This window comes from Adiantum capillus-veneris, chromosome 6 (assembly GCF_014529385.1).
Source record: "Adiantum capillus-veneris isolate H3 chromosome 6, ASM1452938v2, whole genome shotgun sequence".
Lineage (NCBI taxonomy): Eukaryota > Viridiplantae > Streptophyta > Polypodiopsida > Polypodiales > Pteridaceae > Adiantum > Adiantum capillus-veneris.
The window spans coordinates 152,745,372-152,817,460 of NC_140936.1; the positions used below are offsets into that span (position 1 = coordinate 152,745,372).

The 72,089-nt window shown below is 41.0% G+C and overlaps 1 protein-coding gene and 3 pseudogenes across 1 annotated transcript; 3 read left to right on the plus strand and 1 right to left on the minus strand.

The window, feature by feature from the left end:
- Positions 1-2,279: 2,279 nt before the first annotated feature.
- LOC147456501 (uncharacterized) lies at positions 2,280-13,848 on the minus strand (annotated as a pseudogene).
- An 8,827-nt stretch (positions 13,849-22,675) lies between these two features.
- LOC147456502 (pentatricopeptide repeat-containing protein At1g08070, chloroplastic-like) lies at positions 22,676-25,952 on the plus strand. The gene is made up of 2 exons (XM_086514960.1): positions 22,676-24,733; positions 24,831-25,952. Exon 1 carries the CDS (start codon positions 22,701-22,703, stop codon positions 24,588-24,590), a length of 1,890 nt encoding a protein of 629 aa, XP_086371086.1. The 5' UTR covers positions 22,676-22,700; the 3' UTR covers positions 24,591-24,733; positions 24,831-25,952.
- Positions 25,953-26,932: 980 nt separating this feature from the next.
- On the plus strand, positions 26,933-29,325 carry LOC147456503 (putative pre-mRNA-splicing factor ATP-dependent RNA helicase DEAH5 pseudogene; annotated as a pseudogene).
- A 1,649-nt stretch (positions 29,326-30,974) lies between these two features.
- LOC147456504 (uncharacterized) lies at positions 30,975-31,792 on the plus strand (annotated as a pseudogene).
- Positions 31,793-72,089: the final 40,297 nt, after the last annotated feature.

Below are 72,089 nucleotides of genomic sequence, written 5' to 3' on the forward strand. Positions count from 1 at the left end.
TGTCACTCGCAGCAGAACCATAAGAAGTGGTTGCATTGCTATTACCATCCTTTCTTTGAGAAGCAATAAAAGCCTGTTCAACTGCACGCTGCCTAGTCCTATTTTTTTGGAAAGTGACTCTTGTAACAACAATGTGCATAATGCATCAAACTTGACAACTTCTAAATTTCCTTGGGTCATAAGTCTCCAAGTACTAGCAAAGTCTGGTAAGAATCTGGTAAGGCATCAAGAATAGTCTGCACAAGGAAACAGTTTGAAATGACTTCACCTGTAGAAATAAGTTTCTCATTGATATCCTTGACACCAGCAAGGAAAATGTCCATATCATCTTCCTCATGCATAATCTTCTATTCCAGCTCTTTACGAAGCAAAGCAATTTTAGCCTCATTGCGGCTTGCATAAAGGCCTGCTAGAATATCCCAAGCCTGTTTTGCGGATTTCATTGAACGAATGTGAGAAGTAATGGTGAGCTTCACAGACAACACAATAAACACATGAGCCTACGCATCCTTTACATCCCAACGAGCTCTTTCTGATGTAGGCAAAACAACTCTAATAGTAGCAATCCTTGCAGCAAGACCTGCAACATCCTCAGAACCAGGATGTACATCAATGCCCTGCACAATAATCCAGATGCCCTTTGAAACAAGAACATGTTGCATCATGTAAGCCCACATAGGGTAATTGTCCCCATCCAATCTGTCCTCAGCAACAAACATCTTGAACACATTTGTGTTGTTGTCAGTCATGGAAAAGGCCTGCACTTGATGTGAAAACTGCCCGAAATGAGGAGAAATTGAGTGAGACTAGCAAGTGCTATATAGCACAACCCGCAACAGACTGTATGGGACCTGTTATGCAGTAATTGGTGCTGACAAAAATTCTACACAAAATGACGAAATTGCCTATGCAGACCTGGCTGCAGTGGAAACGGAGGTCGAAATGAGCCCGAATCCAAAATCTAAGCAGACTGAGCTCTACGATCCTTCCCAAAAAATTTGTCGACCTGCGTGAATGCTCGCCAAAGCTCACAAAAATCGAAGAAAGTGAGTAGACGTGTGTGCTAGAGATGCTGGCGACTAAGCCCAAGAGGACGCAACCTGCTCTGATACCAATTGTTGGAATTAGGGTTGCAGATAAACGCACACAGCTTGGAGAAGATGAAGGAAGGTCTAGGCACACAACTGACAGTATGTTAGTGTGCAATGGAAAGATAGATAGCCCTAGAGTGATGGGCGTATATGCAATGCATGGGGGGAAAAACCTCCTAAAGAGGGGAAAAATGCCTCGGCGGTCCTAGTTTGTTCACACACATCACTACCACATGTATATGGTAACAGGGGGGAGTCATGCTTTGCGTTCCAACAAAATTTCAAGCCCTAGAAAGTAAAGGCTAGTTTGTTTGAGCAAAACGTCCAACGAATGGAGGGAAAAAAGACAACTGGAACGTCGAGTAAGGTGGACCAACCCGTCGTTCTCTAGGCTCACTAGGATCCCCAAGCGAGAATCTTCCAAGTAAAAAACGATATTCATAAGAAGAAAAACTTCATTGGAGGCGAGTATACGAGAGGTAGGCAGCCCGTTGTGGTATAGGCTACGTGGGTTTCCCGGTAGACACTCCTCTTCTGGCCTTTCGTAGTACGACTCTGTCTGGGGAGGGAAGATACACTAGGTTCCTGCAACCCCCCATATTGTTAAAAAAAGCGAGTTCTTGTAGTATTGGGTACCCCAATACCTTCCTCTGAAATCCGACGAGGTCAGTCGATGGGGGCGTCTGGTGTGCCTCCTTAATGCTCAATGAGATAGCACCTGTCTGCCTAGTCAAGCTGGTCCCATTTAGGCTAGAGTAGAGGATCCATTTGAGGAGGGGCTTAGGGCACTCGTCTCCCCATTTATCCATAACAAAGGACCAAAAAGACCCAGACTGGTAGGCCTCCCACGTATTGTGTGCCTTAGTCTAGCCCATGAGTCCCGCATAGATGCCGAAGTGGCACGCCACCATGTCAATCTTCTCCAAGGTACACTTGTTGGGGAGAACGAGTTGGTCGATTACCCGCCAAATGACCCTCTTAAGGTTGCATTTTAGGTTGGCTAGGGTGGCTGCACTAGAGCCGTTCTTTGGCATGAGTCATGAGTAACTGGGAAGCTCTGCATATGAGGTGGAAAAGAGGTGTTGCACGGGGCATCAATGGTAGAAATATGGGCGATCTCTCCGGCTAAATAAGCGAAAGAGTAGATAACATGTGCTAGTTATAGCCTTGCTCTCCTCATTGAGAAGATTAATGAGCTCTTTGTATCAAGAGGGGGTGGCAGTCAACCTCGATAACCCAGAGCTCAACTGGCCCGATAGAGGATAAGGTACGGCCGACCAAGGTAGTACTAGGCAATAGGGGTGGCAGCCCATAACCTGTTTGCACCGGGGCCTTCTCCGCTTGAAAATAAAGGCCCCCCACGTGTTCCTTTAGGCCCTCCCTTATCTTGATGTGAGAAATTTCCCACTGAACCGTTTGGTCGTCCGTCCATATCTCCTTCCCGCAATAGGCCTCCCAAAGCTCCGGATATTGCTCTAAGAATTTTAGGGTCCTCTCAACTTTGGGGTGTGTTAGATGATTCTCCAAAGGCTCACCCTCATTCACTCCCACAGCCAGTTCTTCTTCTAGGATTGACCCCCCCCCCCCCCCCCCCGGTCATTGGATAGAGGGCACCTTCCACTTTTGGGCACATCATCCTCTCCCTCACGTATTCCCTGCTAGATAAAATCTCAAAACTATCAACACAATCAACACCATCCACGCCTTCAACGTGGTCGAACATCTCACAGCCTCCTCGTTCCCATCCTTCCTTGTCCTCCTTAAACACAGGCCAAGGATCAATTTCCATTAGGTACCGCATCGAACGAGCTATTTTGTTCTTCCTTATGGGTTCCCCATAACCAAGCTTTAGCCCTTGCACTACTCTCCCTGTAGATCTCCTCCTAATAACAATGTCGTGATATCCCTGTGACCGTATAATGTCGTCTAACGCATCCCCAAATTGGTTAAATTGAATCGGTTCTATCCCATTCGCATCTATATGGAGAGTATAATCCTCGTAGAGAGACCCAAGAAGTGCCACCTTCTTTGCTCCTAGTGGGATTTTGGCCCCCGGGTCATACCTCTCTTTTTTTTCTACTCACTCTATCAGCCCTGAGCAGTCCACCCTACCTCTAGTTAACTTGTTAAGGGCTTCTACACTATGACCTATTCGGGTCTTTTCGGGCAGCATTCCCAAGGCCCTGGTCACTAGCCCATTGGCGCATCCCTTCAGCATTTCAATAAGAAAGGGATTGCAGCGTGTCATCGTTCTGGGTGTCTGTATAAAGAGGAAGTGTCTCCTCCCGTCGCTAGATTGGTCCACGTCGGGCCACCTCCAATTGGCCGTAAGTGGGCGTAGGGCTTAACCGACATAGCGGGCCTCCCTTTAGCCTCTATTGTTACCCTCTCATTGGAGAGCAACTTCTTTAATATGCTCGCAGCCGCATTACTTGGTTGTCAAGAAACATTTGGGAAGAGCAGGAAGTTCTTTCCTTCTACAAGTGTCAGCTCAAATCTTATGTCAATTGGTGTGCCACTTGTGTTCATTGTAATGCACAAGTAAGGGTTATGGACACGATTAGAATCAAGATCAGAAGATGGGAATATGTGTTGCTTCCCTTCCTCAACAAGATTAAAGTGGTCAATTCATTTATACTCCGGCTCATAGCCTTCACAACCCCATTGTTCAAATTAGCCAAGTGTAATTGGAGGGACTTCTTGAAATTGGTGAAAATATTCCTATGGAAAAATACACCAAAGACTCAACGATGTGGCAGTTGGACACATGGGAGATGGCCGCAAGGCCAATGGAGCAAAGAGGCATCAGGGTCCTCAATCCTACTATTCATGCAAAGGCCCAAAGTGCCAAGTTCTTATTGTCAATCACTTTGCATGACCAAGCATGGGTCATCATGGCAAAGGACTTAATTGACAAGGCTAAACTAACTTCTAAGGGTAGCCAGTGGAAATTTTAGAGGTGCCTGACAAGATGCTTGCCTCTTGATGGTCCAACTTAAGATTGGGAGGCACAATAGGCGAGATCATATGAAGGTGTTCCAGAGCTTCAAAGGCACTAGAATGGGGAGAGGTGGCAAGGTAATTCCAAAACTCCATCACTCATTTTCCTTGTAGCTATCTAAAGTGGGAAGCATCCAACTTAATCCCTTTTGGAGTGAAATAGCTAGGAAGATAAACAATAAAGGACTCATTCATCTGGGCCATTTTTGGGACAACACTAACAGTACGTGGAAAGGTGCAAACACCCTGGCTACCCAATTCCACCTACTGCTGATCAACAGAGTTTTGGATGGGCTGGACAATTATTGTATGACAGTGTGTGAGCTTATGTTCTTGTTTGATTGGTTATGTCCCCTTAACAATCTTTGGGGAAAGCAATGGTTGGAGGCAAGGTGGGTGGTGGTTACAAATAACATTTGGAAGACACAGTGGCCTTTGCCATTGAAGATATTTCTTTGGAAAGTGTTATGAGGGGGCTTCCCATCAGGAGTGAAGATCTCGGCCGGAGGGACTGGATGTAATAGATGTTTGGGCTACAAAATGTCTAGTGAGGACCTCGCTCACCTCTTCAAGGAGTGCCGAGGGATTGTAGGGAAGACGTGCAAATGGGTGCACAAGTCTTGAAAGATAGGGTTATTCAAGAGCAACCTGCTCCTTGGAGGGATGGTGATGAAAAGCCAAGTGTTACTGATTTGCATGCAAATTGTTAGATTCTGCTACTCCAAGCAAGTATGGAAGGCCAAGAACTGTCGTGTCTTTGAAAATAGTCTCTCTTCCACTAGTCTCTCAAGATTGTGTAAGAAGGCAGGGAACTAATTGTATCAATTGGTAAAAGGACTTGGACGATTGGTATGGGTCCATCAATGTTGTCTTGCTAGGTAAGAGCTAGCCTAAGTATGGGTGGGGCTTCGCCTCTTGGTGAGGTCAGTTAGATTTTCAATGTAATAAAAGTTTCCTCAAGGTTTGTCATGGGCTTGAGGTTATGTTGTACTTTTATGTTGCCAATACATCCACTCACCATTGTGAGTTTGAAAAAAAAAGCTCTCTAACGTGTGAATTTCCAAGCTTTCATTTTTCCAATTGGAAATGACAAATAACCATTGCTATTTTACCTTAATTGTCAAAGCTAATTTTTTCTCACTTTTGGCCACAAATAGAAATTTATAGCTTAAATTTATATGCCCTTTTTGTTAAGGGCCAAGTAAGAGGTTTTTTTTAGCACTACCACCTGCCTGTGTGTGTGTCTCTTTGGCTCTTGGAGGCCATTTTGAGTTTTCACCTTTTTAAAATAGAATTTTAACTCTTGTGACTCTTGAGTGCTCACCTTATTTCCTTCTGAAGGTCATTGTGAGGACTTCAATTTGTTGATTAGGGTAGGTCAATTTCAATGATGGTGTCTCTTAGCAGGCTCTCCTTGGTTGAGGTCATTGAGGGTGAAAATAATAGGGTTAGCAAGGGAGGTGTTAATGAGTTTGAGGTTCATAGTGCAGTTGGTAACAATGAATGTGACTTACAAGCTAAGAGGTGCTCGAAGCTATGAGATTGCAAAGTCCAACTAGAAGTTTAGCTCTCAACAATATAGATTGAGTTGTCAAAACAAGGGTCCATGTGCAACAAAGAGATTTTGGGGAGCCGAGAGAGTAGGGGCTCCCATGGACCCTCTAATTGGGGATAATGCATTCCAAGCCCTTAAAAAAAATGTACGACAAATGATAGAGGTACAAAATGTGTGTACAAAGTCGGTGCATATAATGCTTGCCAAAAGATAGGGAGCGGTATTGACCAGTTCTTCCTTGGTCATTGGATTTATGGGCACAGTGCCTTCTAAAGATGAGCATTGGTTGTGAGGCCTTGTTTTCCTTAATCATGGCAAATTGGTGGACTTTCAATCAACATCTAGCAAAGGGATTCTTTGTAGTACAACTTAACGACCCTGCAATGGCTACAAAGGTCATGGAAAAGAGCCCACAATTCTTCAATTGGTTTGGAATTTTCATACTTCCATGGGATCCCTCATTTGAATCTCCTAGATCCGTCAAGAATCTATGCTCAGTACGGGCTGAATTTGTGAACTTGTTGTTATGGATGTGGGGCAATGTTAAAGATCTTGCAAGTATTTTGAGAATTCCACTATTTGTGACATTCGACGAAAAGTTTGAGAGAACATCATGTAATGTCTACATATGTTGGGATGTACATAAGCCTCCTCTAAATAGTATGGTTGTGAATATTAAAAGTGATCCTACTCGAGTTTCACATTATTTGGAGCATGCTTGAAATGTACTGGATTTGGACACTTTTCTAGGGGCTATCATCTAAATCCCATGAGTTTGGCATAAAGTGTTGTGGCAAAAAATGTGTCATCAGCCCCTTCTATAAAGAAGGCAGTATCTAGCATGGATGTTGAGATTATAAAGCAGGTGTTACCATATACATGTGGTAGTGATGTGTGTGAACACACTAGGACCGCCGGGGCATTTTTTCCCTCTTTAGGAGGTTTTTCCCCCCGTGCATTGTATATACGCCCATCACTCATGGGCTATCTATCTTTCCATTGCACACTAGTAACACACTCTCTATTGTGTGCCTTGAGCTTCCTTCGTCTTCTCCAAGCTGTGTGCGTTTCTCTACAACCCTAATTCCAACAATTGGTATCAGAGCAGGTTGCATCCTCCCGGGCTTAGTCGCCAGCTGCTCCAGCACAAGCCTGCTCACTTTCTCTGATTACAATGAGGTTTGGCGAGCGTTCGCAGGTCGACAAATATTTTGCGGGACTTCGTAGAACTCAGTCTGCTCAGATTTCTGATTCGGGCTCATTTCGGTCTCTGTTTCCACTACAGTGAAGTCTGCACAGGCAATTTCGTCATTTTGTGTACAATTTCTGTCAGTGTCAATTTCTGGATAACAGGTGCCTTACAGTCTTCTACGGTTTGTGCTATATAGCACGTGTTGTTCCCGCTCCGTTTCTCCTATTTTCAGGCAGTTTCCACATCAGGTGCAATATTTACCATGGCTCACAACAACACAGATATCTTCAAGATGTTTGCTGCTGAGGACAGGTTGGATGGGGACAATTACCCTATGTGGGCTTATATGATGCAACACGTTCTTGTGTCAAAGGGCATCTGGAATATTGTGCAGGGCATTGATGTACGTCCTGGTTCTGAGGATGTAGGCGATGTTGAGGATGTTGCAGGTCTTGCTGCAAGGATTGCTGCTATTAGAGTTGTTTTGCCTACGATAGACCAAGCTCGTTGGGATGTAAAGGATGCGCAGGCTCATGCATTAATTGCGTTGTCTGTGAAGCGCACCATTGTTCCTCACATCCGTTCAGCAAAATCTGCAAAACAGGCTTGGGATATATTGGATGGTCTTTATGCAAGTCGCAATGAGGCTAAAATTGCTTTGCTGCATAAAGAGATGGAGTCGAAGATTATGCATGAGGAAGATGATATGGACACTTTCCTTACTAGTGTCAAGGATATCAATGAGCAACTTATTTCTGCAGGTGAAGTTATTTCAGACAGTTTTCTTGTGCAGACTATTCTAGATGCCTTACCAGATTCTTACCAGACTTTTGCTAGTACTTGGTGACTTATGACCCAAGGAAATCCAGAAGTTGTCAAGTTTGATGCATTATGCACATTGCTATTGCAAGAGTCACTTTCCAGAAAAAACAAGACTAGACAGTGTGCAATTGAACAGGCTTTTATTGCTTCTCAAAGACAGGGTGGTAACAGCAATGCAGCCACTTCTTATGGTTTTGCTGCTGCGAGTGGCAAAACTTCTGTTCCTAATGCTTCTGCTAGCAGCACTTCGTCTGGAAATTCTGATGATAAGGGCAAAAAGAAGATGTGTTGCCATTATTGTAAAGCTAATGATCACTTGATCAAGCAGTGTCCTAAGTTGAAGGTCAAAGAGGCTAAGAAGAAAGAGGATGGTTCCACTGCAAATGCTGGTTCCACTACAAATGCAGCCATTGTTGAGTCTTCTGTGAAAGGAGACTGTGTTGCTGATGTTGATGCAGAATGGGCTTTTAGCGTAGAGTGCACTTACAATCCTGTTGCCCATGACGCATGCTTGTCAGTTGCTGCAGATTCACAGGTGTGGTATTTTGACAGTGGTGCTACAAAGCACATTACCTCACATCGTGAATTGTTTACCTCTCTCGAGTCTATCCCTCATGGGAATTCAGTCACTTGTGCCAACAATGCCTCTTATCCGGTTCAGGGAGTTGGAAAGATTGTGCTTACTGCTGCAAATGGCAATTCCTTCACACTTAGTGATACACTTTATGTACCTGGAATCAAGAAGAATCTCTTGTCTGTATCCGCACTTGCAAGACTTGGACTTGTAGTCAAATTTGTGGATGACAGATGTACAGTTCATGATCTTAGTTTTGGTGATGAAATTGTTGCATCTGGCCTTTTGTGCCGTGGGCTGTATAAGCTCACTTTGTATGACAAGTGTGGACAAAATTTTGCAAATGCTATTGCAAATTCAAGGGCTATTTCAGATGCAAAACTTTGGCATGCACGTTTTGGTCATATGAATTTTGCCAGTTTGTTGCGTTTGCAAAAATTTGATATGGTTGCTTCTTGCCGCCTCTTGAAGCACCTGTCAAACATGTTTGTGAAGGCTATATTTTGGGTAAGATGCATCATTCTAAGTTTCCAAAGGATGGTTCAGTTCGGGCCACATGCAGGTTGCAGCTTGTGCATAGTGATGTTTGTGGGCCCATGCAAACTCCGTCCTTGGGCAATTACCTTTACTTCGTGATTTTCATTGATGATTACTCCAGGCATGCATGGGTATTTTTGATTAATCCGAAGTCCAAAATTTTTATGTGCTTCAAACAATTTCTGGCTATGGCTGAAAATGTCTCGAAATGTATTATGGGCACCCTCCGTTCCGATGGAGGGGGGGAGTATATGTCTCATGAATTTAATGCATTTCTGGCTAGTCGTGGGATAAAACACCAATGTACAGTGCCCTATACACCTTAGCAAAATGGTGTTGCTAAGAGGAAAAACAAGTCACTGACGGAAATGGCACGATGTATGGTCAAAAGTCAAGCTTTGCCGCATTCTTTTTGGCTTGAGGCCATCATGTGTGCCACTTATGTACTTAACAGGTGTCCTACAAAAGCTTTGCAGTCTATTACTCCATATGAATCATGGCATGATAGAAAGCCTTCTATTGAGCACATGCGTGTTTTGGTTGTTTGGCACATGCTTTGGTGCCACAAACACAGCGTAGAAAATTGGATGATAAGACTGCCAAATGTATTTTTGTTGGTTATAGTGATGAAAGCAAAGGTTACAGATTATATCATCCACAAACAAAGCGTATTCTCGTTTCATGGGATGTAGTCTTTGTGGAAGATTGTGTTTAGCCCTTGCTGTCATGTACTAGAGACAGTAATGTAAGCTCACATGACATTTATGACACGTTGTTGCCTCTTTTCAGTGGTGGAAATACGAATATAAGTTCCAATGAGTCAAATGTACAGCCTATGGGGGTTTCTGAAAATGTTACAGATCAGCCTATTACTGATGTAGATGTACATGATGTACTTGGTGAGGAAAGGGCTGAAAATGAGCAGGCTAGAGGTATGCCAAAATGGTTGGTGCACACTTTGCGTGACAGTAAATTGGATGCACCTTTGTCTAGTCGTACTCGTTCAGGCTCTCGCCATGCATCTTATGCATCAGATTGTTATGCTTTGGCTGTGTCTAGCTTACATGATGTTGAGGAGCCTCTGTCTTTTGATGAAGCACAGAATTCAGAAAATTGGATGGCTGCCATGCAATCAGAATATGATGCACTTATAGAAAATGACAAATGGACTTTATGTGATTTGCCTCCTGGCAAAAAGGTCATTGGTACGAAGTGGGTTTACAAGTTGAAATGCAAGGCGGATGGTGAGATCGATCGCCATAAGGCTCGACTTGTTGCAAAGGGTTATGCACAACAAAAAGGCATAGATTATGAAGAGACTTTTGCTCCCACTTGTCGTATGACTACTTTGTGTTTTCTATGTGCATTGGCAACTCATTTTGGTTGGGATGTACATCAATCAGACATTGTTACTGCTTTCTTGAATGGTGACATATTTGAGGAAGTTTATGTAACGCAGCCTCGCGGTTTTTTCATAAAAGGACAAGAGGGCAAAGTGTGCATATGTAAGAAGGCTTTGTATGGGTTGAAGCAATCTCCTTGTGCTTGGTATGAGAAAGCTAACACTCATTTGGTCCAACGAGGCTTTCGTAATAACAGTCCAACAGAAAGCACATTGTATGTAAAGCGTGAGGGTGATGTACTTCTCATTGTGGTTCTTTATGTCGATGATTTGCTAATCACTGGACCAAATGAGAGACATATTGCTGAATTTAAGGCTGATTTGAATGCCACTTTCAAGATGAAAGATTTGGGGCGGCTGCATCATTACTTGGGTATACAGTTTAAGCAGTGTGATGGTGGCATTTCCTTGTGTCACAAAAGTTACATAGAGACATTGCTATGTAAGTTTGGACTTGAGGATTGCAAACCTATTGCCACTCCCATGGAAACAGGTTTGAAGTTGAGTCTACATGATGCTGGTGTCACTCTTTATCAAACTGATGTTGGCTGCCTCATTTATGTATGCAACACGAGGCCGGATATTCAGTTTGCAGTCTCACAGGTCAGCAGATTTATGCATAGCCCAGGGTCTAAGCATTGGCAGGCTATCAAGAGGATTTTGCGCTACTTTAGTGGCACTTTACATATTGGCTTGTTTTATCCCAAGGGGGGATCATTGCCGCCAGACTTACATGCTTTTTCGGACTCAGGTTGGGCTGGTTGTTTTGACACTCGAGTGTCCACAAGTGGTTTTTGTTTCATGCTTGGCAGTTCATGTATATCATGGTTGAGCAAGAAGCAACCTACTGTGGCCACTTCAATTTGTGAGGCTGAGTACATGGCAGTCTTCACAGCTATGGTTGAGTGTGTATGGCTCAGACGCCTTATGGCTGATTTGGGTGTTGGACAGAACACTGCCAACACTATCTACACTGACAGTCAGAGCGCATTGGCAGTTGGGAGGAACCTAGTTTTTCATGCTCGCACAAAACACATGGAGGTGCATTACCACTATGTCAAGGAGAGGCTCTTAGCAGGAGAGATCAGCTTGGCTTATGTGCCAATACAGGACAACCTTGCAGATCTTTTCACAAAGGCATTGTCTCGTGAGAAGCTTGAAGCTTTCCGCAAAGCTTTGGGCTTACTCCCCTTTGTGGACTGATCATGTCCTTAGGGCATGGCACTTCCCTTTACTCATGTGCCAGCTCTCGTTCACCGCATCACTCTAGGGGGGATTTGTTACCATATACATGTGGTAGTGATGTGTGTGAACACACTAGGACCGCCGGGGCATTTTTTCCCTCTTTAGGAGGTTTTTCCCCCCGTGCATTGTATATACGCCCATCACTCTAGGGCTATCTATCTTCCCATTGCACACTAAGTAACACACTCTCTATTGTTTGCCTTGAGCTTCCTTCGTCTTCTCGAAGCTGTGTGCGTTTCTCTGCAACCCTAATTCCAACAGCAAGGTGGAGGTGGAACTTATGAATAAAATTCAATGAATACTACTAGAAACTAGTGACTCATAATGAGAACACTCAAGAACACCTTGCATCAATACAAGGAGTAAATAATAAAAACAAAAGGTCACTCCTAGTTTCCAATTTCCTTTTGTTTTGCTTACAAAAACAAAGGAAGCTTTTCAAAGCATCTTCATGTCCCTTGCTCCTAAAAAAGAGGATGATGGTAGGAAAAAAGTTTCTATTACCAAATGAAATCACTTTAAAAAGTAATGCTCACCATTAAAAAAACCCACTTCAGAGTCTGAAAGTTCCTATTGATATGGGGTGCTTCAAGCTAATTATCCATTGGACATGAATACCTGAAATATTTCTCATTCCTAGTCAACTATTGATGTATATTGCATCATAGAGTACAAAATATCTCATCAGAGTGCAATGGAGGAAGACAATAGCAGGGAGAATATGAAGGAATTTTTTCTAGAAGTTGAGGAGTTTGTCTTACGCTCTCAATGATGGAGGGTCTAAATATTCAATCTTGGAATGTGAAAGGAATCAAATTGGAAAAAATGAGCACATTTTTTTGGGAGGAGGCAAGAAATTCAATTACAAACTACTATAAGTGATCCAAGAACATCACTTGGATGGAGCTAGTTATGGCAAAAACAAGCAATAGGAAAAAAGAATGGTGTTCTAAAGCCACATACCGCTTGCTTATACTGAGATACTAATTATTGTAGATAGGGATATATAGGACCACAAGTGGTGTTGAATCGTGCCTGAGGGAGAATCCTAAGCATAAGAAAATTGTGGGTAGAACAATATCTCAGTATTATTAACATATACGGCCGATAAAAATTGTAGGTGGATATGAGCGATATACCTTCGGAGGGAGATTTGTGCATTATGAAAGATATGGTGGAGTCAGTACAAGGTCATCTAGCCTATTGGTAGGTTTAGAAAAAACAAAATGAAAGTCTTTGGGTGAGAGATGGGCACTAATTGACTTATGGACTATTGTTCCATGGAGCAGCTCAATTGGATTAACTTACACTAGCCTCAATTATGGCCTCCCATTTGGATAGGTGCTACTTCTTGCATCAATGGAGTTGAGTGTAGATACCGCATAGAGTCGGATAATTTCTCCCTAAAGTTGAAAATTGCATGGGATAGGGAGGAAGATTGCTATGCATAAGGAAAGAAGGAAACACTTTGTTTGGGGGAGCATCTCTTCAAGGACCACTCTTCAAGTCTTGCTAAGTTGGCACTAAACAAAATGAAAAAAAATGTGAAAGTGGTGGACCCTCGAGCCGAGCCCACACTAGCACATAACATCCAGATGTAAATAAAAAGAATAGGGCCTAGGGTGATGAAAGATCAAAATATCAAAAACAAAATAATTAAAGAAGAATAGGAACAAATCTCAAAGAAAAAAATCGAGAAGGCAATGCTTCAAAGGAGGAACATAAGAGGTGGCTTGAAGCCAAGGATGTGCTTGTTGAATTGCAACTCAAAGAGATAAAAAAGACCATATTGTTGGACTGAGCACTTTCCCTCAAGTTTGAGACTACCAACCAAGCTCACATTTTTAGAGGGAAGTAGCCAAAAAGGTGAATAACAAAGGGATCTCCAAGTTGGCACATTTTTGGGACAATGATAAATTCTCCTAGAAGGATGTAGACCAGTTTGTGGTGCAACATATCTTGAATATAAATGAAATGCTATTGATTTGTAGAGTCTCAAAAATTTTGCACAACACTACATAAGTTGTCGTAATAGAAAATGATTATAGGAAGTTACGTCCAACACTCAATATGAGTTGATGAAAAATAGTACAAAGCTAAATGAAGTTTTAAAGGTCTTTCTCCCATGGCCATCTTCAATAAATGATTTGTGGAGACAAACAATTTTTTTCTACTCTCTTTTGAAAATACCTTGGAGTTAGGTCCCTTGAGTATGCTAGCAAACGAGATGCCTGGCCTGCGAACTGTAGATGCACCTGACGCCTTATTTATGTTCTTACAGATGGGACCTTGAGGAGACCCATCTTTGAGGGTTTTAAACCCTTGAGTTGAGCCCATTTTCTCTCTTGGTTCCTCAAAAGGCGCTTTTCTAGTCGGTACAATTTTTTCATCTTTCATGGTTGAAGTCTTCAGCGAATTGGGGCTCGACATTTGCGCATCATGTAACGGTTTCACAATCGAGCGTCACCTTCATCCATCGGCACTACTAACTCCATTTCGGATAATTTACCCGTCGCTAACATCTCTGCAAATTTTACAATATCTTCTCCTACGACTAACGCGTCGGGTTCCATTATCAAGTGGCACACAAAAATAGAGAGCAATAAACTCCCCTTCCAAAAGGATAATATTCGCTTACACTCCCCACTAGGTGGTGGTGAAAATTCAAGTAGGCTCAAAAATCACTTACTAAAGCTAATAATCGCTAAGGCAGTATATGCAAGAACAATTATTAACACGAAGGGGTGCTTAGACAATAATCGCATAGACAATAATCGCGATTTCATGCTGCAAGAGGGGCAACCGATGGAGCTCTGTGAATACCGCCAATGGCGTATGCAGGCGGGTAGGAGGGAGGCGGGGATGCTCAAGTCCCTATTGCTGGTTGAAAGCTAGCTGCAACAAGGAGATATGTAAGACTGTGACTATTCTCTACCGCAGGGTACAAGGGAAATCTTTGCGATGCGCTTTGATATGCAGGCAGTGGAGACCCTAGTCTGTCCTTCATCCTGCTTTTAGTCTCCTTATCATAAAAATAAAAATCATTATCCTAACCATACAAATTTATTTCGATGCTTTTTTGCAGAGGAAATTTATGGTCATATATAGAAGTCACCTGACCAAAACAATGAATATTTTCAACTTGCAAGAGTTTTACGCTTTCTCTCCTTAGCAATTTTGCCCAGCAACTGGAACACTATTAGAAGATTCTCTAATTGTGCATGTTTAAAAGCACTATAAAAAGAATGGTGTCAGGTAGAACAATGAGACGTTTCTCTAAATGTTGTAGATAGCTGCCAAACAAGTTATTGGGGCATTGGTAAGGCCAAATAGAATAATCAAAACTTAGAATTCTCCAAGTAAGTAGAGAATGTCATCTTAGCTAAATGGGGGTTTTGAGGAGACTACTTGAGGAAGAAGATGAAGGCATTCAATTATGGTGACAATCAAGTCTTTCATAAATATGGATTTGCACACAGGAGCCTTGGGACCTTCAAGCCAGGAAACCCACATGACTACTTGAGGAAGAAGATGAAGGCATTCAATTATGGTCACAATGAAGTCTTTCAAAAATATGGAATTTTGCATACAAGAGCCTTGCTACCTTCAAGGTCAAGGAAACCCAAATAGATACTAGTTAGCTTCTCATGTTGGGAATGCCCAAATTTGAGAGTGGTGTGCATTGATATATGGATTTAGAAATAATCACAAGCAATGAAATGGCTTATGTAAATCAAATTTTGGCATTGTGCTCCTATTTATGTGTGTATCTATTTAGCAACATACACATTTTTTCCTTCGAAAGAGAGTGTTTGGGAAGCGTTTTTCACACAAGATCCTTGGGACCTTCAAGCCTAATCCCAATAGCTCAAGCCAAGACATGCATGCCATGTGCCCGCGGTCCGGGCCGAGCGTGCTTAGCCGCTTGAAGGAAACCTTTAGTAGAGCCACTCGTCCGAACATGGAGTTCAGAGTCCAAAGTACAAACAGAGAGTTTGCAAGCTAAACTTATGAATTTCAAAGCTGACTTGGAGCTAAAAGGGCCTAGGGCACTAGCTCAAAGCATGCCAAAGCACAAAAAAATCACATTTTCTCATAACAGACATCATACGCGTATGATGTTTCACAAGTCATTTTACACATGCACTTCAAGATTTGACTATACAATCTTCATCCCCATAAAACATCATGCATACCAAAATTCAAGTTATTTGGAGCAAGTCATGACATCCTATGGCCAAAAACCGCAAAGTTTGAGCCTATTGGCAAAATTTGGCCATAGACACCTCCAAAGAGCTTCAAGTCAGGTGAAACTTGACTCAAGCATTGTGCATCACATCTATACTATACTCATAAGCTCACAAATACATTTTTACACAACAGACATCATACGCGTATGATGTCTACCCTTGTTATATATGGGCCATAGTCAACTTTTCACATAATGAACATGTTGAGTACATCTCATACAGTCCATATACCAAGTTTGAGCCAATTTGAGCAAGTTTGGGACATTTATTTGAAAATCAAGAGTCTAAAACACCTTTCATGGCTCCAAACACACACTTATCTCCAAATGAAAATATGATATCACCATCATAATACCATCATATGAGGAATCTACAGAGCAGATATGGGCAAAAAATACATACTTAGACATCATACGCGTATGATGTCTCAGGCTGCCAAAATGACATACTATATTCATTCTTCCTATCTTTAAGCTCTTCTTACATTATTACTAGCATGTAGCCCAAGTTTCATCAAGTTGGAAACTTCATACCCAAATAAAGCCAAGTTGGAACTTAGAGTCTACAAGCACAAATCTTGGCTACTGACACATCCATTGACCCTCAAACTTAAATGATCTTATATGAGTCATCATCAAGCCATACACAAGCTATGATATGAGTTTTAGCTGATTTAGACACTAAAGACATCATACGCGTATGGTATCCCAAGGTAACAAATCTGCAATCTGAAGTGATTTTCACCTATCCTATGCTCACGAGTCCATACACCAAGCTTTAATACATTTGAACCACATATACCCAAAATATAGCCATTCTACCATTTTAGAGTCTGAAAAGAGCTTATAAGGCAATATCTTGATCAATTTATGTTAAAATTCAATTCCACGCATATATATGTGATATACATGCTATGAGCTATGCACATGTCAAATTTCACCTTATTTTGAATACATAGACATCATACGTGTATGATGTCCCACAACATAATACCAGCATATCAAAATGCACTTTTGTCACCTTGCATAGCATCCTTAGGCCCTAATTAGCTTGTGATTCAATTTTCTTGGGGGATTCACTATATGTAAACCATCTATACAACGTGCGTTCAAAGGGTATTTAAAAAACTCCTTATCTGTGAATCTTGAACTAATAAAACAACCCCTCTTTCTTTATGAGCTTACGGGTTTTTTTTCAAAGTGCAATAAAAAAACCCCTTATTTAAATATATTTGTGTAAATTTACCCAAAATTTTTGAATTAAAAAACCCTCCTGTTGAACTCTCATGGTATACTTACATACATAGAGGTGGACCCCCCGAGTCAATTTTGAAGTCATTTGGATAGCTAGAAGCTGATCAACTTCCATATTTAGTAAACGACGCTAACTTTTGGACTTGAAGTGCACACAAGATCAATGGAAGTATCTGGTAAACCACCAACAAAGAAAAGAGACTCGCCTTGAAAGACATTATTGCAATGGTGGAGCCCTTTACAATTCCCAATGAAACATTGAAGTCAACAAAAGCATGGATGGATGAAGCGACTCCAGAAGAGGAGGGCATAAAGCGCTGTACCAAGGGACCTTTCGAGATCCACATGGCAATACAGTGGATGTACCAATGATCCCATAGGAACTCACTGGATATACAAACCAAGAAAGCATCATCAATCATCTAGAAAGGGTGGACCTACATGCCGGCAGGTGTTGATTTAAAAAGGGTCTATGAGCTGGCTACTACAATCAAGAAGGATGGCAAGGCAGTCCTCACTACACTTGATGGGGAAAGTAAGGAAGTGACAATTACACCTCATCTCATAGCAGATGCCTTGGGATTACACAATGAGGGCAGCTCAATCATGGAAAGAAGAGAGACTGTAGAAGTATACTCTCAAAAGAAAACTAATACCATCTTTGAAGACATGGTGGATCCAAGAGCGGTCACGATTTGTGAATTGTACAACCAACTCTTCCATGTTTGCAACAAAAGACCACAAAAGTATACTACACATCTTCATGCCATTGCAGCACCTTCACCGGGGCAATGAGAAGCAGTTTGCTAAAGGATGTAAATTACGCGCAATATTTACATGAAGAAGTAGTGGGTTTGGGAATTGATAAACCCAAATATATTGGCGGAGCTGAAATCTTAACAAAAATAGACTATGAAGCAATCAAAGCTAGGGGACAGTGTCCAGACCCACCAATCAGAATGATTGGCTAAAACTTAAAGAGGATGTTAAGATGAACCATTTGGGGCAACGCCCGTGTCGTTAAGGCTCAGAAGGAAGTTAGAGACAGTTCTAGAAGAAAAGACTAAAGAGCCACCGAAAAAGAAAGGAAAGACCATGATGACCAAGGGAGAGAAACTCAAGGAGACAACAAGTCAAAAGGAGGATTGCATTGAAATATTGATCAAGCAATTCAAGGCTGAAAGAGCACTCAAGGGTGACTTTGAAGAGTATTGGATGCCAGATTTAAAGAAAATGGGCGGCAACTCCTCACGACCATTAGAAGACCAGTTCGATCATTACATCTAAGACTATGAAGAGACTGAGAGGGTATTAGAACAAAAAAATCTAGAGCCCTTCACAGCTAAAGAGGTTCAAGATATCAAAAGGAAGCTGCAAGAGCAGCCTGAAGAACATGGAGAGCAGGAAAGAGTGTCCAAGGGGGAGGGAGGTAGAAGAACACCAACGTCATCTCCCATGGAATCCACCCAACAACCTCCAAGCCCAAATCCTTCTACATCTCAACAAAATATTCACAAGAGAAGGAATCAAACTCATGAGCCAACCTTGGAAGATAAGAAAAAGAAAGAAAGGTGCCTTATTAACGACCGACGATGCTTCCGAGGCTGTATATGGCACCTTAAGTCCGCCATGGGCCGAAAAGAAAGAAGAAAAAATGGAGGAGAAACCACAGGAACAAGCTAAGGAAGAAGAGGAAAAAGCAGAGGCCGGAGCCATGAAAGAAGAAGAAAAAGACAAGACCACTTCTAAGATACCAACAGACAGACAACAACAACAAGGCCAAGACACTCAAATAAGGAAGTTGGAAATGAAATTATCACAACAAGGAGTACCAGGATTAGTGTCAGTTCCCCTAGTGCCAAGGTGGAGGCCTTTGGAGAATCCATGGCATCCTCCTCCAATGGGAGTTTTACTTGACAAGGGCCCAACAAATTCCACTGGCTGGGGACCACTGCCCAGGTCAGCTGCAAGAAGTGTGATGGCAAAGAATGAAGAGGGTGTGAGAGAAGCTCACCAAATATTATATAGAATCACGACAAGAAGTTGAAGCGAAAAGAGATACACTCATCCTCTAGATGACTGAGGTATCCAAAAAAAATTGATGAGCAAGAGAAGATGGAAGATGAACTAGAGGTAGCTCGTGACAAGGTAATTGAACTTAAGGGCAAGTTAGAGCTCCAAGAATTGACAATACAGAGGCTAAGAGAAACCCCAAGGGTTGCAAAGAGCAAGTGCGAGAGCAGATGACCAGGCTATACAGGATTTGGAAGCTCAAATCAAAGCACTTCAAAAAGAATTAAAGTTAGAACAGAGGCAAAGAATTCACATTGCAGAAGGATCCTTGGCAACTGAAGGGAGACTCAAAGAAGAGCGGGGAGATAGATCCAAGAAGAGAACGACCAACTGAAGCATCAGTTCAAAATGCGGCAAGAGCTCTTATTTAATAATGCAGAAGAAGCCACCATAAGAGATGAGCTTGAACAACAACAACTGGAAGAAATGAGACAAGAGGTGGAGAGCGAGGACTCAAGACACAGATCCGGGTCCAAGTGACTCAGGAATCAATGCCCCACAGGAGCCGATGGAGATCCTAGACTATTCTAAAGTGCCCATAATGGTGGAGATACCTCCACAGATTCAAGAAGAAGAGCAAGAGCTGCTAGCAGAGGAGGAAGCTCGTCTCCAAAATTTAATTGAACAAGCAACTGAAGAGGGTATCAGGGTTGCCATAGATTGGGATCAAAGGGTGCTGCACTCTGCACATGTGCTAATGTTAGGTACAAATGTAATCAGAGAAGAGTGGATGCAACCATCCCTCCCATACCCATTGCTCAAGTATGAAGTGCTCACCAAAAAGAAAAGAATTCAAGCGCAGGAGATGGCACCACTCTTTGAAGGTGATATCAAAGATCAAGTAGTCTCCAAGAAGATAGTGGAGTCACAACCAAAATGGAGAAAAGGCTGGCTTACAAAGTACCCAACGTACCTAGTATGCGTAGTCGATGCACCAAAGTATATAAAAGATGATGTCTCCTTTTGCCCAGTACCAAGGATTGGGACATCGAAAGACCATGCAAGGATTTTGTAGAAGCACCCAACCTGGATGAACTTTCCTAAGCTCCTACTACCCAAAGAAGGAGAGAGAATAAGTCAGACTTACATGGTGAAAACCCCAAGGGTTCCATTAAGCTCTTCATTGGCTCTCCTGATTTGACATGCCTGATGCTCAGGAAAACTTGCAAGAAGTTTTCAGCATGCATCGAGGTGTTCGCATCGCAGAAAGCTACATACTCAAGTCTACTATCAACAAGCGACACTCTCCTCAAGTTGGCATTTGACCTCTCAACTTAGCATGCATCGAGGTGTTCGCATCGGAGAAAGCTACATACTCAAGTCTACTATCAACAAGCGACACTCTCCTCAAGTTGGCATTTGACCTCTCAACTCAACCTTTGCCACAAGTATTGCAATATTTCTATCAACAGCTGATGTTTTTCCCAGCTTCTACACGCAATCTTTTGAAGAGGCAATCTACACAGGGTTTTTCACATATGATAGTAAGATTTTTGGACCTACATTGAACATTGTCAGCATTAGATACAAATCATACCTAAGATGATCAAGCCACCGGGATATTATTGAGCCCACTCAATAGTTGAAGCAAAGGATCAGACAAAAGACCAAAAGAACACATGGACCAGTCATGTCACGGACGACATGGACTCGAAGGGGGGGAGTGTTGACTGGAGGAACATTGAAATGAAAGACCCATTTTTGTAATATTTAGTTTTGATGGACAAGCAGAACCTATTGCAGTAGATAAGAGATTATTTTTGGTGAGAATGTACCTCTCAAGAGTGAGGTATAAAAGTCAAAGTTTTGTAACCCTAAAGGGGACTTCTAATTAAATCAATCTTTCGCGTCTAGGGTGAGAATGTACCTCTCAAGAGTGAGGTATAAAAGTCAAAGTTTTGTAACCCTAAAGGGGACTTTTAATTAAATCAATCTTTCGCGTCTAGGGTGTGCCACGACTGTGTGTGTGTGTGTGTGTGTGTGTAAGAGGGGGGGGGGGGGAGAGAGAGAGAGAGAGAGAGAGAGAGAGAGAGAGAGATCTTATCTCTTCTTTGCATGCACTACGGAGAAACCATTGCGAAGGCAACACCACCAGTGAGTTAGCAATGGTGAGAGATATACACCAACGCCAAGCTTGCAAGTTTTTGGTTCCGTCGTGAGGCAAGCGCCCACAAGCTTCTGAGTGAGTTATCTTACAAACCGTGTGTCTGATTTGAGATTTCTTCATATCAGTAGGATCATGGCGATAAGAGCTACACATTAGGATCATGTATGTTGAGAATCGATGACCTTTATTAGACTGCTTGCCTTCATATGTGTTTGCTGCACCAAGTGGTTATGGGTAGGATATAGGGTCAGAGTCCATAGGGTAGTGACCTCTTCGTAAGTAGAGGATTCCCTATGAGTTTCGAAGCGATTCGAGGCCATTTGATCTTGATTCTGGTTGCATGAGTGTCTTAGGTTTTATTGCACTCACCAGTACATAGGATGTCTGGATTTTATTTCCTCGAGTAGTGATTGTCATTAGAAGGTCGAGTAGGTGTTTGACAACCATCGGCTTGTTTCCATGCAGCTGTGGGTCGAGCTACGTCCTTGGTCGACATTTGGTATGTTGGTCTAGTTCTTGCTATTCTAGTGTTTGCTTGCGGCATTTCTGCCAACATGCACCTCGATCTCTCAGGCCGACGAGGCTTCAATGTTGTTCCTCCATAAGAATCTTTTAATAGGATTCAAAAACTCCTTCCAGTTATGTTTGGCTATTTTGAGAAGCGGGCTGGTGAAGGCAATATAAGGAAGCATAAATGGATTGATAACTTTGACCCAACTCGGGAAGGGGAGCAACACATACTCCCACCTTCTCATTTTTCTATGGATCTTCTCCATGCCCCACTTCTCCATGCGTAACGCCCACCCCCAAGGGGCGCCTATATATTTTTTACCTTATGGTTTTCTCTCCCTAGGGCTCGAAGGATGTTTATGAAGATGTGAACTTTGCTTCACTGGAGGTAACACAAAGTTCTTAAAGTGAGATCTCTCAAAGAAAAAAAGAGAAAGAGTTCTAAGTTGAATTCAAGCAAGGAGAGTTTTTTACGTTATGGTAGGACTCCAAGGATGTCTACGAGGATGTAAACTTTGCTTCAAAGGGAGGCAATGCCATGTCATCTATAAGATCAGAACCAAGGAGCACAAATGGCATGCACACATAGGTGCATAGATACGATCAGACTAGGATTATATAAGCATGAAACTCCTATAATTTTTGGTGTACTGCTCTAAGCAATGTCCTATGCTATAGATCTCTTCTTGGAGGGTTTTATGGGGGGTGCACGACACCTATATGACAAAAGGAGGGATAGCAAGGGCTTTGTCCAAGATGTTGTAGCTATATTTATTTGTTGCTTTGTGCCATATGCTTTGATGTTCTCTCTTTGCCATTCCAATTTTATCGTGTTTAGTTTAAGAAATGAAAGTGGAGTGTCAATGGGAGTTGGCCTAGCGAAACGACTTTAAGCACACCCGCACAATCCGTAAAACTACCTAGTGTTAATGGAAGTCGGACAGATCTTTGAGGTCTCTTGGGATAGTTTCCCACGACTTGTGTTTCTTCTTACCAATCCCTTAAAACTAGCTCACATTGCACAAAAAAAAAAAAAATGAAAGTGGAGAAAATGATTATAAGCCGCGAGTTCAATTTCCACTCCATTTGATGCAAGCATGCAAAGCTTGGCGAGATCCATCGAAGCATAGCAGCGCCTTCCTCTGGACGAGGAGGAGTTCATTCGCCAACGTGAGAGAGGAGGTAAGAATCTGGGAGTCTCTACCCGCCCTTTTTCGAGAATGCACTCTCAAGAGAGACCTCGCGGCAGTCCAGCACCTGCAACTTCTCCTTGCCTCACATGGGCTGGACATAATATGCTTCTGCGCGGATCACCTTATTCGCCTCTTTGCACTCTCCAACAGCTTGTCCAACGCACAGCAAGCATTCGCGAGGGTTTCCAAGCCATCTCTTTACACATGGAACGCCATCATCTATGCCCATGCCATGCTTGGCACCCCCAACGCCTCCTTCATGTTGTACCAGTCAATGCTGCAATGTTGTCTCCTGCCAGATCGTGTGATGCTTTTGAGCCTTCTCAAGGCTTGTGACATACCTCAAAGCATGCTTCTGCACCATCACATTGTCAGCTATGGGTTTGAATCAGACACTGTCCTTGCTACTGCTCTTGCTAATGTGCATGCAAAGAATGGGGCTTTAACAGAGGCTTACAAATCATTCAAGCAAACAAAGAAGCGGGATGTTGTATCATGGGGTGCACTCATGACAGGACATCTACAGCATGGTTATTTATCGAGTGTGCTTGAATTATTCAAAGAAATGCAGCATGAAGGCATGTGTCCTGATAGAGTGATAATTTTGTGTATCTTGAAAGCATCTAGCCAAGTTGGATCCATGACAATGGGCAGATTTCTGCATGATGAAGTGCTGAGAACTGGACTTGAAACAGATTTAGCTGTTGGAAATACACTTATTGACATGTATGGCAGAAGCGGGAATGTTGACGAGGCTCACAGAATTCTTCAAAGGCTGCCCAATCGAGATGCGGTTTCATGGAATGCCCTCTTTGCAGGCTATGTCGCACATGGTTATGACATCTTGGTTTTCAAACATTTCAGGAAAATGCAACAGGAGGGGATAACAGCAAGCAAAGTGACATACCTTTGCATTCTGAAAGCTTGTATCAACCTTGCAGCCTTAACTCAAGGGTGGTTAGTACACGAACATATCATCAAAAGTGCTTATGACTTGGACTTGGAAGTTGGAAACTCTCTGATTGACTTGTATGCAAAGTGTGGATTGCCAGAGGAGGCTTACAAGGTATTCTGCAGGCTTCCAAAACATGACCTAGTATCATGGGGAGCCTTACTAGCAGGCTATGCGCAGGTAGGTAACCATGAATTTGTATGGAATCTGCTCAGTGAAATGAAGGATCAAGGTTTTGTGCCAAATAACATCATTTTTACGAGTATTTTCTCTGCGTGCGGTCGTACTGGCAGAGTTGAGGAAGCTCAAAAGTACTTTGCAGAGATGACAGTGAGCTACAAAATTATTCCTAGCATTGAGAACTACAGCTGTTTGATTGACCTTTTTGGGCGGGCAGGGAGCTTGGACGAAGCTCAGCAGTTTTTTGAGATTTTGCCACTTCAGCCAGATGCTGTCCCATGGAAGTCCTTGTTAACCAGCTGTCAAACCCACGGTAGCACTCACCTTGGCCAGCATTGTTTTGAAGAGGCTGTTCATTTGGATAGTGAGGATGCGACGAATTATGTACTCATGTCCAGACTTTATGCAGGCACTCATCTATACGAAAATTCCAGCAAACTTCAAGAAATGAGGAGGTCTGCACATGCATGGAAAGTGCCTGGGAGAGGATGGCTTGAGGTCGATGAAGAGTTATATGAGTTCATTATGGGTAGTAGGGAGCATGATGAATGTGGCCAGGTTTCGGGAAAAATTACCAGATTAGGCAAGTTCTTGATGATGGAGGGGCATGTGCCGCACTTAGATGCTACACCACAGATAGAGGATAAGACATGAGAGGCTCTCTTGCAAACTTGATGTACTGACGGCTTTGAAGCAAGCCATATCCTCCACTCAGGCTTGAAAAATTCTTGGAGAAGGGTTTGTTTCAACTTACAAAATGAACCCGACTGCAAGGTTCCTTTTGCGGCCTGAAACAGGTAAAGCTGTGCTACAAATTCTTTGAATATCTTGCCATTGTTTGATAATAGGTACAAAGCGACCATCTTAAAGTGTGGATGTATTAAAATTTCAAAGGTGGACGGCGGGACATTGAGGACTATATGAAGAAGCTAACGAAGACCCGGATGCTTTAGGAGGTCCAGTGCAACCTACCTCTTGGTGTTTTCATTCACATTTCATGCTATCTTCAGCACTGAAGCTGCAGTGATGCAAGCTCTTTTGAAGCGGTAAAACCTGCCTCACATGAGAAGGGAGATAGGCTTATAGGTTTTGTTGATGTTTTTCTACCTGCCAAAGAGTCCCAATAGTGAATGGTCTCATTATTTAATTTGGTATAGTGAATGGCCTCATTTTTTAATCTGGTAATGGCTTTCTCTTGTTCTGGAGGCCCAATGCAAGTCTTCGTCTTGTTCATATAGGACCATTTTCACGCACAGTTTTAAGGGTCGGTATGCTCTCAAGGCGTTCGACCAGTGAGTGAGCATGAGGCTAAGCTGCTAAGTGTTCTAAATAAAAGGAAAACCTGGCACAACTGGCAAAAAACCTACAGGGCAGGTGGATTCCTGCAAACCAAGCCGTGGTGAAGAGAGCTATCCAAAGCCTCTTAAGACAGCACTCAAAAGGGGGCATTCATTGATGTGGCCAAGCTGGAAACAGTTTGTGTTCATTCTTCACTGAGAGGTGATCATTTCAAACGTTTAAGAAAGGTCTTTTGAGACGTGCAAATTGTAGGACTTGATTAAATTCGGAGAAGTGTGTTCATGGTCCGACGAGGTAAAATTCAATGTCTACAAATGGGATATCAACAGATCTTGAATAGCCTAAGGCAAGTTCACAGTTGTCCAGACCCGATAATAGTGTCTAAAAATGGGATATCAATGGATCTTGAAAAGGAAGTACACAATTGTCCTTGTCCACACCCACAACAGTTTGTGAAGTACAAGCACTCATGAGACGTTGTGGATATTATTGAAGTTTCATATACATGTACGTTGTAGTAGCTGAGTCATTCTTCAAAGTTGCCTCTAGCTTCTTTGATTCTAGGAAATTTGACGGACATCATGGCAACTTTAATCGAAGGAGCTTGCACCTTTCTCAATCACTTTTGGAATGTACTTCACCATCGTAAGAGCTAATGAAGATTCAAACGATTTAAGAGGTCCATTGTAATACTCCCCCTTGGGACTTCTCTTTCAAAATTTGTATTCTTTTCAACATTGAAGCCATACCTCTATTTGCCTTATAGAAGGAAGATGGGCTTAAAATTTTTTTACAAATATATTTGTCTAGTTGTTTAGTCAATGGTTGTACATGAAGCTTTTTTCTTCGTTGATGGCCTTGGAGGGCCACACGAGCAAGTCATTCACGAGATTGAACACAATACTCAAGCACGCACCAATTTAATCTACTGCAACATCAAAACCTAGCAGCACAACATGCTGATTTTGTCAAGGCCTTTTGGGTGAATGGGCGTTTGCTATGCTACATGACTTGATGGGTAGATTTTTCCAAAGGAGTAAGCTCTCCAAGGACAACATACTCAAGCAATTGTAGCCTAGTGTGCTTGCCTGGGGCTAGAGATCCACCTATTTGTCTCATTAAATTGCACTAGAATGGCCTAGAATTAGCTTATTATAACAAAGTTGGAGCCTCAAGACCAAAATTGCACTAGAGTGGCCTTGAATTAGCTTATTACAACAAAATTGCATAGGGCTATAGATCCACCTATTTGTCTCATAAAATTGCACTAGAATGGCCTTGACTTAGCTTACTACAACAAAGTTGGCCGCATGTGTTGACGAGAGCAATCCTGCACTATAAGCCATCCATGCCACCATTTTGGCCTCCACATGAACAATGAGATAGACATAAAGATATTATTTAACAATAGCTCCACATGAACAATGAGATAGACATAAAGATATTATCTAACAATAGGTTGTATGACGTGAACCCTTCTATGGGGCCCAAGGGATATTTACTTGGTAAGTCTTAAGGTAGTTTTCCCAAATGAAGGCCGTAGAGTGAGACACATGGATGAATCATCACCGTTAATGGCTTGCTTTGATTGGCACGCTTGCTTTTTTGTTGATCGTCTACGTTGAGAAGCTCTTGTTGGAGATACACCTCGTGCAAAGTAGCTTCATGACTCTGTGCATCACCGCAATTTTGTAGACATGGTGGTAGAAGTTTCACAACAGATGATGATGGCGATTGTAGTAGACACATACAACATGAATCATGATGATGAAGATCACCGCAGAGATGATCGACATGAGGAAAGGTATGAACATCGAAGAGAGGATGATTATAGAAGGGCGCATACGACATGGTGGTAGAAGTTGGAGATTGTAGTAGACACATACAACATGAATCATGATGATGGGGAATCTCTGCCTACAACATGAATCATGATGATGGAGATCACCGCAGAGATGATCGACATGAGGAAAGGTATGAACATCGAAGAGAACATGATAGAGAGGATGATTATAGAAGGGCGCATACACAAGAAGTTTTGGACAAATTCTCACAATAATTCCCACATTGTGACTTACCTGAACATCATGAGCTTTTGTGAGGGAGGCACCGCATACCTAGCTAGGTACGATTGGGGGCGGTGGGAGGGCCGGTGGTCCTCTGCCCCCAATCGTACCTAGCTAGATATGCGGTGCCTCTCGAGCAGAAGCTCGTGATGTTATGCATTGTATGAAAAACCTTGACAAAGACTCCGTTCTCCTACATGAGAAAATTTCTAAATCTTCTTGTGATAGCCACATGAATGGTTATTGAAGGACTCACAAAGAGTATGATTTATTGCAAGGATGGATACAGTGGATATGTTGGCAGTGACAATGATGATGAGCAAGAGGGATAGAGTTTATAGAAACCCTAGCTCTTCAAAAGGATAATCAAGCACATGAGTGTTCAATGTTTACTTAGGTGGGGTTTCACGTGTCACGGATCATGGCTACTTTATGTAGCTTGCAGGCTTTCATGATTGAAAGGAAGGGATTGTGCATATGTTGCAAATTATGACATGTATGAGGTTGTTTCCATGATTGGGAATAAAATTAGCCTTTCCATGAGGGATGTGGACCAAAAGACGGGGCAAGATCTTCTACCAATGGAAACAATCTCTTTGGATGAGGAATCTAATCCCTCCAGTATGAATCAGCCTTTAATAGGTCGCAAAGGGCTTTCTGGGATTATCATCACAAAGGACGAAGAAGATGGCCCTTCTAGGTGATCACTAAAGAGGTTGATTTCACCTAAGAGATGGGAAGCTAAGCAGGTAATAACGTCAGGGGTCTTGACGAAGGCGCTCAAGAGAGCTTGGAATTGAGCTCAATAAAGATGAAAAAACCTTCTTAAGAGGGGCAAACAAGGTACTCCATTGATGTGTCACTTGTGAAAATAGTAAGAAATCCAAATGGCTCACTTCAGAGAGCTGCCATGACACAGTTTGCTTTAGCCAAAGAGAGGAGAGAGTTGCGAGAATAGCAGCGTAGCACCATGCTTATTCCTTCCCAAAGGATCTGAATTGTCCTTGTGAAGATCCAATGCTAGAAACAGGAGTAACATCTTGCTCATGAACCTCTTAGTGGACTCTTTGCATATGACTTGCCAGAGTGGAAGAAGGATGCATTTGGTAAGGCACCCACATTTGGTCGATGGTCAAAGCTATCAATACAAGAGCAAAGACAAATTCTTTCCATTTACAAGCTGAAAAATGAGATGGTTAGAGCAATCCATGAAAACGAGGGTTTAGTTCTGATTGGAGAAACTAGTTCAGGGAAAACTAGGTTACACAAATGAAGCAAGGTACACCACAAAAGGAGAGATTGGTTGTGCAGAACGTCGAGGAGTGGCCGAAATGTTTGTAGCCAAGAGGGTTGTTGAAGAATTTGGTTGTTAGTTTGGTGAAGAGGTTGGTTACGCGATTGAGGATTGCATGAGGCTTGAGACAATAATCAAATATATGACACATGGATTGCTTCTAAGAGAAGTGCTTGTGAATAGCCTGCTCTTAGTGTAATTTTTTATCATGCTTGATGAAGCACATGAAAGAAAAATACACACAAATTTTCTCTTTGGGTTGCTGGAAGACTAGTAAGGCGGCGAAGATTTACATCTTACAGTCACCTCGGCTACACTTATGGCATAGGAGTTTTTGTGTGTACTTTAACATTTTCATTATTACAAGAAGAATGTTTTTTGTAGAGATTTCGTATGCAAAGCAACGAGAGAGTGGCTTTCTAGATGCTCCACTTATTACTGTTATGTAGATACATTTAACTGAGCCAGAAGGTGATATTCTTCTCTTTTTAACATGACAATAAGAAATTGATACAATGTGACAAATCTTGTATGAGAGAATAGAGGGATTGAGTTGAGAACTAATTATAATCTCCTAGTTTATAGTGCCCTTTCTAGTGAAATTCAGACAAGAAATTTTTGACCAGCACCACCAAGAACAAGGAAAGTGATGGTTGCAAGCAACATTGCCGAGGCTTCATTAACCATTGATGGAATCTACTATGTAGTAGATCCAAGTTTTGCTAAGTAGACAATCTATGGTCCCAAGCTTGGGTCACACCCCAAAATACCTCAACGAGAATGCCAACCAAGCATGAGTAGAGTCTCGTAGAGGGATCCTCTTGGTTGATTATATGCCGTTGCATCCTAACTTAGTCATCTCTAAGCCATTGGATCATAGTTGCTCAAAAGCAACGAACAATAGCAGGCTGCAAGTCTATGTAATGAAAATCATTGTGAGATGTGTATCAGGTTGGTTTTTGGATATACAAGCCTGTCAATATGCTTACACACATGGCTATTTTTGAAGTAAGCTTCCATGCTTTAGGACCTAGGAGGATGGGTTAACGTCTAAGATTAGAGTCTCATACTTCTCTAGAGTGTTTTAACACAACATACATTTCGAGTCGATCTTCCTTGTAGAATGACAATTGTGGTGACTTAAGTAATGATTACTATGTATGCTACGATTACATTTAAAATTAGTACTACTCATTTGTGTTTCTTGGCCTCATACCTTGTGTGCCTCAACAAACATATAGTACGTTCACGACATGCTCGGAGAGCAACAACCTCTCCAAAGAGACAAGCAAACCTTTACGTCGATAAGTCATAAAGGTATGTTATTAGCATCCGATTTTCCATGTGTGTGCAATTTCTTGGAGGGCCCACTAGCCTACGATCAGATGTAGGCAATGATATGTTGCAGTGGCCATCAAAGCATTGTAAATCTTGTCAGATTTTATTGGCAACTTTATCTACCCTCTCAAAGAAATGTCGCCCATTTGAATGCATGTAATTGTATACAAATCCGCATCTGCTTTCTACCAAAAATTTGCTAGAACTTTCTATTGCCTCCATCAACTCTTGTTCTACAAAGCAAGTCAATAGGAATGGTAAGACTTTACAACTCCTCTCTTTGGAATTTCTTGCTTGTTGCACTTTAAGAATTTTCTCACTCTAAGTATCTTGTAGATAACATTTCAAAGTCGCACGTCATTATGGACCGTACAAGTACAAACAATGCAATGATTCTTGCATTGACCTCTTGCCTTTTGTGCAACAACAATATACTTTATCTACATTCAAAACAAGCTTTGCAAATTGACAATGCAATAAAGAGAATTTTGTATCAACAAGTCGTAAAGATTTGCTATATGCATCCAAATCTACATTTGGGCACAAAAGCTAATAGGAAGAGGCATTTTACTAGCGCATGAGCACTATGCTACTTATCTATTTGGTCTACATTTTATGGTATGAAAATGAAAGTTTTTTTGTGTTGTTTGAGGCTCCAAATTATCTTTGGAAAATGCCATGAAATGGATTGTATGTTGCTTTGGTGGTGTGCTCCATTGAATGTAAGATTCTTATCCAAGAACTGGACATTGTCCTACATAGAGGCACATGTAGGATTGCAGCCATCTTGTTGATTGACCTAGTATATGCTATTTTGTGGTGGTGGCTTTAGTCAAAATTTAGAATTTTGATTGCTTTTAGATTATCCTATTCAATTTCCAGCCTAATCTTTTGTCTAATTGATTGAGGTCTTTCTTTTCTTTGTGAATGGATTCTTGTGAATTTACATTCTTGAAACATATTCATGCCTTTTAATTTTAAATCAGCCGGATATTTGTGGTATTTGAGTGCAACCCTCAATAAAGGCTTATCATGGTCTCAATGGCTTATAATAAGAACAGATTGTAATGATGGAGCTCTGAGTTCATTGTGCACATGATGAGAACCTTGCATGTTTGCTAGCTGATAGGTTTATGTCTCTACAGGTACCAAGCACCATTGATCGAAAAGAGGGTCCAGCCTCCAACTCATTCTAATTTCAGTGAGAGTGATGGTATGCTTGCAGTGAGATGTGCACGATTCTTTTCGGGGCTATCTAGAATGATATCCATTCAGCAGCAATGCAAATCTTGTTGCTTCCATTAGGCCTGGCTGTAGGAAATGAGGTTTGCCATGCTCAGGTTTAGCAAAGGCAAAAACAAACCAGGTTGCTTCAAATGGTCTTGTTCAGCTACCCCTCTTTCCTCTACCCCTCATTCTCTTTCTAGATACCATAGCTTCTCTTCAGATATTTGAATATCGGTACCGCATGATGATGCACACTCTATTGCAAATAGATTTATGGTTTGGGCTCATCTATGTGGATCCGAAAACCTCAAGCTTGGCAGAAGTTGGATGCGTTGCAAAGGTCATAAAGCATGAGAGGTTGGTGGATGATCGTTTCTTCATCACCTGGAAAAGGGAAGAGAGGCTTAGGATTTTTATAATCGTGAGGAGCAAGCCATATTATCTGGTTGCACAAGTAGAGTGGCTTGAAGACAAGCCTTTGTCATATCAAGAGGATATGGAGATGCTCGCAATGGAAGTGGAAAACGACATGAGATGTCATACGTTTGTCAAACAGATTAAATGGGAAGGTTGAGAAGGAAACCACGGATGACCTTAGAAAAAACCTTTTCCCAACCCCTTTCTCCTTCTAGCTAGCCACAATTCCCTGCAGAGCTGGCTATGGTGATGGCTCGTCTCCGACATTTGTACTATGCCTTCACTGGATCCTTTCTCTCGTATTGTGCCTTTGGATGGGATGCCAATTTTCAATTCCTTGTTCCCATACCCATAGGCTACATCAATATGCTTCTTTTCCGCCGCTACTTCGGATCCATCACTTCTATTGGTGCTTTTGGCTTTCTCATCTGTTGGTATGCAAATTGTACAGTTCATTGCACATATGAACACAATTACATTTGTGGGCACAACCAAAAACTTGAAGAAGCTTGTGCTGCAAATGCTAATGAAGCACTTTTTGTGGAGTCTAAGTTACAGTTTGAAGGGAATTTTGTCAACCAATTTTCCATTGTATTGGCTATCTTTTTGTATAATCAGTTTTGTGGTTACGTGATCATGTGCATATTCACACTTTTAGGGCGCAAAGATCACATATAAACTTAGTATCAGTAAAGGATTTTTGAGGTATTGCATCTTCAATTAAGATGGGTATCTATTTCTTACACCGGCTCGTAAAATCATGCTGAGATTAGATTATCAGCAAGTGAAGGAAATGCTAAGATGCAAGATCAAATGGTTGCTTTGAATTTTCTTTAAAGTTAGAAATTTTCTTTGATGACTTTCCGAGTTAGATTCTGGACTTTGTTGTCAGACAATAGTTGTTTTGATCAAATTGTATTTGTTGATGTCCATGGTCCTGCATTTTTAATTGCGATAACTGTAGGCAATGCCTCCGTCTGCATTGTGACGGACTTGTTAAATCATATGATTAAGCAAATTGATGGTTAATCAGTGCATCGCTTGGGGTTTGAACTTAGCTCCGTCATCACAATGTCAGTCACGTGACGAAACCATCTTGCTTGTGCGACGAGTTTGAACGATGAAGGTGTTGTGGCGTATTTATCAAGTCATCCCTAAAAATAAAAGGTGACTTGTTCGACATGTTATAAGGGCCGGTCGTACTCAGGAGTAGTAGGGGGAGTAATACTCTACAAAAAGTAAAGTTTTCGGCACTTTCCATGAAAATAGAAATCTCACTAGTCCAAGTGAAATTGGAAGGATTATGTAATACTCTACAAAAAGTAAAGCTTCGAGCACTTTCCATGAAAATAGAAACCCCACTGGTCCAAGTGAAATTGGAGGGATTAATAGAATTGTACGTTCAGTCTAATCTCTCCTTACCTCATGGAATGAGAGAGCCAATAGTCTTCTCACCCTTTCTCCATGTTTTTCTCCCACCTCAACCTTTCCTTTTTAATTCAAAGAGTGCGACCTGAATCCTTGCTTTCTCTCCATTAACCCCATTAATCCTTGGCGCGACTCAGCTCTAAAACCTACACGGAAGCATACGAGTTTAATATTTATCAACAATCTAGCCATTTCCTACATTAAACAGAGGCCATGATTGGAAGAAACAGAAGCTAGTGAATCTTTCACGTCCATGTATTCCTATAGTATAAGTGACCGCCTCCTCAACAATGATTGCTTCCCAGATGAATGTGGACATTAGGCCAAAGTCCATTGAGTGGGCATCCAGGTACTCAAGGCGGGAAGAAATGACTTATCATGGCTATTAAGATGAATAGACATTTTAACCAAAATTTTCCTTAACTCCCTTCTCTAGCAACTAATTCCATACATCACAACACGAGGAACGATAAAACAGAGTTTGCAAAGCACAAGGTGACAAAGTATAGCTTGCATGACAACTAGCCTAAGCAAGATTCGAAATGGCGTGGAGACAATCAAGATTTGCAGTGTAGAGAAAAATAGAGAATGAGAATAGGACGATGAAGTACATATATGACAACCAATTTGGATTGGCGAGGAGATTTCATCTGGAGAGAGACCTTCGCACGACATCTTCTTACAACAGCCAAAGCATCCTTGCCACAACCATGCTAGGTGTTGGGCATATATGCAATCATCTTGGTTCGAGGGATGTTAACCCTTACAGACACCCTATCACCTTCGACGAACGCCTTACCACTTAATTGATTCATGGATCGGGCTTGTCGGTCCAATAGGTGTATAGGTGATCACCGATGAGAGGCGCACCACTTATCCCATTTTGAAATGATTTTTACTATGACCGACCACTGTGGGCGCCCATGTGTGAATGGGTCAGATTCTTATAAAAGGTTCATTTTTTACCTAAAATCCTCATTCTTTGAGGTACATGCTAAGAAAGTGCTCTTGCTCTACCTCTATCTTCTTCTCCTTCGTATGCTCACGGGTGTGTGTGTGTGTGTGCGCTTGAGAGAGAGAAAGAGAGAAGAGAGAGAGAGAGAGAGAGAGAGAGAGAGAGAGAGAGAGAGAGAGAGAGAGAGAGAGAGCATTGCAGCGGTGAGATGATTGAGTGTGGCATCGGCGGCTACTTCTTCTTCCTGGCACATGATTCTTCACGACGGAAAGCATTGAGCGGTGAGTGACACACCATTGTCACTTTAAGCTTGCTAGGATAGTCTAGTTGTGTGCTTGCAGCCATTCGTGGCTTGCGCACAATTTTTGGCAAGTTTCCAGCTTTTGACACGTTCGACAAAAGCGCACATTTTTGGTGCCGCTGTCGGGGATTGCCTTGCACTAAGCTTGAAGAGCACTCAATGCTACCTCATGAAGCCATTCACTTCTATCATTTCCTGTTTTTTGAGTTTTGTTAGCCATGTTAAGTGCTGCAATGTGCAGGTTTTAGCAGGATTTGTTAGCTCTATTAAGTGCTGCAATGTAAAGGTTTTGTTAGATATATGGTAAGCTATGTGAGGTGTAGGTTTTAGCAGGTCTGTTAGTTAGTGTAGTTCTGTATTATGCAATAGAGAGTGTGCAGTTTGCTGTGTTAGACAGTGTGTGTGCATTGCTAATTACTGTCAATTAGTATTGTTAGCTGTGTGCACGCAATAGACATCTTTGTGCGCGTGACCTCGACGCCACGCATCAGAATCTTATCTTATCCATAAAAGTTTTTTTTATTCCTTTAAAAAAAAACGCTCGAAAAATCTGAGACCAAAAAGAAAATTAAAGAACAAAAGGAAAAAAAATCTCATTTTAAAAGGAAGGGATCGAGATTGGGATCTTCCCCCAAGCCCAAGCTTTTTCTTTTTTGAAGAGTTCTTTTGTTCCTTTTTTTTAAAAACGCTCGAAAAATCAAAGACCAAAACGAAAATAAAAAAACAAGAGAAAAAAAAAATCTCATTTTAAAAGGAAGGGATCGAGATCTTCCGCCAAGCCCGAGCCGAGGCTTCAGTCCTCAGTCTTATGATATAGTATAGACACTACTATATATAAAGACTAGCCTCTCAAGTGAAGTGAGGGCATGTGGGACAAGTCCAAGTCCTCCACCCTTCCCTTCACACTTACCCCTTGAACTTACTAATTTTAGATTTCTTTCCGATTAGGAAAAGACCATTTTTAGGATTCCGAGGGCTTTAAGTAACCAAATCGGAAGTTGTAAAGCACGGCACGTCCCTCTAACCAAGATGCTCACTTTGAGCTATCACACGCCATATTCCCTGGCTCGATTAGAAAAAAGGATCAAAAAAAATTTTGAGAGTAAATTTGGGTTGCAAAACACCCAAAAAAACTAGGTGAACGACCTTCACGGACACTCACCAACACTTCTAAGGTGTTGAGGTCACATGCACCTACGCTCTGGTCGCCAGTGTGCTAGAGGACAATCACATAGAGAGTGTCTCTGTTTACGTGGACACCCATTATTCCTCCACATTAGGCTCTATGTCCTCAGCGAGAACCCAAGGTAGTACCACTCAAGACCCGCATATTGTATTTAGTCACTCTTTCTTTGACTACAACGTCATGAAGGCTTACCCGACGCCCAATCCCGATAGCTCAAGCCAAGACATGTATGCCATGGGCCCACGGTCCGGGCTGAGCATGTTTAGCTGCTTGAAAGAGACTTTGAGTGGAGCCACTCGCTTCGAACATAGAGCTAACGATGTAAATGAAGGGGGTGGGAAAGTAAATTCACCATTCATGACCAATGTAGACCCCATGCTCCTGGGAGAGTGTGCCTGTGAATACTCCATTCACTGCACTCCCTGACTCTTGAAAGCTATTCCTCTCCGAGGTTATACTACCAGACGGTAAAAGCCTTGCCGAAGTGCAAGAGGTTGAGCGATATATCATTGTGGCTAGGGAAAAGAAAATCAAGAGCTTACACAGGGCAGAGCAATGGAGAGAGTTAAAGGCAAAGGCCCCTATGTCAACATCCATGCTAGTCGAGCAATCGAGTGCTCCTGACTTGGTAACCACTAAGGGTCAACTCATAGAGAGCCACATTGCATCTAGTTCAAAGGACATCCCTAGCACCTCAATCCTAGATGGAGCGTTTCTAAATGAAAACTGGGAGTATGAACTACAAACGGAGACTTTAATCGACCTTTACATAGGTTATACCTATCACCTGGGGTTGGTTAGATGTCCTACAATCCACATCGGGTGCTATTGGCCAAATAGGGTCCTTGTTTGGCCATTTTGTGCACCCTTGTGGCCCCCTTTGTTGAGGGTCCCTAGGGCTTTAAAATGACAAATAGAGGCTTTTTTGAATGCATGGACATGAGATAGAGGTGTAGTGTTTGATGTACTGAAAGCCAGCCCCCCCCCCCCCCCCCCATTTTTGCTATGTGTTCAAAGGTTCGGAGCATTCACTATGTAAATTTTTCTATATCATGTGCGTTCACTAGAATGGATTAAAAGTACCCCTTATAGGCCTTATCTACACATGTTTCTGTAACTTTACAAGAATATAAAATCCCTTCTGTTGAACATATGTGCTATGTTACATATACTTTAGTGAACTCCCCAGGTCAAAGGCTCACAAATCCTGTGCACTAAACATTCCACACTAGAAATTGGCCAAACAAGGAGCCAAATTTTACTTCCTTGTGTCCACATCATGTTCTTGGGAATGTTTTGGTTAAGCCATTTATTTGGTAGTTGAAACCACATGTGACCCCCATTGTTATAGTATCCAACCAAAGGTTTCTTGATTAGCAGTTTACATAGGCTCGAGTGGTACATATCTTCTATGTTAACAATGCATGTATCTATAATTTATATTTACACTCTCTCTATCCAAATGAGCTACATAGTAGAAATCAAATCCGCAATTTAACATCTAAGTTCACAAGGTGATAGCTATTGGTATCATCTTTAGCAATACCAAAGAAATAGCTACCAATAGCTAATGAATAGGAATATTTAAGAAGATTTGATACCAAAAAATTGTCAACGCTACTAAAAAAGGTGGAAACTCAAAGGCTTTACAATATATGTATGTGAAACACGAATCAATAATAAGTCACCCCTATACAACGACACCTCCATCTCAAGTTGTCATTTCTCTAGGTCAAGCTTGGCATAGGCATAGTATGGAAACAATAACATGTTGAAAAGCAAGAATTTAGCTTTCTCAACTTGTGAAACGTTCCTAATGATATATATTCTGTCAGGCCAAGGGTAGGACCAGAGGCAACAGGCTGTCGGGGACTGAGTGGCTCAGTACGGCGAGGAGAAGAGGGCCAGGCATAAGTTAAGGGGTCCTACTTGCAAGGGCCAAGGGCTATAAGTAGGGAGGTTGGGAGGAGAACGTTATGCCAGTCCATACTTTGGCCTTTCACTGGTATCAGAGCTCAGGGGAGGGAAGAGCTATGGAGGAGGGAGGAAGGCTTTGCATGTGCTATCTCTCTCTCTCTCTCTCTCTCTCTCTCTCTCTCTCTCTCTCTCTCTCTCTCTCTCTCTCTCTCTCGGGTCGTGGGCAGGCGTCCTAAGCAGGAGATGGAGGAGCTCTTGGCTATCGTGGGCATGGCCCCTTAAGAGGACGAAGTCGATGCCGGCAAGAAACAGGGCAGTGGGATCGGGGCTTGCAACCAGGGTTCGAGGCATACACAAGCGGGCGGGAACAGCGTCTTGCAAGGAGGGGGCAGCTGGAGCTGACTACGCAAACTCATCAAGCAGGCAACCGGAGCGGGTCGCCATGAGCTGCTGCGCAAAACTCACCTCTGCGTGGAGCTCAACCGAGGCTCACAGCACTCGGTAGGAGCGAATCTCGTTGTCGTCCTGTCGACCAGCCATCGCCATGCGCAGTATACTGCTTGATTTTCACATTTGGGTGCCCTAAGGCCACCCTAGGGGCCTTTTCCATTGTAGGAGCAAACACGTCAAGGAACTATCTGCCCTCCTCTCGCGAGGCGAGACGATGAGTTGCCAATAGTACATGCATTCGGTGAGGCGAGGCAAAGCAAAGCACTATACACTTTGAAAATTACAAAGAAATTTATGAATTTGCAAAAACATCTCAAGTGGTGGATCATCGGCTTCTTTAGGTAAAGCCATGGCACAGAATCTTGGCCAAGACGATGGTCATAGATTCGAATTCAGCAAGTCTAAGGAGTGGAATTTCTAGAGTTGGAGAAACTTTGACAAAGTTGGGGCGAGTACCAAACTCCCACAAGATTCATGCAAGGCATGGAAGGGGTCCCTGAGAACCATTGACATGAAAAGGTTATTGCTCTGTTGCCTTCGACCCAACAATGGATTCCAGAGAAGCACAGTTTTTGGTTATCTGCCATCGCTAAAGATGTGAAGCCATGAACTTCAAGACAATCGCTTCATATTTGATGGAGTTTTTTGATATAGAAGTTTTCAATGGCCATAAAAGCAGGCTTCAAGACCCTGGATTATGGTGGAAGGGGAGCTTGTTCCAAGGGATGTTTGTCAAGGACAAATATCAAAGCGTGAGTATAGCCAACATGACTATTTAGCAGTATGCTCGTAGAGGCAAGACCTCTGGCGTAACCGGTAAAGTTGTGACTTGTATGGTCAAGGAACTTGGTATGGCCAACCATTAACTAAACTTGCACAAAGCTGTCAAGCAATTTTTCTAGGGCATGAGTTATCTGTCCATGATGCACTCAGACATGGATATGACCCACTCATTGTCGGCATGCGTGATCTGATGAGTTTTCTAAGACATCACAGGACTATCATAAGCAAGCCAAGCAGAGATCAATTAAACCAAGCCAAGAAGGCATGTGCGCGACATCAGACAACTCTCAAGTTATTCGCATATATGTCTATGAGCCGGATTTGAGCACACTACCAAAATTCTGCCCACACGTGGGCAACAAGGTTAGTCAATTTCAAGATATGTTTGTTTATGTTTTACATTTCATTTTGAGAAAAATCTCTCTGCTGTGCAAAGCAAAGTGCTTGGGCAGACTCCATAAGCGGCCATTGTACAAAGCACAGTGCTTTGCTGGTCTTCATGTTATGTGCCCAATTGACTTTAGATCACTACTACTGGCACACATCTTTGGCACTATATGGATATAAGCTCACAATTTACGCAACGACGCATTGTGATGTATCCATGCCAGTGTAATCGTGCACGGCACATATACCAAGGGCTCACATGGTTGAGACTATCATTGAAGCCAAGGGCTTATTATTCTATTTTTGGGTTGGTATTCATGGCATATTAGTACGATGGCCGTACAATACCCATCATTGCATACGCTTTCGCTATAACACTACCTACTATGTCAAGAACAAGGTAAGTGACTGATTCTTCAAACATTTTTTATGTTTAATCATAGGCAAAATTTCATACACATGCACCCTAATACAATCACGTTCACGTACACGATAAGTCGGTCAAGATGTGACTTACGGTACCTCTCTCTACGAGGGTGTGGTACAAGTACACCGGTGTACGCTTACAGGATACGCTACACCTCGCCCTACGAGAGCGTGTAGTTGTACGCTTATAGAATAAGCTCAACACAACCATGGTCTGCATGGGTTCATATTCACGGGGCATACAACACAATTGCCTCAGGGGATTTCCTCAGCCCAACATTCTCTCTCTCTCTCTCTCTCTCTCTCTCTCTCTCTCTCTCTCCCCCCCCCCCCCCCCCCCCCCCCCCCCCCCCCTCCCTCCTATGCGGTAAAGGTAAAATTAGGCATGATTTTTCTAAAATCTTTCTATGTCGATATAGTAACAGGAAGGGCTAAGAGCCATCTATTTTTGAAGGGCTAAGAGCCACCTATTTTGAAATGGCTAAGAGCCATCTGTTTGTAATCCATCAATGATTGCTTTCAAGATCGAACGAATCTCTTCAGTTGAGTACCCATTGATTTCAATGTCAAAAGAACATCTTACCATTGCTAATTTTTTGGGTGTTATTTTAGCACTACACACTTTGAGTGTGAAGATCAAGTTGAGCTTTTGAAAGTCTCAAACTTGAAAATGTGTCTCTCTACCAAGGTGTATAGATGAAGCAAGCAATTCAGACAGCACGACTGCTCACAAAACTCCTCGATTATGGATTTTGAGTCTAGACAAGATCTGGTTGTGAATACGATTCCAACTTGAGTGGATCTTCTATTTTATCTACAGCACTAAGAGTGTATGTACGACTCTAGTTTTGGGGTAGGACCCAACTTGTGATTATTAAATCACTTCTTAATTGTGATGGTCAATTATTGGAATCTTCACACCTGCACTTCCAAGGACAGAAATCCATAAGCTACCAAGGGCTCGTGGATAATTTCAGCTTCCAGAGTTGACTTAAGATACTATCGGCTGCTAGTTGAGCAGTTTTCCTGCAACGTTTAACCAAGGGGTTTGACAATGCTGATTTTAACCAAGGGATCTGGTTTGCAAAGGCAACACCCAAGGTTCCATGTGCAATACTGCTTGATTTTCACTAATTTTCAATTAGTGTTCCTAGGCCTTTCCGACGGAAATTTGGCTAGGTGCTTTTCACTCCGCTACAGGTACGCATCTATTTTGGTTTTGTTTCTTTTGGTTTGCTTTTTCTACATTGGATGCATATCCCATTTTTTCTCTTTAGAGAGATGACAAGGTCATGTAAGCGCCAAAGAAATTTGGGCTATAGTGTCCAAAATAAGTTTATCCATTATGCAGTTATAGACCCACTTGTAGGGTTTATTTGGCACATGTTGTCACATGGAATACAACATGGTCTGGGGACTCAAGGAGTTCGGTTTAGTCAGTGTGGAGCAAGGCTAATAAGGGTCCCTCTCACTCCTGTCGTACAGTGTTTGCAATTACCTCCATACACAAGTACATCTTGTACTTGTAGAATGTTCTTTTTTTAGACATCCTTAGTTGAGACATATTCCACATGTGGCAAATATGAGTCTCTGGGACTCACACTGGCACCCACTATTTCAAGTATGTGTCAGGACAAAGTCCCTAGGTGCTGGTCAAATCTGTTTTCTAGACCATTTTCAGCACGACATATTAGGAGCACTTTCAGTGGCCAAAAATTGTTGGATATTTGAATGACTTTTTACGATACAAGTGCTGCTAAACAACATTACAGATGGTTGTTTATACATCTAGCAAGTATATGAGTTGTTAATGCAAAAGTTTCAATGTTTGTACCTAGAAGTGACTTCTGTTTCACCTTCTATTATGGTTCAAATGTTTCAGCAAGGCTTGCAAATGATTGCAGCAGAAAGTATTTAGTTTCTTTTCAAAACTATTTAAATTCCTCTTTAATGTGTGCTAGGAGCATCACATTCTCCATTAGTTTTTGCAAAGCTGATCATGGATATACAGGTTTGGATCTGTTTTTGCTAAATGCATGCACACTAGGTGTTATGGGCCCTAGTGTCTAGCAAAGGTTGATTTGGAGCGGCATGCCTATTCATCACATTACTTGCTTATGAAGCATTTTGCACTCTAAGTGCAGTATCTCTATGAGATTTCTTTTGGGTCTACCAATCACCAATAGAGGTCATGGCTCGGTTTGGGTGTTTGTGGATCTTTCAAGTTAACCACGATGGTTATTCTGGACATTGTTGATTCCTCAGCAATGTTGTCCGATATGGTGATCCCCATTTACCAATCATCTGGGAAAGTGCTTGTAAACCGTGGAGGAAATGCGCCTTAGTACTGTTAGTTATTCAAGGGGATAGGCAAATTACAATGTGTAGTCTTGTGCTAAAGGATATGAAAAGTGCGTACATTAGCATCAAGCAATCCAATTAGTAAGCATTTCTTGCTCTACTTGGAGTTTGCTTACCATCAGTTAAAGCATGTTTGCGACTAGATTTAGTCTCTTCATGTATAAGTCAGGTTCTCAACCTTGAACACTAGTTATGGTGGGGTTATTTACAGATAAAACTTGAGAACAAGTCAAGGACTTACACTTGGCTGATTAGTTATGTCAGCAGGTTACTTTCATGAAAAGTGAAAAGAGGTACTCTTTCGGGTACATCTTTGTTATGATAACTCATTTAGCATGCTCATGTGCATTCTAAATGGAGTCTACCCACTATGATTGGCTAGGAACCGGTAACACAAAATGGTTGCAAATGGACAACAATGTGGAAAATCAAGATGTTACTCTTGGTTTCATTGAACCTCCTACTGAACCGTGTTGCAGCCAAGCAAACAACTGGATCCATGAAGGATGCCACTGTGGAAAACATTAGTGTATCATCACTCCAGGATCACATCATACTAATCTCATCCTTATGTAGAAATTTATCTAAGCGTTTCTTGAGATTTGTGTTCAAGTCCATGCCATGCTCCATCGCTAGTGTGAGACTTGGGATTCAAAACTTCGTTGAGACCACTGTCTCTATAACATAGACCTTTTCAAAAGGTTTCATGCCAGTGGTGACCTTGTAGGAAGTTCTATAAGCCAATAAATTTGTCTAAAGCTTTGCATTCCATTGATGTGGCTCCTTCTAAACTATCTTTGTCAGGATTTTCTTTATCATTTGTTAACTCCTCTCTACCTAGCCATTCATCGAGTCATTTTGGAGGTCCTTTCAAGAAAATACAAATTTTGACGTTCTCTCGCTAGAAAATAGGTGTGGTAAAAGAAAAGGTGTCCTCAATACAACCGTTCAAAAAATGTACTTACTTTCTTGCATTGAGCACTCATGGCTTTCTTTTCTTCCTTGTACTAAGCACTAATGGCCTTCTCCTCCAAACCCACAAAACTCCTGAACAAATGTCCTAAATATCATCTACACATTGACTTGGATCCTCAATATGAGCCATTATGTAAGAAAATCAAAACCACACACAAGTGAGCACTACTGACCTTCTCCTCCACACCCACAAACCTCCTCATCAAAATTTGTAAACGTCATCTACACATTGACTTGGATCCTCAATATGAGCCATTATGTAAACAAAGAAAATCCAACACACAAGTGACGTTACTAGAAAAGGGGAGACTTAGAGCAGACATTAGGAAGAGGATGGGGTGTAGGAGGGCCTCTTTATTTTTCATGAGCTGATGGAGGTGATTAACATTTTGACGAATAGGTGTACGCCATGTGTGCAAGAATGGTGGGTGTGTAAGAGTGGTCAAAGGATGCACTTTTCCCCCAAAAAAAGGTGGTGGACAATTTTATGATTTTTTTGGCCTTGAATAACTCCCACATATGATATCCCATCTGAGCAGAGATCATAGATCTGCAATCTACGCGTCGAGCTCTTTCCATAGATATGCTACATGATATGGTTTTACTCACTAGATTTTAAATTCCTTTTTGGGCGAAAACTTTGAATTCAAATAAACTAGCCGTTTGCCTATTTGAATTTAAAAGCTGTCCTTTGATTACTTTCTTAATACTAAAGGTTTGCCTTCCTTAAAATGCCAAATAAAGAGGCCCTCCTAGATCCCATTCTCTTCCTAATGGGGAGAAAAAGGGAGAAAAACATGTAGACACTTGGACACATGGTTTTCTCTATAGCTTTAATCCTAAGACTAAATCCCCTCTTGCATTTGAAAGTCCTATTGCTTTATTGACCTTTGCTAGTAAGGGAGAAAATGGCTTGCTTGGCTACTACAAAGCTCTAGCTGGCCAAGTTGAAAATTATTAATTCATACTTCATCCACAATTAAAAGAGATTCTCAGACTCTCTTATTAGGATTTAATGACCAAAAAACCATATTGTAGCACACACAAGAATTACAGGTCTCGTGAAGAAAACGTACATACTTGACAAAAGAAATATACGATATTAGGTGCTCAAGTACAAAAGAATAAACTATGAAATCTTGAAACCTTGAAGTTTGGATCTGGTGGTCTTGAGAAAAGACTCCAAGCATTGAGGTGGCGAGTTCAATCTTTCTTAACTATTCAACTAGACTAATTGGTTTCTTTTATTTATGTATTGCTTTCTTTGTAGACATGCTATCTAAGAGGACATTGAATCCATAGTCAATGTAGGGAATCAGTTGAAGCCCTTGATAAGCAGTAGTCTTGCAAAAGATATAATCCATGACAAAAAGTTTAAGGTTTTGCAATGGGATGTAGTGGACCATTTTATTTCAAAGAATACAATGCCTACCGTAGAGATACATGGCACACTTGAATCATTTGGAGTGAGCAAGAGAGGGTATTCTGCTATTCAACAATCTATTTGTGAAGAAGGGAATAAAGTCTAAGATACTATCAACAACAACAAGTGTTTGGAAAGAGAGACTTCATGTAATGTACCCAACAGTTTTCAATAAAAGTATTTTATGTACTTTGTAAATATTTAAGGTTCGCATTTTTAAAAAAGTTATAATGTATTCAAACGATACGATCAGATTGAAAATCGGACGCTAGAACTACTTATTATGACCTTATTCACTTCAAAACTATAGGTTGATGGGAAAATTAAGCCTCAAGACTATATCTAAAGATAAGAGTTTATCTTTTAGGAAAGACAGAACAATTTTAAGAAAGGAAGAGTATTTTTAGGAAAGAAAGAGGAGGGAGTTAAGTTTAGAATTCTTGGCTTGGAAGCTAAGCTTCTTTTAAAATTGGAGAACTGAAATTGCGCATCAAAATCCGTGTCCCAAAAAAAAAAACAGCCGCAAATGTACGCGAACTTAGCTCTTTTTGCTTTCCTCTATTCTTAGCTGGCCTTGAGAGCCTATATAAAGACCCCTCTCCCCTCACTTTCAAAGACACAGACACACACTCTCAGAAGCCGAATCTCTCTTGCCTTGACATCGGAGTTACCTTCTCTCCCTCGAGCTCTTACCTTCAAGCCTTCTCCATCTCCAAGTATTTCTCTACCATCGTCGTGCTGCCCTTGGAAATCTTGAGTTCTCTTTTTCTCTTTCCCTCTTCTCTACATCGATCCGATGGCCCTGAAGCGAGTGGCTCGACGCTCAAAAGACACTCATGTTGCTCCACCTCCAAGGAAGGTGCAGAGGAAGGAATCAACTACTCTAAACATTGCCCAAGCGAAGGTATTGGTTGAGAAAGAACTCGAAGTTGTCCAGTCTGAAACACGGAAGGTAATCGAACATATCGCTAATCCGGTAAGACAAATTTATAATTATGCATTGCTATTCATGTTTGACTTGGGAAGCTAAGCATATGGAACCCCTTAAACCGTCCAAGAAACGTGATTCTATAAAAAGAAACAAGCATATGTTTTCAAAGATTAGTGAAAGAACTGTTTGATAAATTGTCATTGTTTGTTGAATTGTTATTGCTTAATAAATTGTTATTGTTTGATAAGTGGATTCTGATTGATATGGAGAATTGGTTGATCATGTTTGAAGATTTATTTAAAGAGAAGAATTGTTGAAAGAATTTTTTTTCCGTGATTAGTGAAATGATTCCGTGATTACGGAGATTAAGCTGAGGTTATCGGCTATCTTTTGTGCCTCACGGGTAGCGGGATATCTTGCGGTTAGCAAGATGCTAGCGGTTAGCAGGATGCCTCGCGGATAGCAGGATGCCTCGCGGTTAGCAAGATGGGAAGGTTGCACAATTCGCGGTTAGCGAATAAATCCTTTGCAAAGGCTCTCTTGGTTAGACAGAGGAAGTATGCGGGTAGCGGCAAACTCATAAGAAATTGAAAAAGTTATTTTTGTTGAGATATAGAACTGTTTTCATTAGGCCTTGTTTGAATTGTTTTGGTATTGTTTGAAGGGATGTATAAAAGAACTTGTGCCTGTAATTAATTAAGGAACAATGTTTGTATATGCAAAACAGTGTGGTAGTAATTAGAAAACAAGCTAAAAGTGTGAGTGTGGGGTAGAAAGTGGGGGCTAGCTAAGGTTGCTAGTCAAGGATGGGTGGTCTCAATTAGTCAAGAAACTTTACACTCCCTTTTATTAAGAGAAGTGAAATTAGAGACTCATTGTGCCAAGAATCGAGATGTCTCAAATCTACGTGTCCACAAGATTACTAGTTAGTTTAGACTAAGTCTCAAATCATATTTATGGTTTATGGATGGCAGCCATGCCTCTTAAATGTAGGAAAAAAGATGTTATTTATGGATTCTAAATATGTCAATGGGATTTCATCTTTACGTTAGGAAACAACTTCATTAGAATCCTAGATTTATCGACCTGGCTTGTGATGTATGACCCTTATAACCACGTAAACGATGGATAGAGGACTTCCTCTCTTCTGTTGCTCATATCTCTACTTTGTGAAAACAGAGTAGGGTGTCGTAAATGGAAAAGGAGAATCAAGGAAGGCCCCCTATCAAGTCGTCCCAATCTTCTCGGGGTTGGGGACCTCACAATTGGTATAAGAGATTAGGTTAAAAAGATTTAATTGACTACTTTAAACTTCCTCATGTGCATGGTTTTCTATATCCATTATCCGACTTGTAGAGATATTACGCTATGTCGATTGATGTGTACCATAGTTATGGTTGAAACCTCTATTATGTTTTTTTCATGGAGAGATCTTTTGTAGACGCCTATATGACATTTTGATGATTGAGTTGTTTTTCTACAAAGAAATTTTTTGATTGGTTAAGTCATGAAGTGAGTTTTTTTGGTGGATTGAATGAGCCATGATTGGTTAAGTCATGTGATTGGATAACCCATGACTGGTTAAGTCAGGTGATTGAGATAATCATGACTGGTTAAGTCATGTGACTAAGTTTTGATAGACTGGTTAGGTCATGTGATTGAGTTTTAATGATTCAAATAAGTAAGGATAGATTAAGTCTTACGATTGATCTTTTAGTGGACTGGATAAGTCTAAGTTGGCAAGTACCCTATTGATTTAAGTTATTACAAACATTGATGTACACTCAGGGGAATTCTCAAATCACTTCTATGTTGGAAAACCCTCAGATTGATGCTATCTATATGGAGATTCAGGAGAAGAAGTTGTTGCTCAAACAAATGCAACCACCTTCTTTTAAAGGGGAGGGTGATGATGTTGAAAAAGATGCAGAAGTATGGATTGAAGCTATGGATGATTACTTCTCTGTTGCAAGGACCACACATGCAAATCAAGTGATGTTAGGGATGTTTTGTCCCTCAGGAGAAGCGAAATTATGGTGGAAACGACATTGTCGTGACATGGGAGTGTTGGAGAACTCTTAGAGTTGGTGGGAAATCAAACAAGCAGTAAAGGAAAGATACTTACCCCCTGTCCATGAAGCTATAAAGATGAATGAGTTCTTTATCTTGAAACAATACAGTTGATCTTTAAAAGAGTACTACTCAAAGTTTGTAAGGCTTACGCGTTACGCACCGTCAATGACCATAGAGCAGGAGGTAGCTCGCTTTTGTCAAGGTTTAAGAGAACCAATTAGCTCACGATTGGAAGCCGTGAAGACTACCACTGTACAAGATACTTTACTACAAACTAAACCGTTGATAAAGGAACAAGGGATTACAAGAAGAATTGAATGGAATCAAAGCTTCAGAGATATTCAGCCACAGAGAGTTTATGCCACTAATGCCCAAGATTCTCGATGCTTGAATGTTCGATGCTTTGAATGTGGAGAGTTGGGCCAAATCGAAACTCTTGTCCACAATTGACTAATGGAACAACAGTAGCAAGTTAAGAAGCAGACTAAGGACATTACTCTTTTAGAGATAATGATGGTCGCTAGTAATTAAAGTAGGAGTATTCTCACTTTTTCTCGAGATGAGGACATCTCGAATCCCTAAGTTGGGGAGATCGTAATGTACCCAACATTTTTTAATAAAAGTATTATATTCACTTTGTAAATAATTAAGGTTCGCATTTTTTAAAAGTCATAATGCGTTCAAACGAAACGATCAGATTGAAAATGGGACGCTAGAACTACTTATTATGACCCTTATTCACTTCAAAACTATAGGTTGATGGGAAATTTGCCTCAAGACTGTATCTAAAGATAAGAGTTGATCTTTTAGGAAAGAGAGAGCAATTTTAGGAAAGGAAGAGTATTTTTAGGAAAGAAAGAGGAGGGAGTTAAGTTTAGAGTTCTTGGCTTGGAAGCCAAGCTTCTTTTAAAATTTGAGAACCAAAATCCCGCATCGGAATCCGTGTCCCAAAAATAAAAAACTAAAAAAAATAGAGAGCCGCGAATGTACGCGAACTTAGCTCTCTTTGCTTTCCTCTATTCTTAGCTGGCCTTGAGAGCCTATATAAAGAACCCTCTCCCCTCACTTTCAAAGACACAGACACACACTCTTAGATGTAGAAGCTCTCTTGCTTTGACGTCGGAGTTACCTTCTCTCCCTTGAGCTCTTACCTTCAAGCCATCTCCACCTCCAAGTCTTTCTCTACCATCGTCGTGTTTCCCTTAGAAATCTTGAGTTCTCTTTCCCTCTTCTCTACATCGATCCAATGGCCCCAAAGCGAGTGACTCGAACCTCAAAGGACGCTCATGTTGCTCCACCTCCAAGGAAGGTACAGAGGAAGGAATCAACTACTCCAAACAATGCTTAAGCGAAGGTATTGGTTGCAAAAGAAGTCAAAGTCGTCCAGCCTCAAACACGGAAAGTAATCAAACATATTGCTAATCCGGTAAGACAAATTTATAATTATGTATTGCTATTCATGTATGACTTGGGAAGCTAAACATAGGGAACCCCTTAAACCGTCCAAGAAACGTGATTCTATCACAAGAAACAATCATACGTTTTCATAGATTAGTGAAAGAACTGTTTGATAAATTGTCATTGCTTGTTGAATTGTTATTGCTTAATAAATTGTTATTGTTTGATAAGTAGATTCTGATTGATATGTAGAATTTGTTGATCATGTTTGAAGATTCGTTTAAAGAGAAAGAATAGTTGAAAGAATATATTTTATTCTCGCGATTAGAGGAGATTAAGCTGAGGTTATCGGCTATCTTTTGTGCCTCGCAGTTATTGGGTTGCCTCACGGGTAGCGGGATGCCTGGCGGTTAGTAAGATGCCTGGCGGTTAGCGGGATGTTTGGCGGCTAGCGAGATGGGAAGGTTGCGCAATTCCCCGTTAGCAAATAAATCCTTTGCAAAGGCTCTATTGGTTAGATAGAGGAAGTCTGCGGGTAGCGGCAAACTCATGAGAATTTGGAAAAGGTTTTTTAGTTGAAATATAGGGCTGTCTTCATTAGGCCTTGTTTGAATTGTTTTGGTATTTTTTGAAGAGGTTCATAAAAGAACTTGTGCCTGGAATTAATTGAGGAACAATGTTTGTATATGTAAAATAGTGTGGTAGTAATTCGAAAACAAGCTATAAGTGTGAGTGTGGGGTGGAAAGTGGGGACTGGCTATGGTTGCCAGTCAAGGATGGGTGGTCTTGATTAGTCGAGAAACTCTCCACTCCCTCTTATTAAGAGAGGTGAAATTAGAGACTCAATGTGCCAAGAGTCACGATGTCTCAAATCTACGTTCCCACAAGATTACTAGTTAGTTTAGACTAAGTTTCATATCATATTTATGGTTTATGGATGGCCACCGTGCCTCTTAAACGTGGAGAAAAAGGCGTTGTTAATGGATTCTAAATATGTCAATGGGATTTCATCTTTATGTTAGGAAACAACTTCATTAGAATCCTAGATTTATCGAACTGGCTTGTGGCGTATGACCCTTATAACCACGTAAATGATGGAAAGAGGACTTCCTCTCTTCTATTGCTCGTATCTCTACTTTGTGGAAACATAGTAGGTCAATGGAAAAGGAGAATAAAGGAAGGCCACCTAGCAAGTCGCCCCAATCTTCGCGAGGTTGGGGACCTCACACTTCAGCTCAACCAGGCATAGAATGGCATCCTTGGATATCCCTTTCATATTTAAGGTACTTATTACAAAGGTCAAGGAATATCTATTACTTATGATGAGTACAACAATATCTTCATCGACCTTACTTTGTTACAAACTAAAATGGTAGAGCTCTACAATGTCACATTTGAAAATGTTGGTTGTGTGCTACATTTTGTCTTGAATCTAGATGAGTATGATATTCTTAAAGAAAGAATCTAGAGTGAGTGACAATCACATTAATGAATAATACACTTTCAAAATGTCCCATTGTTAATCCTTTTTACTTGAGTGTGCAATAAAAAACAAACATATGGTGGCTCGATGTTTTTTAGGTAATTCATTTTACTCTAAAAGAATACATTTCATTTCACATTGGGATTAATCTTTCAAGCAGCAAGAAAGGACCATGAAAATTTATTTTGGGTCTTTCATCAAACCCCTATTCCAGACATATTTGCCCGACAAATGAATCAAGGAGAGGTATTGGATGTGGATGGGAGGGGATACTTTCAAGTCCAATGAAATCTTGCAATTTACATCAAAACACTGATGTGTTTGTATAATTTTGAAATGGGTACCATGGAAAAATCTCCATGCTTATTCTACATGGAGTTTGCAAAGGTGATGGACCCAAAGTAGTGGAGAAAGGCTCATACTCGTCACTATGAAGACCCTAACTTCTGCGCAATTCTGGCTATTTAACCTGTTAATGTCCACACTTTTACAATGCATTCTCTTTGTAGAATTATGGAGAAGATAGTATATCTCTAAATTGGGTTTTCTTGGAAAATCAAGAAGTTAGGTGGGGACTAGTAGTAACTAAGTGTTAGATGGCTCTAGAGGACCTTGAACTAGTATTGTCAAATACAAGTTTCCATGGGGGCAATGTCAAAATACATCGGGACAAACAAAAGGTAAAACAATGAGAAGGAGGTTACTTTCAAACCGTCCATTAGAGGGGTCAAGGCATACAAGTTTTTATATAAACCGCTAGGCATAAACGATGTGAAGCTGACAATACATGGGAGGATATATCACTCCACGTATGTTAGCAAAGGTGAGTATTCGCAATGGAACAAATTTCATATGACCATGAAGGACCACGAGCCGACCACGAGCCAGCTTGAAAGGGCGGTGGTAATGCGTGTGCTAGTCTCCACCTAACCGTGCTATCTTATAGCCTCTCCCTAGCGTACACACTATCCGATCGTGCCGATGGCCTTGCCTGTAGGACCCATGTCCTTACACAGCTACTCACAATGCCAAGGTCAATGTATGGCATTCCCTAGATACTCTCTTTTTCATGTGTGAAAAAGATGATTTAAAACTTTACAAAGAACCTTTAGCTACTAAAGACATCATCTAGACAACATGGATCGACATTCACATTACTCATTACAAGGTACTCTTCAAACATTCTTGTGATTAGAAACATTACGTTAGTGTTTTGTTTGCTTAACATTTTTTCTTCATTTGCAACACAACATTTCAATCATTTACCATAATTTATTTAAAATTACAGAAGCCTCTTTCACATACCATCCTTGACCAAGAAGCTCATCACAAAAGGAAGAATCGAGACATTTACATACTAGCATAGTCTTAGCAACATGTACAAGGCATGTGTGAAAAAGATTGAAAAATATACTAATAGGACAAAAATTTGCAAGCTTTACCAATTTGGATGGTATAGAGTTTTGAAGTGACCTTTGCACATCCCCATATAGCTTACTCAGTGATGACTCACTCACTTTTGTGATTGGTAGTGTCTAGTCCACGGAGTTTGAATTGGTTGGTAGAGGAACCATATCCAATGTTCCTTTTCTATTCCTTTGGTTGAGTTGGTAGAAATGGTCATACAAGAATATTCCCTAATCTAGAAGGCTCTTGATCTCTTTTTCATCATATTTTAAAATACCAATGTGATCATGGGCTACAAATATGAGGCCTATAATGCACTCCACTAGCTCCTATTCCTCATATGAAGGAGGATAAACATTTGTAATACCTAAATATAAGATTAAAAAAAGGGTTTAAATCAAAGAGAATAAAAACAAGGATAAGAAACCACTTCTAGTTGCATCGTGGCTGATGTACCATTGCGACATTAACGCCATGAGTAATCACATCACAGTGAGTAAAAACATGCTTAACTAAACCTTTGCTAAAGTCCTCTTACCAATATTCACTTTAAAATTAAACACTTATGCTTCCAAAAGGATTTTTTGTAGAGGACCTTTTTCTCCTTCTTGTCTACATGATGAGAACCAAATAACCTTTTCATATTCTCTTCTCTTGCCATTGATTATCTGCAGTGATGGTGTTTGAGATACACATAAAGCTTATGCTAGTACTTTGACTCATTGGTAGACTCATGGTGAGGTTAGTTGGGAAGAGAGTAGAGCAACCCCCAGAGATTTTAGGGTGGGAAGAAGAAGAAGAATAAGAAGCCATAGTTCTGAGTGTAAGAAGAAACATAGCTTAATTGTAATGGAGGGAGGGTGACTTTTTAAATATTTATTAACAAAAGGAAATATTTTGGTATCAAGAGTATGATAGCTTTTCAGTCACTATCTTTCAATAGCTTGATGGTTATTAAAGTCCCTTACCAGTGGGTCCACATATTGATACCACCAACCCTATAAATAAAAGATGTTACCTTACAAATAATTTTAGATTGTTCCCATATTGGAACATTTTATCCTATTTTTCATGTGTTTTCTATGTTATGTTGCCTTGTTGCTCATTGGACATGCTTTATTTTTTCCCTCTTCAATATGACCCTCTAAAAGACCTCTAAAATCTCCTAATGGCACCTAGGTTAGTATGGCGTGAATTTTTGGTACTTACCTAGAAATATCTTAGTCAATCTCAGTATCATTTCCTTCTTGAAGTGTGTACCCTGATTCGACACTATCTGAATGGGACATCCATATCTACAAATGATGTTCTCATAAAGAATATTGTTATCAATTTTGTAGTGTTTTCTCGTAATGCCTTGTATTTGATCCATTTAATCACATAGCAAGTAGACATTATGATGTACATTTTCAAAGGAGAAGGAGGTGGTGAAGGAGGCAACCTTAATGTGTGATTTCTTGAATTGAATAAGGTCTTTGTAGACAAACTTGCCGATGTTGCTCAATTTTTTGGAGCTGACATCTATGGATTTGGGGTGAGCCAAATTCCTGACTGGTCAAGAGTTGCATCTTGGCCTTGGTACCAAGATGAGTCTTGGTTCACATTTTTTATGTGAGTAAGATCTGCTAGAGTGTTGAATGAAGGGTGCTAGAATCGTATATTTTGAGAGGGGCATATATTTGCTGACAATAATATTATTGCAAGGATTATTTTTATGCTTAGAATTTAAAAAAATCCATTTTAGAAACTAAACACATAAGATCTTGGATGCAGTTTGCACCATGATGAGAATGAGAAGCCTATCTAGGCCAAGAAAGAAGAGACTCTTGTCCCCAAAATCCATACAAACCTCGTCTCTTTGGAATGAGAAAGGCCGAGAAAAGGTCTTACACTGTACTAGTTAAAACTCATGGGAGGTCTCCCAAATTCCCAATATTATGACTGAAATTTTTTCATCCCTATAACTATTGACCAATTTTAATGACCTTTCAATTACAATTAATGCTATTACTATTACCAAAACACTCTCACCAAAAATTAACCCACAAGGGGCCACACTAGGGAAACAACCTCTCCACTAGGAGTTTCTGTGATTGAAATGATAAAAAACATGGCCATAGTCTTCGTGGACGAATCTGAGATTGATTCTTTCAAGTCGAGATCCACCCCCCCACCCCCCCCCCCCCCTCCCACCCTCAATTATGAGGTAGACATAAACTTTAAATTCATGGAGGTTGACTTCTCCATCAATCCTCCATAGAGAATCCTCGTTTTAAACGGACGATGGTCCTTGCTTCATCGAGCCCCTAGTCTACGAGCACAAATTGGACTCTTGCTTTCACTATGGACTTCAAGCTCATCTCCTCATCAAAGATTGTCCACAAAGGAACGGTAAAGCTTAGTCCTGCCTTGGACGAGAAGAGCCATCTCCTCAAGATATGATCCCATGTCCCCCTGAACCATCGAAGGATCCCCTAGGAGGTGGCCCACCTAAGTGACCTCCCCATTTCAAGACCTCTTCAAACAAAGATAAGAAGATGGCCACATGTTTTCTTCTTGATTCGGTAGGAATTTTGGAAGAGGAGAAGGTTCTACACTAGAGTCTAGAAGAGCGAAATTGGCCCACCCCAATGGAAGCGCAAGAAGACAATAAGAGAGATCTCGAGACTCCCCAAACCAACACTGGAGAATCCAAGACAAAGAAGTTGTCAAAGAACAAACCGAAGAGGTAGATTTAAGGATGTCCCATTGTATTTTTTCTCGGGCCATTGTGTCGTGTATCTTTTCCCTTTCTAAGATTCCTTGCTTTTCTAATATCTCATGCATTGTTATGGAAAAGAAAAATTAGCCCACCAGTGTTCACAAAAAATAATTTTTGTAATCGTGTCTACAGTTGTGGTGCAACAGATGACAGATTTGCATATACTCTACTTTTCGAGTCAAAACGTTTGCATGCAATCATCTACTAGGGCACCTCAGCACACTTGGAATTGTTCTTGTATCGTTCAACCATAACAACCCACATTGGTACACATGTGCATCAATACTCGCTAGCTCTCACCAACTACCTCTTGTACATTCCACCTGAAATCTACCGCCTTTATATTGACACCCTCTCCCAAAACCTTTACTGCCCTTAGTGACCTTTCCCAACAATAAATATTGCTCCTTCCAATGGCTTTCAACCTCCTCGCCGCTCGAGATGTAGTCACAATATTACCAAGAAAGGTTACTAAGGGACCTACACGATCCACAAACCACTTTTATGGATTTTCCAAGAGGAAATTTGAGCTAATTCCTTAATATTTTACACTTAGAGAAAATCTATAAGGGCATCGATAGAACCCACATCCCTCATCAACAAACTGGGAATATGGTGCACAAAGTAGAAAAAGCATGAGTTCAAGCATGAACACCACAAGCGGAGGTAGAACACCTTGTTTCTTAACTTTGCCAAAATTGGTAGTGGAGGGCTTGAGTCTTTGTTTGTTGATACAGGCATGTGGAGGTAGAACGCTACCCATGCAAAGATTCCATAATTCCCCCCAAAGCTAGACAAAATTATTCCTTTTCCTCTTCCTCAACAAACATGTTTAAATTTCCCTCGTTTATCGTGCTTGACCCCATTTCACCTTACATGTGCTTAGATGATCCAAAACCTAGACTTCCACTTGTATGCTTAAACCTAGGTTTCTCATATTATACACGTTCAACGAAACAAGGTGAAGAGGCACAAAGGCCCGCTAAGTTAACGGGGACTAGGGAGAGTAAGGTCAAATAAGTGCCTACAATCACTTATTGTATTATATTTTTTGATAAAGTGTCTCCTATTGGATCACCTAAAATAAAATACATTAATTGAAATATGCTTTCAAGATTCCTTCTTCCCTCATCACCTAACCCTCACCTCTTGTTGGTGTCTCCAAAACCTTTCCTCACCTACGTAGTGCCCTTCTCTACCTCTCAATGTGTCCTTGAGAGCCTATAAATCCGCCTTCCTCCCTATGAGATTTCACCTAAGCTTCCCCCGTCATTCATGGACTTTCATCTATAGAGAAGTACCCCCATGTCATACCCACTATGTTTGTATCGAGAAAGGACACAAGAGCTAGATAGAGAGAATGGGGGGGGGGGGGGGGGGGGATTCTATTTTCCTTTGCCTTATGAAGCATTCCTGTCGGTGCTCTGTGGAGAGAGAGAGAGAGAGAAAGAGAGAGAGAGAGAGAGAGAGAGAGAGAGAGAGAGAGAGAGAGAGAGAGAGAGAGAGAGAGAGAGAGAGAGAGAGAGAGAGTTCATTTTCCTATTCCTTATGAAGCATCCCTACCTCTTATATTGTGTGACCAGAGAGAGAGAGAGAGAGAGAGAGAGAGAGAGAGAGAGAGAGAGAGGGAAGGGGACATTTTATTCTCCTATGACTTATTAAGCATTCCTACTTCTGCTCTGGGAGGGGGGGGGGGGAGAGAGAGAGAGAGAGAGAGAGAGAGAGAGAGAGAGAGAGAGAGAGTAGGAGAAGAAGAAGAGATTCTATTTGCCTATAGGAAGTCTCACTACCTCTGCTTTGGGACATGTGAGAGAGAGAGAGAGAGAGAGAGAGAGAGAGAGAGAGAGAGAGATCCCAAATTGGGAGGCATGGCCTCCACATGGCCTGCCTCCTCCTTCTCACTCCTCTACCTCTAAATCTCCTCAGGCATCGTTTTGCCATCTCCAATTATGGACCATTTTTTTTATGGTCCATTTCGATAGTCAACGAGTTAGACAACATTTTGATAGTCGGACGAGTTGTGCACTAATGGTCCATTATAGTTCTTTGCACTTCTCATGACTACTTCAATGACATGTTCAATATGAATTTCTTTAATTACATTAATCAAGACCTCACCAATGTATTTGTCACTTTTAATAGCACCAAAATTTCCATTTAATTACTTTGATGAATGTCTCTTCCCGTGCATAAACAGGAATCACATTGATCAGTGGTTTTGATGGCAGGCATAAGTGAGAAATTTATAGTCGTCATCTAATTTGAGAGCATTAAACTCTCCTAACACCATCAGTGTCGTTAACGGCAAACATTTGTAATCGAATTTCACTTCGGCTAATCATTAGCAGTTTACAACATTCCGGTTGTCAATTTTTAAGCATTTAAGGTGTTTTTCGAGTCTTCTGCTTTGTGTTTTGCATCTAGTCTCTCACACCCCCCACAGCTAGAGGCCCGGTGCCTGCCCGGCTCATGTAGCGAACACATATCCCCCGACATCGGCGTATTATACGGTGCCACGTCAGCAAAAACAGGCAACGTATTTTTTCCCCAGTTTTCCGATCGAAGTTTTTTTTGATTGAAAAATCTTTCGATGGAAAGAAATTTAGAACAAAATATTTTTCGATTGAAGAATGTTTTGATCAAAAAAGGAAGTATATATATCGGCAACGCGCCTTATTTGCACCATAGTGTTGGATGGATGGACCAATTGTCAGAAGAAGCCGCTCATCAATGTGATGCTTATCAATCCTAGAGGGTCTATGTTCATAGAAGCCATTGACACCTCTTTAAAAGAGAAGATGAGTGAGATTATCTTGCAAGGATATATGAGGGCGCCATAGCAAAGGCAGGTGGGCCAAAGTATGTGATTGCAATTGTCATAGATAATGCATCCAATTACAAGGCTGCCAGGAGATCTATTCAAGTTAAGTACCTTGAAATTACTTGGGTTCCATGTGCCACGCATACTCTTAATTTGCTATTAATAGACATTGGAAATATGGTCATCATAAAAGAAATGTTGCTGGATGCAAATCATGTGGTGAAATTTATTAGAGAGCATCAATTTTTCGTATGCTCTTTTTTGAAAAAAATCACCCAGCAAAACTTTGCAGATATTTTGTGCGACAAGGTTTGCAACCGCATACTATGTTCTTGCCACCTTGCAAGAAGTGAAGCCTACAGTGATTAAAATGGTAGCCGATAGAGGATGGGATGCTTGGCTCATCAAGTATCCTATCTACCAAGAGGCACATACAAGATATGTGCAGCTTGTGAACTCGCAATTTTTTTGGCGCAATGTAGAGAGAATTGTCACCCTCGCCAAACCATTTGTAGATATTTTACGAATAGTCGACAAAGACTCTTTTGTCTTTGGTCGAGTCTATTGGTATATGTGAGAGGCATTACGCAAAGTAAGAGAGCATGTTGGCTTTAGTGCAAAGGACAAAGCTTCCATAATCACAGCTTTGCCAACAAGTGATAGTTGCAATTGCATACGCCGTTGCATGGTGCTGCATTTGTATTGGATCCTAAATTTCATACGCACCAACAATCGGCCAATAAAGAAGTCATGAGTGACTTCAAAACAAAGTGCTCTCAACTATTAGGACAAAATGATGGGAAGACTGCTTTTCATCAGCGAGTTGATTATGCTAATAGAATTGGCCTGTTCCAAGATCCATAGCATATAGATGTCATTGCACACACAAGTGTGCCTCTATGGTGGAAGGAGTATGTTGGGGAGAAAGTGGAGCTGCAACACATCGCTGTTAGAGTTCTATCTATTGTTGCATCAAGTGGAAGCCGTGAGAGAAATTTGTCGTCTTTTGACTTTATGCATACCAAGAAACGAAACCGGCTTCATCCTAAACGTGTTGCTAATTTGGTTTATGTTTTTTGCAACATGATACTTATCCATAAGCAGTGAACATTGCTTCAAGAGCTGCACAAAAGCACTTTGGTGTCTTTCAAACCCATGAAGCTATAGGTGCGGAAGTAGATGATGACGATGATGTAAAATGGGAGATAGCTTCAGAATGCTCTTTCTCTTCAAGTTGTGAGAGAAATTGGTCGTCTTTTGACTTTATGCATAACAAGATATGAAACCGGCTTCATCCTAAATGTGTTGTTGATTTGGTTTCTGTTTTTTGCAACATGAGACTTATCCATAAGCCAGTGAACATTGGTTCAAGAGCAGCACAAAAGCACTATGGTGTCTTTCAAACCCATGAAGCTATAGCTACGAAATTAGATGATGACGATGAAGTGGAATGCACAATAGCTTCAAGGTCTTTCTCTTGTCCATAACGCTCTCTCTCTTCTTTGTAGATGGCCTTTGCTTTAGTGTGGTTAAGTTCTTCTTCCATATCTGTCAATCAAGTGAACATGTCATCATTAGAAAGACTTATCATAAAGTTCACAGGTTATCACTTTCTCCAAAGAAAAAGACAGGATAACTTAATCATGCTGCAAGAAAGAGACATAACATTTATCACCATGACGTTGGAAAGAAACAAGATAACTTAATCAATTATATAATTTACAAGCACAACACATGTGGACAATAAATAATTCTTCACTTTAATTCATCAGCTCGTCGTAGACCAAAAATCATTACAATGTCATAGCCCATTCTATGGGCACCGTTTAGACAGAGAGAAAGATCAAAAGCATTAGGTCGGGTTGAGGGATTGTTTCGCTTGCCACTCTCAAGGTGGGTAAGTACATTGCTTAAAAAATATCTTTTGTTTTGCTCTTGTGGCACTAACATGCACTTCAAGAGTCGTTTACAAGTATGACACATAGAGTAGATATCCATGGCTTTATTCCAGGGAGGGGGATTAATGAATATGCATTATGGGGTAGCCCATGGAAAATCTCTCTCGCTCTGCTTTCTAGTTTCTATTTGCAATTTGCGGAGAGAATGAAAGCATGTCGTTGTTTTGGCCTTTGTACATGACCCCCAATCCACAATGCCTGCATAGAACCCCTTCTGTCCAAAGTGAAGCATCATGTTGCGGGAGTGAAGGTCTCTGTGGAGATAGTCGTGCGCATGTAGATACTTTAGGGTCTGAAGAAGAGCATTTATTATCTGCAAACTGTTATTATGAAACAGCTCTATTGTTCCTTCAATGGTTACATAATCGTGGATGACAGGTTGACTACCATCTGCAGTGCACTCTCTTATCCACTCCTCTACATGGCCGCCATTCCAAAAGCCTAAAATGAGCATTGGATGCTCTATGTGGCAGACCATGGCAAGTGGATAAATAATACCGCGATGAGCGATGACCGAAATTGTGTCTTTGTCCATGACCTTATGATCCACTTTGGACTTTGAAGATCTTCGCCGCATACAATGGGTCTTTAAACACAGGATGTGTGACACCTACACATCACGTGTGCCCATCTCCCTTCTCCTAGCTACAGAGCCTGTATGTTGAAGATTATCGTTTCTAGAAAAAGACATAATATAAGAGGGAGCTGAGACTGATCGAGAGCGAGAGTGGCACTAGCAGCAAACTCTATTCTAACCGTAGTTTCTCGCTCGTCTATAGCATCAAAAGAGATGACTTCCACTCTCGTGTGCTTTGCTGCTCTTTTCATCTTTCCCTTGCCCTTGAACTTAGTATACAACTGTTGCACAAGTTGTATGCGAGTAGCTATGCCTGTCAAAGTAATGATTTAAGGATTTTTTAGATCTTGAAAAATATTCGCAATCTGTCCAATAGACTGCTTGACCATGTTCAATAAAGAACCTGATGTCATTAGAGATATGTCAACAGCAACAAACGTAAATGCGTGCTAAAGCTGCTCAAATACAGACTTTGCTAAGGCCTATGTGAATTGGTAATAATGTTCCACAGTAGAGGGGTTTAGGCAACGACGAAGTTCAGGCTCTAGCATGTGATGAAAGTGACGTACTATCACTTCGAAGGAGAATTTTTGTTGATGTTTCGCCAGCTTAATATTTTCCATAGCTGCAAGATATAATTTTAAAACATAAACGTTGCCAGAGGGGAGGGGGAACTCTCAAAATCATATCATGGTCCTAATCCATACACAATTGACAAATTCATAGCAAACGACGATAAATTATGATTACAATACATACAATGTACAATGGAGAGGAGAATACACAAAGAGACAGAGAGATGGAGAGAAGTAAACAAGCCAAGAGTGTGAGGGACACTCATCACAAGAACTGGACCCTATTATGTGCATTACATAATACACGTAAACGATCAGAGCATGAATGTGAACAACCCAGCTTGTGTGAGGTGCATTCAACACAAGTCTTGGATGTTGTTGTAATGTTGATTGATAGTTTAATCAATCTAATCCTTGATGAAGTGTGTGGCACGCACAACACAACCAATAGCGGATAATTTAAGAATCTCAGATTGTGGCCAAACATCGTACATATTTACACCAAGTCATCTACTGATGAGAGGTGTATCTACGGATCAGAAAGCACAAGAGCAAGACGTGTCTTGATAAGATGAAGAGGGCATAGGTAAGCATCTCTCCACTCTTAGGTAGACAAACGTATCTCTCATATTTCTATGTAGTAAGAATGATGATATGACTTAATCCAATCCCTGATGAAGTGTATGGAACTCACAACACCAACATCAGCGGCGGACAATTTAACAATCTCAGATGCAGGCCAAATATCGTATGCATCTACATCCAAGACAACACCAAGTCATCTAGTGATGAACAATGACGTGTGTTTGGAGTTCAAAACACAAGAGTAAACAGTGCATCACACAGAAATGAAGAGGACATAAACTATGCATCTCTCCACTCTCTATTTGATGAGCAAATTTCTTACGTTTTAACGTGATACAAACGATGATTTGAGCCGATCTAAATATGAGAAACCTATAGGTCACTCTGAAGTGAGAGGTGCAGCATCATGCCTACTGCACTCCACGAGTTGACCATTAAATTCTAACTCAGCCGGTGAGAGATAAGACTATTGTACCACATGAGTAAGAATCTAAGTCTATCCTAAAACTCTTCTCTGCAATGAGCCAAGTGGTTGCACAGCACGAGAAAAGTGACTAGTTTCTACCCACTTCTGGAGTGATCCGGATGGCTACACACCACGAAGTGGCCTATAACCTGCAAGCCAACTCTATGGTGAGAGAAAAACAATTGCACCACTCGAGTCTGGCTCAGCAAAGAAAAACAAGTTAGAAAAAAAAGAAACTTCAAAATTATACCTCAAGCGTCAGCTGTGTGCTACTCCTTCTCCTGCAGTCGCTGGTTTCGATCAAAACCGGCGATGGTGCTTATATTAATATTTTTTCGATGAAAGATCTTTTGATCGAAAAATCTCTCGATTGAAAAGAAATAAAATGGCTATTCGGTGATTATATGAGATTTTGGCGTATAATGACATTTTATATGTATATTTCTTTTGGTACGTGCGTATAAATGCAAGTTGGTGTCACCACAGGATTATCATGATTGATATTTAACACTAGTCTTGTGATTGGTCACTATAGTGTTTTGTTTTCCTACCAAGATTTGGCAATTTATTTATCAAACTAGAAAGAATTTTTTTACATCTTGCTTCTATCATAGGTTGGTTATGAGGGAAAAAGAAAATTGGATTTTTCTCCATGTCAGATTTAAAGTTCTACGGAGAGAATTGTGGTAAGTTCTAAGTTGTAAATTTTAAAATAATTTCAAGCTGTTTTGCCTGAAATTCTTATATCTTTTTGTAGTAGATATGAGTTTTCGACTAATGCTTGTAAAAGCCAAGTGTTAGTACTTAGTGTTATAAAAAAAATGGGATGACCTTCAAGGAATAGTTTTAAATTCAAGTTATAAACACAATTTCATGCTTGAGCACTTGTTGCTAACTAAGAGCATAATTTTGGCCTTTCAAAGGTCAACTCATGGAATTGGGACTATTCTAGTGCAATTTGACAATTGCAAATTCATTTGTATGTTGAAATCCAAAAGCTATGCATATTTTCCAGGTCCTTAACACTAGACTTGTAATGAGCCACAGAAGTGGCTGAAGCCAAAAAATGGCTCACATCAGGATTCTAGTAAATGAAACATAACTTTTGTATATGACATCAAAATTTCATGAAACTTCTTAATTATAAGTGCAAGATATGAAAAATGTTTTTAAATACACAATTTACATGAAAAGCTCAAAAATAAACAAATTACTTTTCTAAAATTAGTAAATTTTACGTAAAATTGCACTTCAACACTTAACTCGGAGAGGTAAAAAATGTTGATAGTCTTTGTATATGGGTTAAAAAAGCTTGGTTTATCTATCACATACCTATTGAGGGATTTTTCAAAGAAGTTTGTGCCTGCTTAACAATGATTTGATTTACTTTCACAAGAAAATATAAAATTTGTCCATCTGCACAAATTAGTTGTAGAAGATGGCAATGGAAAGACACCTTCAAACCTTCATTTAGCTATGTACTATTTTTTATCAACTCATATTGAGCGTTGGTCATAATTCCTTGAAATCATTTTCTATTTAGGTAACTAACGTAGTGTTGAGAAATTTTTTACAAAAGTCTCAAAAAGCCACAGAAGTGGATGATTTTTACAAGACTAGTGTTAACTTAGTTAAATCTCGTTGCTTACACCCTATTTTGAATTTTTTATTGTGCAAACTCTTGAAAATCTTGAGTCCTTCACAATAATATTGAAACCAAGGTTTTAGGTAACTCACCATGTACTTTGACACATTTAGTTGATATATGTGGAAAGTTTGAAGTTATAAAGGTTTTGAATACTTATGTCTCAAGAATTAAAATATCAAAGTTTTTGCCTGCGCAATTTGGAATATTTGAAATGATCCAAGCATACCAAAGTAGTTCTACTTACCACCTTGAGTCCTCAATAGAGAGGGTAAGCAATGTATAACTTTCTAAAACTCACAAATACACCAAAAACATATCTTCTTTGTATACAATATGCTTGATATGGCCATATCAAACACATAGAACTTCCCTGTAATTTACATCCTCTCAAGTAAATGAGTTTGCACATCAACTTACAATTATCTATAGCACAATTGTGAAAAATTTGATAGAATTTTCTACAAGGTCTCTTTATTTTTTCTTTAGCTTATAAAGTTGATTTCCTCAAAGAATCAATCGTAGTCTTATGGGGGTCCACTTGATGAGTATATTTTTTGATTATGATAGCTTCTAAAATGCAAGGTTATATTTTTAAAAGACCCTCTAGCTAGTACATTTAAGCATATTAAGAGAATTTTCTTAAACACACTATCTCATGCAAGTAGAATTTAATCTAAATTTGTAGAAAAAGGACACTTAAGTGTCCTATTTTGGTACCAAACTAGTGCTAGATATGTCTGGTCTTGAATTGTATCCATAATAGATTTTTGTTCCTGTTATCTCTTGCCACCCTTTTTGACGATGTCTTATTTCAAATGCATTGCAATTGCAAACGCTGATTACATGTGTGACAATGCTTTGTAAGGCTACCCAAAAAATGGTCCCTAATACGTGGTGCCCCATCTGATTTTGTGTCGAAGAAAAATTTACATTGCCGCTCCATATATTGACCGCATGTGAGGAAACTCCCACTTCTTTCCTAGGGCCTTTTTTTTCTTTGCCTTCATTATACCACTTAAGCAAAAATTTTACTCCATTGCTTGAATTTAATGTTGAAGGCATAAGAACTAGATATGTAGTTTTAAAGTATATTTTCTACTTTCCAATATATATTAACATTGAAAACCTTTATTACAAAAGCAATCAAATTTACACACTGTGTGTCATAATAATCAATATCTAATTCTCCTAAATGATTTTCTCATATTAAACTGATCATTTAATGTGGGGAAGTGCCAAGGGAGAAAAAGCTAGAATATTGGTTAAGCTAGCAGACCGGCCACAGTAGGGATCCAAAGGAGGGAAAATAGGGATCCAAAGGGGGGGCCATCTGCAAAAGAGCCATGTGAAACAATGGGCCAAAAAGACCCTAAGGTTCAGCCCATTAAGACTTCCAAAATGCTAAGGTTCCAAAATTCAAAGGTTGTGTCCAAAGGTCAACCCTAGGGAAAATTGGATGCTTAGTGTGTGCCCAAAAAGTCTTTCTACATCCCTACATGGGAGGGGGCGAGCCCCAAAGCTAGGGGATGAGAGAGAAAGCCACACACACACACACAGGCTCCCTTTACACAAAGGGAATGAGGGACACATGTCAGCTCCCTAGGCCAGATGCCCACAAGGTGTGCCCAGTTCCTATTGGAAGACCCTTGAAGTGGACCAATGAGAATTAAGCTAGAGTAAATGTAGTTTAATTAATTTAAAAACATTTAATAAAAGAAACCAATGAGAAATAAGTCTCCTAGAAGACTATTGGGCAGCCTCCCAAAGGGTCCAATGAGCATTCAGAAGCCCCATGGCTTGCCTGATTCCTATTGGCCAGGAGGCAAAGGGGTCCAATGAGAGTTTAGTTTAATTATTTAATTACCTAAAGCTCTCACAAAAGGGGAAAGGGGGACACATGTCTAAAGGCTATCACTTATGCTGCTTAATTCCTATTGGCTTGACCTGGGGAGGTCCAATGAGGCAAAGGCCAGACTTATTTAGCAGCTAGGGCTCGCCCAAGAGAGAGGGGGGGCTGATTTTTGCTTGGCATTGACACACACACTCTCACACTTGACCATGTGTGAAGGGAAAATACTCTATCTCCTCCCAAGCTTTAATGGAGAGCTCATCACCTACTCCAAGCTTGTGAGATAGAAGCCTACATCAACACTCTCTTGGCATGTGGATGCAAATCCAACCAAGAGCCAAGCTTCAATGCATGCTCATCTTCTCTACCAAGCTAATTACTAAGCTAAGCTATGCTAATATGAGTGATTATGTGAGGAGATGTACTTCTTTCTCGTAAGATACTTCTTTTTCTTCTCAATCTACTCTCATACCCTGCTAGCTCTCACCATCTTCGAAGGTGTGTGAGGTCTTGGGTCTGAGAACGGGGATAATTCAAGTTGTGTTTGATTAAGTGTTTTGCTTGGTGTATGAAGCTTCCATCTTCATTGCACTAGCTAGTCTTGAAGGAACACAAAGAATTGTATTGTACAATGTCTCTCTTGATGGGAGAAACCATAATACAAAGCCTTTTGGAGGGGGGACCGGCTCCATGCAAATCCGGTCCTCAACTGTTGTCAATAGCTTAATTGCTCTCTCTCTTTTGAAAGTATTGTCGATGCTATCTAACTAGGTGTTATGCTTTTTGTTGCTCTCTCCACCCAAGCACTCTTGTAATTCTCATTAGGAATCTATTCTAATGAAATGCCCACTATGTTCATGCTAATTTCCGCTACACATAAGATTTTAGGCCATTAAATGTTACATTGGTATCAGAGCTCAAGGTTTCTCTTTTCTTGCTCAAGAAGGGAGGTCCTCAAGTTAGCTACAAATGGTTGGTATTATTAATTGCCTGTGAGTAAGTAGAATAGGGATTTTTCAGCCTTGCAGTGCGCCTGCCTTTGTGCAGTTAACGGGGCATCACCGTCGAGAGCTATGGTCTTAATAGTGGAGTCCTACGGGGCTTGCCTACGGCTTAACCACTATTGAGCTATTAGAAGCTTGACAGGAGCCGGTGCTGTTTTGGTGTCGAAAGACCCTCTCTTCTATTCCTTGCAATTAATGGTATTCGAGCCGCGGGTACAGTAGCTTGAGTGCTTTTTCTAAAGGGGTAAAGAGGAGTAGCAACTAGGGCTTGAAGTGCCAAAGTACACCTAAAAAGTTTACACCTAAAAGTTGTTAGAATGGCTGACAATAGTAAAGAGAGTGAAATTAATGTTGATAACTTTGATTTTGCTCATGAGCAAGCTACTAATGATGCTTCAATGCTTGTTAACTATCTTGTTTCTAGGCTTCAACAAGCCATGGGCAATCCATCTCTCCAAAGTGAAGTGCAACGGCAACTCCGTGCTCACGGGATTCTCCAAGCTCATCACCATGACGAGAGAACACCTAGGAAGCCTCCTTGTGAGACTACCAAAAGAGGTCTCTCTCCGATTCGGGAAGAAGAAGAGAATCCATATGAAGGGCTCAAGAACTTACTTCTGGATGATGCATCTCCTTCCCAAAGGAGAATTCAAGAGCCTCCACCGAAGGAACGAGAAAGAAGTGAGTCTCCCGCCACCTCGGCGGAGATGGCTCCACGAAGACGGCGGGCTAAACGCTCTCCATCACCACCAAAGCGGAGAAGACCATCACACTCTTCTCCACGCCATAATTCAAAGAGGGATGATAAAAAGCAAGAGAAGAAAAAGGCGAGAAAGAGGACACCCTCTTCTCCATCTTCTTCATCCTCTTCCTCTTATGAAAGCTATGGTGAAGACGACAAAGATCAAGACAAGAAAAAGGCGAGAAAGAGGTCACCCTCTTCTCCACCTTCTTCAAATTCTTCATCTTCTGAAGAAAGTGATGGTGCAACTTTTGAACCATCAAAAAGAAGAGGCCATAGGAAATCCTATGCCGCATGGAAGAGGTCGTCCAAGCTGAAGAAATTCAAAGAGGGAGGGAAGAGCATCTCTTTCCTTACCTATGATGGCACCTTCGGTGCTACAGACAAAGTTTTGGCCTTTATCCAGCAATTCGATGCGGCGTTTGGAGATGAGGGCTTCACGGAGTCCTCTAAGCTACGCCATGTAGCTATGCACTTTCAAAAGTCCGCCAGACAATGGTGGTCTAGCCTACGAGCCAACGGTGAAGCTCCACGAACATGGAAGGCTTTAAGAGCTTCCATTATGAAGCAGTTTTTGGCCACCGATGCCAAAGATAAAGTACTCACCGAATGGCGAAGCTTAAAGCTCTCTCCCAATGAATCCATCCAAAATATGTAGACAAGTTTTGGGACCTACAACTCAAAGCCACTGTCTTCAAAAAGTTGGATTTTGGAGAGCAAAAGCAACAATTTTGTGCGGGCTTAACCGAAGAAATGGCGGAGTATGTCAACTCCCAAAGGCCACGTACCATATCGGCGGTAATACACCATACTATGGTGGCCTCGCGAATCAATTTCCAAACGGGGGGTAAAAGAAATAATAAGCCCCCGGAAAACAAGGGTTCCAATGAGCCTAAGGGGAAGGACAATGTCCAAAAGTCTCCTAAGGGCACTTCCAACAAAGCTAAAGAGAAGGGAGTTTACAAAGGAAAGAATAAACTCTCTCCTGAAGAGCTTGAGCGTTATCGTAAAGATAACCGGTGTTTCAAGTGCGGCGAACAAGGGCATGCGTACCGCGCTTGTCCCCAAAAGAACAACCGCCAAGATCCTCCTAGAGCTTCTTTGGTTGAAATCCAAGAGGAGGAGATTCACCAAACTCACCACAAAGGATCTCCTCTATGCCATGCTTGGGGAAAGGTAAGAGAACATGATGCTTTTATTCTCTTTGACCCTGGTTCTACTCACAATTTCATATCTATGGAGTTAGCCACCAAGCTAGGCATACAATCCTACGAGATGGGAGATATCCTACCCGCAGACAGTGCCTTCAAGGGGCAAGAAGCTTCAGTCACTCCCTTAATCGGGAAATTGAGGCTTCATGTCCAAGGCTATGTGGACAAAGAGGACTTCTTTATCTCTCCTCTCAAGCATGAGGATGTAATCCTAGGGGCACCATGGTTTGACCGCCTGGCTGCCCATGTTAAATTTCCTGAAAGGAGAATCTCCTTTAAGTTCAGGGAAAAGGACATGTATATAGATGCTAGGGAGATGGGTAACACCATCCCCATTGTACATACACCAGCTTTCAACAAGTCAATAAAGAGCTCTATTTCCGTGTACATGATTTTTGTTAAAGATTCTCAAAATGAACCTAATGCTTTAGCAAAAGAAAATAAAAGCAACCAAAAGGAATTAGAGTTATCCAATTTTCTCAAGGGGTTTCAAGATGTCTTTATTGACGACATCCCTTGTGAGCTACCTCCTAAACGAGGTAATGACGACCATGCAATTGAACTTCTTCCAGGAAGTTCACCGCCTAACAAACCTCCTTATAGAGTTTCTCAAGCTCAACAAGAGGAGATTATGCGGCAAGTGCATGAGTTAATTGAGAAGGGCATGGTTAGGCCTAGCTCATCTCCATTTTGCTCACCTGTGCTATTAGTGCAAAAGAAAGACGGCACATATCGTATGTGTGTCGACTATAGAGCACTAAATAGGATCACTATCAAGAATAGGTTTCCCGTTCCACGGGTAGAAGACCTATTTGATAAGCTACAAGGATCGACCTACTTCAGTAGGATTGACCTAAAAAGTGGCTATCATCAAATAAGGATAGTTGATCAAGACATTGTAAAGACCGCATTTCGTACTACATTTGGTCTTTACGAATACATTGTCATGCCTTTTGGCTTGACTAATGCACCAGCCACATTTAACCGCTTGATGGAGAAGCTGTTCAGGCCTCATCGAACCTTCACTGGAGTGTTCTTTGATGATATTATCATCTACTCTAATTCATTGGAGAACACAAGCAACACCTCCAGGTAATATTTCAAGTTTTAAGAGAGAATAAACTTTATGTTAATCGAAAGAAAAGTGAATTTTTCTTGCAAGAGATTCAATATTTAGGTCACATTATCTCTCAAGATGGAATCCAAATGGATCCATCCAAGTTAGAGGTAATAAAAGGATGGCCTAAACCAAGGAATCTTCATGAACTAAGAAGCTTTATAGGTATGTGTGCATACTATAGACGCTTCATAGAAAAGTTCTCACAAATTGCGGGACCATTACATGACCTAACAAAGAAAAATGTTAGGTATACGTGGTCTGCTAAGGAGAACAATGCTTTCGAAAAGCTTAAAGAAAAGCTTATCTCTCAACCTGTGCTTACACTACCGGATCTCTCAAAACCATTTGAGGTCCAATGTGATGCTTGTGGTGATTGCCTTGGGGCTGTTTTGCTCCAAGAAGGGCACGCCATAGGCTATGAGAGTCGAAGGCTCGACCCTGTTGAGCAAGCTCTAGGCATATACGAAAAAGAACTCCTTGCAGTTCTACATGCCTTAGACTCATGGAAGCACTATTTATTGGGGACTCCTTTCATTCTGCGAACGGATCACCAAAGTCTTAAGTACTTCATGACGCAGACCAAGCTCTCCGACAAACAAATGAGGTGGGCAAATTTCCTTTCGCAATTTCATTTTCATATTGCTCACATTGCTGGCAAGCATAATCAAGTAGCTGATGCACTCTCAAGACGACCGAGAGTGAATGCGGTTTCCATAGCAACTCACAATGATCTATCTTCAATGATAGATGAGTATGCTATTGATCCCGATTTTAGAGATGTGATTTCAGCCCTTGCATTAGGGAAGAAAGAAGAACCATTTACTTTACAAGATGGTTATCTTCTCTATGGCAATAGACTATGCGTTACTAACTCACTACGTGAGAAAGTAATGTATGAATCTCATGCTCCCCCATATGCGGGGCATAGAGGGATTCAGTCTACCCTAAAGGGAATTGAAACATATTTCTATTGGCCTACCATGAAAGTGAACATACACGAGTATGTTTCCAAATGTGTGGTATGTCAAAAGACAAAATTTGATAGAGGGAAGCAACTTGGATTGCTTCAACCCTTGCCAATCCCTAATTCACCGTGGGAGAGCATATCCATGGATTTTATCTTTGGATTGCCTAAGTCTATCCATGGGAATACGGGAATATGGACGATAGTAGACAGGTTCAGTAAACAAGCTCATTTTATACCTGTCAAAAAGACTATCAAAGCCCATCAAATGGCAACCCTCTTCATTTCACAAATTTTCAAGTACCATGGCTTGCCAATGTCCATAGTGTCGGATAGAGATCCTAGAATGACCAGTAATTTCTGGAAGGGTCTCTTTGAGAATTTAGGAACAAGGCTAAACTTCTCTTCGGCCTATCATCCACAAACTGATGGCCAAAGTGAAATAGCTAACCTAACCATTCTCGATCTACTAAAAGCCTATGTAACGGAAGTAGATCAAAGATCCCAATGGGAGAAGTACTTACCCTTAGTAGAGTATGCTTACAATAACACTGTACATACTTCTACAGGAAAAGCACCTTTCGAGGTAATTGAGGGAAGATCAAAAAGTCCCTTGCTACTTAAGGTACATGGGAAGATCTTCGCTGCAGATGAGTATAGCCGAGACCTACAAGAATCTTTCCAAAAGATTAAGGATGCTATCTCTATCTCACAGCAAAGGCAAAAGGCTGCTGCTGACAAGCACAGAAGAGCCCAAGCCTTTAAAGAAAATGATTGGGTCTTGTTAAAGTTTCCCAAGGCTCGATTAAGGCACACGACGGGCAAGAATCCTACGGGCCACCAAAAGTACTATGCTAAACTAGCAAAAAGGTATTATGGTCCCTTCCAGATTCTTAGGCCAATCAATGAGATGGCCTATCAACTTAAGTTGCCCAATCATTGGCTCATACACAATGCTTTTCATGTGAGCCTCTTAAAGCCTTACAAAGGAGAGCCACCTCAAGAACCAACTATTGAAGACCCACCGGAGATCGAGGACCACGAGGAGGTGCTGCAGCCAAGGTATTAAGAGGCGGTAAGACTATCCGACGATATCTTATTAAGTTTAAGAATTATCCTTTTGAAGATGCTAGATGGATGCAAGGCATACAATTAAAGGATAACCTAAACCTTGTCAATGCTTACAATGCTTCCCAAGAGTAAGCAAATGTACAAAATGTTAAAAATGAACAAAAATTTTTGTCTTATAAGACTCTCTTTTTCTTGATTTGTGCACAAAAATGAAGTAGTATGCATGCTTAGATCAAGTTTGCGGAGACGACGTCTCCCAAACACCAAGTAGAGCTTGTCACTCTACTATGGAAGACTGATAGGACTAATGTGCAGATATGCTTGCGGCAGCCTCAGGCTCTCAAGCGCCAAATGGACTAGTCATCCATTATGGAATGATGTCGTAGGGTAACATAGGGATCCTCTACCCGCTAAGAAAAAGGACCCATGCATATGCTTTATCTTCTCTACACCATAGTCGAGGACGACTATGATTTTAAGAGAGAGGTAATGTCATAATAATCAATATCTAATTCTCCTAAATGATTTTCTCATATTAAACTGATCATTTAATGTGGGGAAGTGCCAAGGGAGAAAAAGCTAGAATATTGGTTAAGCTAGCAGACCGGCCACAATAGGGATCCAAAGGAGGGAAAATAGGGATCCAAAGGGGGGGCCATCTGCAAAAGAGCCATGTGAAACAATGGGCCAAAAAGACCCTAAGGTTCAGCCCATTAAGACTTCCAAAATGCTAAGGTTCCAAAATTCAAAGGTTGTGTCCAAAGGTCAACCCTAGGGAAAATTGGATGCTTAGTGTGTGCCCAAAAAGTCTTTCTACATCCCTACATGGGAGGGGGTGAGCCCCAAAGCTAGGGGATGAGAGAGAAAGCCACACACACACACACACACACAGGCTCCCTTTACACAAAGGGAATGAGGGACACATGTCAGCTCCCTAGGCCAGATGCCCACAAGGTGTGCCCAGTTCCTATTGGAAGACCCTTGAAGTGGACCAATGAGAATTAAGCTAGAGTAAATGTAGTTTAATTAATTTAAAAACATTTAATAAAAGAAACCAATGAGAAATAAGTCTCCTAGAAGACTATTGGGCAGCCTCCCAAAGGGTCCAATGAGCATTCAGAAGCCCCATGGCTTGCCTGATTCCTATTGGCCAGGAGGCAAAGGGGTCCAATGAGAGTTTAGTTTAATTATTTAATTACCTAAAGCTCTCACAAAAGGGGAAAGGGGGACACATGTCTAAAGGCTATCACTTATGCTGCTTAATTCCTATTGGCTT

Coding starts and splice junctions, on each gene's coding strand:
- LOC147456502 (XM_086514960.1), top strand. CDS start 22,701: ATGCAAGCATGCAAAGCTTGGCGAGATCCATCGAAGCATAGCAGCGCC.